Source organism: Neospora caninum, chromosome XII (genome assembly GCF_000208865.1).
Source record: "Neospora caninum Liverpool complete genome, chromosome XII".
Lineage (NCBI taxonomy): Eukaryota > Apicomplexa > Conoidasida > Eucoccidiorida > Sarcocystidae > Neospora > Neospora caninum.
In genome coordinates this window covers 5,363,321-5,432,226 of record NC_018398.1, presented here as the reverse complement: position 1 = coordinate 5,432,226, position 68,906 = coordinate 5,363,321, and the positions used below count along the sequence as shown (strand labels likewise).

General features: G+C 53.2%; 9 protein-coding genes across 9 annotated transcripts; 4 read left to right on the top strand and 5 right to left on the bottom strand.

The window, feature by feature from the left end:
• Positions 1-821: 821 nt before the first annotated feature.
• NCLIV_067160 (hypothetical protein) lies at positions 822-4,574 on the bottom strand (the record flags this gene model as incomplete). The annotated part of the gene is made up of 6 exons (XM_003886267.1): positions 822-827; positions 1,209-1,319; positions 1,842-1,925; positions 2,467-2,665; positions 3,598-3,720; positions 4,045-4,574. 6 exons carry the CDS (start codon positions 4,572-4,574, stop codon positions 822-824), a joined length of 1,053 nt encoding a protein of 350 aa, XP_003886316.1.
• A 4,718-nt stretch (positions 4,575-9,292) lies between these two features.
• On the top strand, positions 9,293-14,097 carry NCLIV_067150 (conserved hypothetical protein; the record flags this gene model as incomplete). Its single annotated transcript, XM_003886266.1, has 6 exons — positions 9,293-9,348; positions 9,942-10,012; positions 10,517-10,563; positions 10,998-11,070; positions 11,407-11,510; positions 13,198-14,097. The coding sequence occupies 6 exons, from the start codon at positions 9,293-9,295 to the stop codon at positions 14,095-14,097; spliced, it is 1,251 nt and encodes a 416-aa protein (XP_003886315.1).
• A 1,659-nt stretch (positions 14,098-15,756) lies between these two features.
• NCLIV_067140 (Myosin, related) lies at positions 15,757-29,032 on the bottom strand (the record flags this gene model as incomplete). The annotated part of the gene is made up of 19 exons (XM_003886265.1): positions 15,757-15,900; positions 16,296-16,455; positions 17,026-17,171; positions 17,479-17,637; positions 17,877-18,021; positions 18,255-18,346; positions 18,669-18,908; positions 19,234-19,769; positions 20,358-21,335; positions 21,458-21,601; positions 22,024-22,265; positions 22,394-22,816; positions 23,243-23,921; positions 24,561-25,015; positions 25,528-25,897; positions 26,313-26,485; positions 26,918-27,240; positions 27,713-27,897; positions 28,801-29,032. The coding sequence occupies 19 exons, from the start codon at positions 29,030-29,032 to the stop codon at positions 15,757-15,759; spliced, it is 5,826 nt and encodes a 1,941-aa protein (XP_003886314.1).
• Positions 29,033-31,208: 2,176 nt separating this feature from the next.
• Positions 31,209-33,218, top strand: NCLIV_067130 (hypothetical protein; the record flags this gene model as incomplete). The annotated part of the gene is made up of 1 exon (XM_003886264.1): positions 31,209-33,218. One exon carries the CDS (start codon positions 31,209-31,211, stop codon positions 33,216-33,218), a length of 2,010 nt encoding a protein of 669 aa, XP_003886313.1.
• Positions 33,219-36,912: 3,694 nt separating this feature from the next.
• On the bottom strand, positions 36,913-43,378 carry NCLIV_067120 (conserved hypothetical protein; the record flags this gene model as incomplete). Its single annotated transcript, XM_003886263.1, has 8 exons — positions 36,913-37,905; positions 38,612-39,100; positions 39,418-39,526; positions 39,744-39,832; positions 40,209-40,352; positions 40,669-40,785; positions 41,122-41,549; positions 42,580-43,378. The coding sequence occupies 8 exons, from the start codon at positions 43,376-43,378 to the stop codon at positions 36,913-36,915; spliced, it is 3,168 nt and encodes a 1,055-aa protein (XP_003886312.1).
• Positions 43,379-46,317: 2,939 nt separating this feature from the next.
• Positions 46,318-49,767, top strand: NCLIV_067110 (hypothetical protein; the record flags this gene model as incomplete). The annotated part of the gene is made up of 4 exons (XM_003886262.1): positions 46,318-47,260; positions 47,787-48,406; positions 48,786-48,930; positions 49,730-49,767. The coding sequence occupies 4 exons, from the start codon at positions 46,318-46,320 to the stop codon at positions 49,765-49,767; spliced, it is 1,746 nt and encodes a 581-aa protein (XP_003886311.1).
• Positions 49,768-50,448: 681 nt separating this feature from the next.
• On the bottom strand, positions 50,449-55,574 carry NCLIV_067100 (Cysteine synthase, related; the record flags this gene model as incomplete). The annotated part of the gene is made up of 9 exons (XM_003886261.1): positions 50,449-50,467; positions 50,785-50,900; positions 51,426-51,508; positions 51,843-51,951; positions 52,508-52,611; positions 52,883-53,082; positions 53,301-53,344; positions 53,769-53,906; positions 54,933-55,574. The coding sequence occupies 9 exons, from the start codon at positions 55,572-55,574 to the stop codon at positions 50,449-50,451; spliced, it is 1,455 nt and encodes a 484-aa protein (XP_003886310.1).
• Positions 55,575-59,212: 3,638 nt separating this feature from the next.
• Positions 59,213-62,182, top strand: NCLIV_067090 (conserved hypothetical protein; the record flags this gene model as incomplete). The annotated part of the gene is made up of 5 exons (XM_003886260.1): positions 59,213-59,733; positions 60,428-60,567; positions 60,915-61,173; positions 61,631-61,709; positions 62,072-62,182. The coding sequence occupies 5 exons, from the start codon at positions 59,213-59,215 to the stop codon at positions 62,180-62,182; spliced, it is 1,110 nt and encodes a 369-aa protein (XP_003886309.1).
• A 1,257-nt stretch (positions 62,183-63,439) lies between these two features.
• NCLIV_067080 (putative tubulin-tyrosine ligase family protein) lies at positions 63,440-67,454 on the bottom strand (the record flags this gene model as incomplete). The annotated part of the gene is made up of 10 exons (XM_003886259.1): positions 63,440-63,564; positions 63,832-63,882; positions 64,243-64,292; positions 64,484-64,559; positions 64,862-64,902; positions 65,063-65,130; positions 65,543-65,621; positions 65,888-66,029; positions 66,570-66,622; positions 67,345-67,454. 10 exons carry the CDS (start codon positions 67,452-67,454, stop codon positions 63,440-63,442), a joined length of 795 nt encoding a protein of 264 aa, XP_003886308.1.
• Positions 67,455-68,906: the final 1,452 nt, after the last annotated feature.

Genomic DNA, 68,906 nt, shown 5'->3' with positions numbered 1-68,906 from the left:
AGAAAAATGAACCGTTTCGTGTACTGTGTTTCATCGTGTCTTCGCTCACTATGGACCGGTTGTATGTCCGTCGCTCCTCTTCGACCTGCCTCCGAGGCGTTTCCGCCTCGGTCTGCCCTACGCATTCCGGCAGAAGGCTGGCAGGCTTCCCCTCTCCCACCCCAAAGCGAAAAAGAGAGAGACTCCTGAGAAGAACGAGACAGAGATCGCCTCCGCCTTCTGCCGCGTGTTCCGCCGGATGATATTTTTGCGTCGCCCACCAGAGTTCAAGCAGGGGCACAAAGCGGAGAGCAACACAACAGGCAGCCGCCGCCTGCCGTTTTGCCTAGGCTGCGCGCCGAGACTCTTGCTCTCCTGTGGCTGTTCCCCACAAACGCAGGCGGAAGAGGCGAATTAACTCGGGGCAGTTCTCCCGTCCTTCGCCTTTATTCCTAGACCTACAGCCTCCGTCACCCTGCTCCGTCTTCACAGGAAGACAGAGAGGCAAAAGTACATAGACAGTCCCTCCTTGGGGTTGTCAATTTCATCCACGAACCACCCGGGGACTCTCGTCATCTCCGATGTGAAAGAATATACACCCCGCGAGAGAGACATGACGCCTTGTCTTCTTGCTTTTTTTCGTCTCTCGAATGTTTCTCCAAATGGAAACAGCAAGGCGCGTCACGCAAACAGCTTGTTCTTCCTGGAAAGGCGAGTCTCCTTGCGTTCCATTTCAGTCTCTTCTGCACCAGTCTCCCAAAGAATACAGACGCTATGGCTCTCAGCGAGAGACAGAAGAAAAGAGACGACGCGACGGGCCTCCGCGTCGGTGAGCTACCGCTCTACACCTGCAAAAAACCACACGGAAAAAGCGACGCATGGCCGAAAAGGAAGCACAGCACACGGCGGGAGAGAAGAAAACGCTACACGAAAAGACGGACACAAACAAAGCACACATCCACAGGAGACGCACATGTACGGACAGGCATACCTATGCACATGCATGTGGCTATTTGCATGTATATTTGCATACGTATTCATAGAAGTATATCTGTGTCCACACGTCTCTGCACAGAGATATACGTATGTATATAGATAAAAGTATGCAAGTCCTGCAAGTCCACATATGGGAAAGTCTCGGCAAATGTGTTTGAAGCGCACCACTGACCGTTGCCTATTCACGGGCACTGAGATGTCCAGGGTTCTAACGCGGACTCCCCCTTTCTCACCTGCTCGTCTGCCACCATGTAGTGCATGTTCCATCGCACGCCGTCACCCACGGGGCGGTTCGCCGCGAATTGCGCCGGCACGAACCAGCAGCAAGGGTTGGAACCGAAAACCTGAAAACGAGGAACCCGCACAGGGCAGTTCCCATCAGGAGACACTGTTCACAGCTCTCCAAAGGCTACAAACAGACAACCGAAGAATCTCGCATCCCCTCTCCTTCGCACTCCAAATCTAAACCTATATACATTTATATACATACATGTATATTCTCAGACAGCGCACAGACACTCGCTACATGACGCTGATGTGTATATGCTATATATATATATATATATATATATATAGTGTCAACTCGACGAACACGACGACGGAGGGGTCTACAAACGCGTAAATACAGAGCGGGCACCAACTGCGTAACGCTGTTGTTCCGGTTTACCTAAGTATGCAAAGGTGTACGTGAATTTTCACAGGTAAAGGCCGAAACATACACATATGTAAATAAATGCGTGAGCTCTACTCCTCGCGGACGGCGTAAGGGAAGGTGTGAGTGCCGAAAGACCGAGTCTCCTTGCGAGACGAAGAAGAAGACTGCGACAGGAAAAAGAGCCAGGAACGGCGTCTTGTCCAAAACGCACCTGTTCAATGTTCCGGCTCACGCCCAAGTCGTACCGATTTCGGTCTCGGTTCGCGACATCCATGTTCTCGATGGTTGTGGAATTCTGAAAAAGAAAAACCAGTGCACGACACTTATCGCGCTTCCGTAACACACTCGAAGAGCAAGCAGACATATATATATATATATACATATGTTTTTGTTGAAAAGGATATGCGTGTGTGCATACAATTATATGTATATATAGGAAAGAAATACACAGATGGGGATCAGTTTTGGATGCAGAGACATCGACGGAAACAGATAAAAAGAGATTTACACGCAGGCGACAAAACAGAGGTAGTTCGGTGCATGCGAGCGCGTCTGCCTCTCGTTTTCAGGAAAGGTGTCCTGTTGACGGACGCAGAGAAACGGAGAAACCGAGGCGCGCGCGAAGCAGCGGGAAGTCGGCGGGCAGATAGAACAGAACGCGTGCGAGAGACTCAGTGCGACCACGGGCGATTCGACACAATGTCTCGTGTCCATTCTTCAATCACTGCACAGTTCACCACGCAAACTCATACACAGACACTGACGGATACATACATGTCTATTTGTACACCGATAGAGGCATGCAGAGGTTGCGAGATGAAGACTATTGGACGCACCTTGAGGACGAGGTTAAGATGGAATCTGGAGAAGGGAATGAGTGCAAAGATGAGGACCATGGAAAAGAAGAGCATAAGACAGACGTAGACGTATTTGAGAACGGCCGCCGCCGACGTCTCGGTCTGGTAGGGGAGAGCGTGAATCTCCGGAGAGTGAGGTTGTGTGCTTCGAATGCTCTCCACGAAAATGAAGTAGAATCTAAAAAACACACAAGAGAAACAGCCTCCTTAGGTGAGGAAACCACCCCGAGGAAGTTTTTTGCTCGCCGACGTACCCCAAAGCACCCAGCGTGCCCGTCTTCTCTCCCTCTAGGCGCCGTGTTGCCTATCAGGATCTCCCAGGTGTGCTTCTTTTGTATTTACCGACTTGTCTCTATCGATGTCCATGCGCGTCTGTTCATGTGCATCTGTATTTGGGATTATCAGCGTCTATGTTTGTGCAGGAGCGACAGTCTAGCGTCGTGCCTAACAACCTCTCTCATGACTCTGAGAGCATACAGCCCGAGAATGACTGGCGCCGACGTAGGCGCCTCTGTCCCTTTGTCTCTCACACTTCTTCCCTTCCTCTCCCACTCGACAACTAATGTAATGTGGATGCACACATCTATCCAGCGATAAACACACAGACATATATATACATGCATATATATGTTTTTGCCTAGATGTATCGTGTTCCTTACACACATGTGTACACCCTCATCTCTATTCCCCTGCTCCATCTACAGATCTCCGGCTGAACTTCCAGAGCTCAAGTTCTTTGTCTGTGACCATTGTGGCTTTCTCTTCAGCCAGCGCGCCAGAGAAACACGGCGAGGCACGTGCACATTTTGTGTATTTTCGTCTCGACAAAGACTGTGCATCTGGCCACGTCCACCCCACAAGGCCGTCTGCTAGCGTGCGGCCGGAGTCTGTATCGGGGAGCGGTTTGCCTGCGCAGGTCGCGGGACAGAAATCTCCTCAGCCCACACAGGCGCCTCCAGGAGAGGCATCGCGTTTTTGCAGCCACACGGAAAAGCTCTGTGTCGCCCTGTGCCTGGCTACATGCGTCGAGCGGTCCTGGCAGGCTTGCAGTGGGTATGCATGCGACAACCGTTCACGTCTGGTGTTCACGCGTTTGCATCTTTTTCTCACCCGTGTATGAAGATGAAGAAAAGGCAAGCAATCGCGTAGATCAGGAGCTGGATGAAATATTTGCGGTTGTAAAAGCCGACGCAGTTGTTGATCCATGGGCAGTGGTGATCCATGTTCAGCACGCTGAGCGGAAACAAACACACGCAACGCTCCGAGTTTCGCCCTCTTCCGCAGCCCGACGCGTTCCCCCTAATCTCTCTGTTGTCTCGCCGCGCATCCACCTCTACAGACGTGCCCATGCGTTGGAAAGAAGGCAAAAGGGAGATCTACACGTGTGTCCCTGCATCTAACTGTAGAGGCCTGCTGGACGTGTCGGAATTTGTCTGTACTGCTTCCGCGGCTGAGCGTGGGGTCCTCTCCATCCTCGTCTTCAAAGGCAGTTCCACGACACGTGGGGAGTAACGCGAGGAGCGGTCTTCTCTCGCCGAGTGTCTCTCTCCTGCTCACCATCGGCCACAGGCGGAGCAGTGGTGCGTTCGGTCGGGTTTCCACACGTTGCAGACTTTGCAGTATCTGCGGCGTTTGTTTTCGTCGCCCATGTAGAATCCCCAGTTGGCGGGGACGCGCCCCGGGTCCGTGCACACCGCTTTGAGGAAGGCGCCGAGGAGGAGCACGAAGCAGCAATGGAAAGCGACAAAGAGGACAAAGCCGAGCATCGAGGGGTACGGCCAGAGGAGCGGAGCCAGTAGAATGAAGACATAGCCGAGGTAGAGGAAGGAGAGCAAGAGAACGACCGCCAAGAGAAAGCAAGCGTTCCCGGATTTCCGGGGAGGCGTCGCCCCCACAGGCGCCGAGGGCACGAGGCCCGCGGGCCCGCGGGCAGCGGTCGGCGAAGCAGGATACCCCCGGGGAGATGTCGAGCTGTGCTGGTGAGAAGACGCTGCAGCCATCGGCGCCGGCCCCAAGGGCGCAGGCGCGTAGCCGTCCGGTTGGTGGTACAGCATGGTGGGTCCCAACGGCGACGGGCCGTGGTACATCTTGACGAGGAAGGCGAAGCAGAAAGGAGGGAGAAGAGGCGAGCAGGAGACGCAGTAGGAGAAGGAGACGAAGGAAAGGGAGAGAGAGAGAGAGCCAAGGGAAGTGAAAGAACCGCGGTACGGCGGAGCGCCGAAGAACGGGAACGTTTGTCACTGACAAGAAGACGTGCTGAAAACCGCAAGTGGGGTCGTACAGAAGGGTTGAACGCCGCAAAGAGGGGAGGACGGCGTGGACAAGAGAGGAAGAAAGAGGAGAGGGACGCACGAACGGAGAGGAGAGAAAACGGCGTACAACAGAAAAGGACTGCGGGGACCAGGTGTGGGGCGAACTCTCCTAGTGTGTTTCGCGTCCCAGGTCCACGTCACCGACCCAGCACGGAAATCGAATTCCTCGCCAGAAAGCGAAATCAGTGAGAACGCATGCAAAGTGCGCGCAGTTCAGAAGGAGAGCTCTTCACGGACAGAGGGGAATCCTGGTAGGTCTTCTATAGCTAGCCAGTGCATGCATTCGCAATTTCGAGAACGTTGGGTTGCCGCCGTGACAATAATGTCGGCATGCGATTCGAGACCACGAAAGAATGGGAAAGCAGGGAAAGACACGCGAAGAGCTTCGAGAAGAAAAACGGATTTTCGGAATCACGGACAAGGATCGGCAGAGCGTTCAAGACCGGAAAAACGGACACGACCCTGAAAGGAGCAGGCACACGAACAAGAGGAAAGGCAGGAAAGGGGGAAAAAGCGACTCATACCGAGAAAGGAGACAGATTTTCAGAAAGAAAAAAACGGTGGTTTGTCCGAGGTGGTTTCCGCCTCAGCGTGGGGTCGGACTCGCTCAAAAGTAGGGAAGCACGCAGGCGGACGGCAGGAAACCGACGAAAAAAGTCAATGATGGCTCTTTGGCGCACGTGGAGCGGTCGGTAAGAAAGAAAGGAGAGTTGAGTAGCCTATTCGCACAAAGACGAGACGGCCGCGATTCCGGGGTTTCGGCGCGGGGTACACCCTCGCAGCATTAGACGTTCAATTGTGGCGGACGCGCGCAGACTAGCTGACGCAGATCGATTTCGGCGGTATGTACACTGGGAAAGCAAGAGGCAACTCCTGTCAGGTCCGAGTAGAAATCCTCAACATTCGTGTGTGTCTCGTGCCGAGCGCGCGGCGCGGACAGGAAAAGAAGTACGTGAGGGCCACAAAGGCTCGATCCCTAGTGGACGAGGACGCAGCTGAACCGGGTGACTAGATTTAGAGAGGCTAGACACACATTGTGAAGCGAGGTGCCCTGCGAATGGAAACGGACAGTCAAGGGCGGGAAGATTTGGAGAGTCACCAGCGAAGCGCGCTTGACGGAAGGCGTGGAGAAAAGGAGTCCGAAACAGGGCTTTTTCTCGCTGCACTGTCCGTTTCTGCACGTGCTCGAGCGGGACAGGGGTGCAAATGTCAGCTGATATTTCCCCCTTTCTCTGAGCAGAGGCGGAGAGAGCACATGGAAGGAAGGTGAGAACTGGAGCAGGCAGGGAAGGACTACGGCACGGCCTGCAAAAAGAGTGAATCGCAAAGCGGACGAGGGACGCCCAAACGCTGTGGCAATTCGCGCGCGCGCACGCGAAAAAAGCGCCAGCCGGGACCGGAAATTCGGCACGGGAATTGTCAGAAAAACATGAAAAAACGGCAGCGCAGAGCCGCGAGTCCCACTTGCAACGAATCACTTTCCACGACCCTCTGGACGAGTTCAATCTAAGCACGCGTTAGGACAACTGTATCTTTTTCGCTGCAATGTATACAGTCGCCAATCGCAGTCCAATGAGGGGGAGGTGGCCCGAGCCCATCTTAGCGGATGCGCGGAATGAGGTCTGGTGTCAAGGCGCTGGGACCCGTGGCGGACCAAGTTGCTTTTTCCGGTTGGTCGAGTTTATTGAGCATTAGAAAGAACATGCAAACGGTCGCTTTCGGTTTTGTGAGCTCGAGAAAAAGCCGTTGAGCAGCCGTGAAAAACTGGGGACCTTCCGGGTAAATGAGAACCTTGACAACACCTGTACTAGCGCGGACAGGAGCACGCCGCACGAGGTCTCTCCCCTGCTCCAAGCCAGACAAAAGCGCGTGAGCGCGCGCGGCCCTGCGCGCCAGGCCTTGCCTTTCACAGCTGATTCAACAAAGGCCACCCCAAAATCTGCCTGGGAAATAAGAAACATATCTGTGCTCATACGGGAAAGCTGGCGCTGTCGTTCATTTTTCACCGGGGACAGTTTCCCGTGTCTCAGAGCGTTATGCCTACCAGAATGGTTTGTCCAGTTGCCGATTCCAGGGTGCTCGTAGGACTACACACCTGCACAATGTTGCTAGTAGTTGCATCGCAAACCGGGCGACAGAAACCAACTACACCGGTCAACCAAGCTCTCTTTTAGCCAGAAGTAGCATAAAAATAGCACATTCTGGAGTTAGCATGTCACTTGCACGAGCTTCACAGAACTCCTGCAGCCCAAGGGTACGTCTAGTTAGCGGTGACAGGGTCACCGCCGACAGATGTCATGTTGACCGCGGACTGGAGAAACGGAGGTGGAGCGAAATCTGTGTACCCTACGCAGACAGAAGGACTGGCAACGAACAATGTCTTGTGGAAGTCGGAAAGATCTGGCATCAAAGGAAATTAACGTGAAGCAGCCGTCCCAGTTCCGTGTTTTCCGACCGACGGAGCCGTCGGGCGCTGCGAAGTACGTGAATGCCATTTAATTTGGAGGCTTCAGGAAGTCTTTCAGATGTGCTTGTCCGACCATTCATTATGACAGAGAGCTAAACGCCCAGGATTAGATCTCTCCTCGTGTGTTGGGAAAAGTCTCCTAGCGACATCCCACCAGGTCATGCCTACAGGACAGTCGGTCTTCAACGGGGGAGAGAAGTTGGCGAAGCACTGGAGGTGTATAGATCTTTGTGGATTGTCGTCGGCAGTCTGTTTTCGTTACACGGAGAAATCAAGACTCGAAATGTCTCGTTTCATAGCAAGCACAGCCACGAATCAGACACCCGTCGGTGTTGATTGGTTCCTGATTTTTCAGCCAACAATTGGGTCACGAGCCAGAGAACCATCTTGGCAAAAGATCTATTTTAGGTTCGTGTGTGTGGTTTACCTGAGAACGTTTCTCTCCAGTGGACTCAGTAGGCGGCTGTAAAAACGAAGTGGAACCAATCTGCTTCAAAATGGTAAGTCGTCCAGTGCCGGAATCCACTGATACCAGATCTGGCAGCGCCACGTAAAGGGCTGAAAATACTTGTGGTGCAGAAGTAGGAAACTTTGTGCACATGGCCTCTGCAGGAGGGAAAAGAAGACGCTGACCAGAGAACAAGGCCGTGGAAACACACCCCGACACTTTGGTTCAGGCTTCGTTCTGCGACGTGAACGAACGAGCTACGTTGTGGGGCGCGCAAAGAAACCAACAGCATCAGAGCCTTCTGGCATTCTCGAGGACGCTTGAAAGTGTATCCCCCAGGCCGGAGCTCCCTAGCCAAATTTTAGATTCATGGAGGGGTGCTGTATAAAGGCAGACCACGTGATCTGCTTGATCCCGCCAGCTGTGGGAGTTTGGTACCCGGCGTGATGGCGGGCTTACGGAAACTTGCGGTCGCTCAGTTGCTCAGACCAGAGCGACGTTACGGGCTCGTCTCGACTCGACGCAAATGAGGGCATCACAGGGAAAATGTGGAGGGCTGTCAAGCACTACTCATCTGTTCAGTTCTGAGACATCGCCAGATACCGTCCTCACCCCCCAAGAACCCAGAAAGGGATCCAAGTGACAAATCGAAACGATTCCGTCATTGGCAATTTCACAAAAAAATCGAGACTCCGTTAGAAGCATATACCGTAAATCAACTGAAGCACACATGTTTATCCATTTGTCTCCCCAGAACTCTCTTTCTTCAGGCGATACGCCGGAACAACGACTCGCGGTAAAATCGGGTGTATAGACACCAGAGAGTTTCTGGGATCTTTTTCTTTCCATGTTCAGCAGAATCCCATTCGCATTCTTCCTTTTCTTTCCGCTATCATCCGGTCTGATACTTCACCCAGTCCAAGCAAAAGCGCTGAAAAGAAAGAGAATCCCAATCTGTATGTGTTTCATCTTGGCATCAGCTTTACTGTTACTGTACTACTGTCAACGTACTCGATTTCTCCAGCGTGATTAATGACGGCTGTAGTTGATGTACCCTGGTCCTATCTGTGAGCTGCGAGTTTCCTACGCTTGTTCTTTGGAGCAGCATGTGCAGAACAGTCGTAACAGCTCAGCGCAATCGCTGTTTTCTCTCAGTTCCTTCCGCTCCTTCCGTCAAACGCGAGATATCCTATTGGTTTCCAGTCGTAACGAAAAGACCGTTCGTACTTTTGTTTTCTCGCATATTCTAAATCAACCGCGCATCATTCTGTCCATGACCACTCCTGGAAATCACGGTACCAGATTTCCCTACGGGACTTGGACCGCCATTTCTTGAACAATTATACCCATTCGACGAAAAAGGTATTTGAACCTGCAACACACAGAAGCCTCAAGGAATGTGGAGCCCCTGGGAAGACTGCTGACTCGTGTTCTGCTCTTTCCTCTCGGTACCGTTCCACCTGCCTCTTTGTGCCCATTTTCTCGACCGCTCTTGCATTTCCGTCCGCACTATAATCGGGAACGTCTTCTATCTTAACTTTTCCACTCCCTTTCGCTTCCGCGGAGGGGCAGGTGAAAATGGCAGCAGCGCCGCCTTCCCGATACACCCGACTAACTGTCGAAATTGAACACTGGTAAGCTGGTCGTGCCCATATGCCGGCCCACAGATCAGCACCGAAACTGCGGGAAGCCAGAGAACGGAGACTGGCAAAAGAAACGCAGATGCTCCACTGCGAAGAGACGAGAGCAGGAATGTATATGAAAGATGCATGCACTCGATATGAAAGGCTTCATGTATTTGCTTCGACACTTCCCTTTCTCGTCCTCGTTTGCCAGGCTCCGGGGTCAAACTAAACAAGCGGAATGATGTCGGTCTCGCGTATTTCGTTCGCACGTTCTTGAGTGAACCCCAACGACAGAAGGACAAACAACACGGTTCCCATTGGCGTCGGATACTTCCCGCCACAGCCCTCCTAGCCATATATCCCTTTCCTCACTAAATTCCCTGCATTCCGCAAAAGATATGGGCCATCTCAGCACGTTGGCCCCTACATTTTACACGATTGCTTGCCATATGCAGCTACATCCTCTAACTCCTCTTCTATAGGTACACATATTGACGCATTTTCATATATTTGTAGAGAATAAAACTCCTCTCCGAAGAGGAACTCACGTTCTTTCTTAAACCAGAGAAGCGTTCTGCTTTTTTTGCAAACTCTTCCACCAGCGTTGACTGTGAAGACCATCTGCATTCCACGCATCACGATGGACGCAAGTACGAAGAATATGCGAAACGAGGTAAAGGCGAGAAGAGGTCTGATCTGGTCAAGCAACTGGGCGTTATGTGCATGTACGCATCATGCATCTGTGCGCAAGCATACATAAATGTGCATATGCACTTCTTAGTTATTTGTGTAGTAGAAATCGAGTCTGCATGACATGCTACAATAGCATGTATGTTGGCAGATACTTTTCACGTAGCCTTACTTACAGCGTCTGCGTGCCTATCATATTTTTGCAAGGAGAGGTTTATTCTTTTTTTGTAGCAGCAACAGAGTGGAGCGTTGAAGTAGCGGATTTCCACGCATAATCGTATGTTGGCGGCAGGGAGAAATAACGGGAAGACACGCTTCGTATCCACCGCATTCGGTGGTTCGCTCCGCTTCTATGTGCGCAAACACCTTTAAAAGTCTTCCTTCTGTTCGATTGGAGATACACCTATTCACTTTCTCCTCAACCTCTTGCGCCCATTCGCCTGCGTCGACTTGTCTTTTTTCGGTTCTTTCCGCTGGTGGACGCCAGTTCAAGAGGCAATTTCGCATGCAGTCAATGAGCAGCTGGTTTTCCTGGTAAGAATGGGCGACCCGGCTCGGTTGCCGCTTTCCTTCCACGTCTTTTCAGGAAGAGATGCAACATGCTTATGCGCGAAAATGTACATACAACCACCCCTGCCCTCTCTTTTCATGTACACCCTATTCCGACATATGTGTATATACTTACGTCTTTATAGGGAGATTGGAATATGGACACGCGTATATGCGGCGACTCTCTGGTTATCGTCTCCATAAATAAAAAGTACACCGATCAGACTTGTGTACCAAACGTTATTTCTCGTTGACCCAACCGCCTTACACCTGTCGGCGCTTCTGACGACGCTCGAAACAGTGGTTTGCTTCACTTCCTTCAGCTGGCTGTGTTTGCTCGCTGGCGTAGTCCAGTTGCAGTCGACACACGCACACATGCTTGGCCTTTCCGTTTCTCTTGCTCGCTTTTCGTGTTCTAGGTGAACCCGCCTCCAGATTTGGGAAGGCGCGGCGACCTGAGGTTCCAGGAAGATCGTTTCTGCAATCATTTTTGTGAGTCTCTCTTCCACAAATGCCCTTCCTTTGTTTCCTTCCCACCTTGAGGGCCATCTGTGCATCCGCATGCACACCTCTCTGAAGGCCGTCCAGATTCGCAGAAAGATCCATCGATTCAGCTAGACACCTTAGCGCAGCCGCACGTGTCCCTCTCTACACACGTTCGAAGGTTGCCAGGTTGCTTGCCGGAGACCGGGGCGCAAACAGACAGCTCGGCGACGCGCAAAGGCGCAAAACGCCCTTCGGCTAGGGATCTCTGGACGAGGCGTCTGCTCCCGATAACGCCTCCCGCTTCATCGCTCGCTGAGTTCCGCGCGCCGTGCTTTTCCGCAGATGTCATTCGGGATATCACGGGAATGATCGTCCGGAAATTCCGCTATCCCCAGATCGGCGCCTTTGAGGTGTACCTCCACAATCCCTTCACAAACCAAAAGCTGGTAAAGGAGCGAAAGAAGCGTCTCGCCCCCAGACGATCTTCCGCCGAGCACCGGCTTTTCCTCGCTTTTTTTTGAAAACGTCTCTGTTGAAGAGTGGCCCAATGCCGCTTAGAGCAACCTTCTGCCGCGACTCGCTAGTCAGCTGTCAACTCCAGAGTTGTGTCGCGCTTCGGTGTCGGGGTCCGTCGTCAAAGAGACTCGTGCACGAGTTGTGTGGAGGAACGTTCTCGCGAGAGGGAAACGTGGGGGGCTGAGAAAGCTTCGGATGGGGACTGAGGAAAAGGGATTTCCAGGGCCTTGAAAACACCTGGTAGGAATCCCCAGATCGTTTCGTCTGCGAAGAAGGCCGCCGCGCTTTACCCCTCGCGATGTCGGTTAGTGGCGAGCCTGCGGCAGGTAACGTCGCTCCGACACAGCGCTGCCGGAAAGGTGGGAGGCTTCTTTCCTCGTGGAAACCTAGGCGTGTGTGATGAGAACCGATTTTCCTTCCCGGAGAAGCCAGTCGCGCTTCTGTTGTGTTTCTCCCCTCAAACATGGGATGTTTGCGGCTGCGCTGCCTTCAGTGTGTTTTCTCAAAGCTGGCGATCGGGCGATGGCCGAATCCGGAGATCGTTGCGAAGCGCATCCAACGCGCACTCAACTCTGGACCTTCAATTTCTTTTCTTCTCTTTAGTCCCTTTCCGAAAGCAAGTCCTCGACGAACGCGCCCTGGCCTCAGATCTCGTGTGAGGAGCTCCGCTGGCCGGTTGACGTCGCAAACACGTCGCCAGTCGACACGCGCCGCACGCCCCCGGCTGAGAAACAAATTTGACAGGGCCTCCCTCAGTCCTCTTCCATGTCTGCATGCACACATTCGCCTGCTAATAGGTATAGAGGCTTCGTAGTATATTTGTACCCTTGTATGTGCAGATGTATACACGCGTACGTTTTGCATTGATATATGCATATCCGTATGGATGCTCGCAGGTAATCTTGTGTGTGTGTATGTATATATATATATATGCATACATGAAAATGTGTGCTTATATGAGTATTGGATGCATGCATGCACTTAGGAATATTTGCGGGGGGATGTTTGGAGGCATGCGGATATGCGTATATATATATATATATGTATATGTATCTATATATATATATATATATTTAAACAGAAATACATATATATATATATACCCATATGTGCATGAATGCAGAATTGGTCGTGCACGTTTGCAGTGTACCCAGGGGAAAGTGTTTTTGGGGCGGTTTCCACCGTGACAAACACGAATTTTCTTTGTGAGGGGGGGCGAGGTTCAGAGGATTTGTGGAAGAAGAACGTGGCCGCTTCCGTTCGAGATTTTCTCTGATGTTCGAAGGCGCGAGCTTTTTCGTTTGGCAGGGCGGTTCTGAGCAAATGCGTGTGTCTCGCGCTCTGGAAAATATTGGCTGCATGCGTGACACAGGAGAGCACGTGGACCCGCTGCGCAGTATTGTCTCTGTACAAATGATACGCGATCCAGAACTGTATAACTCAAATCGAATAAACAGAGACGCCGGTTGAGTGGAAGTCTCTGTGTCGCTATCCCCTTCAGTGGACAAAAAAAGGCGAGCAGCGGAACTTCTGCCTCTCGGCCGCAGTGGGCGACCTCCTCGAGTGCGTCTTTCCAGCTTTTACCATCTTTCTTTCCCTGTCCTTGCTCATCCCCAGACGCAGTCGCCCAGTTCTTCAGCCGCCGTGGGTCCAGATCCTGCGTCACCCTTCGGCGTGCCTCAAGAAAGCGAGGCGCTGGCGGCGCCTGCCGAAGACGCAGGAGATGCGAAGGACGAGACAGGAAAAGACGGCGAGGGCGAGAAGTTAGAGTCCCCCGAGCCCGACTGCGTGCCTTCAAGAGAGAGAGAAGCAAAGAAAAAGAAGAAAAGCGGCGAGTCCGGGGCGGAACGGAAGAGTCACCGAGGCGGCGAAGCTGCAGCGCACGCCCCGGAAGAAAAGAAGAAGAAAAAGAAAGGGGAAAACAAGGACACAGACGCCTTGGAGGGGTTCCCCGAAAAAAGTTCAAGGGAAGGAAAGAGAGTCGACGGCGGAGACAGCGAGGGGGAGCCCCGGTCTGAACGCCCCGAGGGCGACGCAGGCAAGAAAAAGAAGAAGCATCGAGACTCGCCGGGCGCCTCACTGCTAGCCAGCGAAGGAGAAGACGGAAAGAAAGCAAAGCGAGAATCAGGAGAGAGCTTGGCGAAGAGTGCGTCAGAAGACGAGCGAAAGAAGAAGAGCAAGGGCGAAAAGAAGAAGAAGGACCATGGAGAAAACGCTGAACGGTCTGCAGGGAGTGGGAACGAGGCCGTCAAGAAGAAGAAAAAGAAGAAAGGCGATGGTTCTCTGGAGGAATCTTTGTCGGGTAGTGGCGATGGGTCCGACAAGAAAAAGAAGAAAAGCGCAGAGTCCTCCCAAAGGGTTTGTGCTCAGAGCAGCGGCGACGAGGTGAAGAAGGGGGAGGCATCTGAAGACGCCAGCCGCCGAACCCACTCCAGTGACGAAAAGAAGAAAAAGAAGAAAAGCGGACACGACAGCAGCCACAGCACCTCGGAAGAGAAGAAAAAGAAGAAAAGCTGATACGCCACACTCTTTTTCCGTTCTCAAATGTTTGGGTTCGATGTCCTCAACGTGTGTATCTTAAACAGGAGACCTCACTGCTCGTCTGCCGACAAGAAAACAGGGGTGTTCAGCTGTCTGTATATCTGTTTTTCGATTTCGTCTCTCATTCAGAGTGGAAGAGGGAAGCCTCATGGTTCCTACGCTTCTGTCCACCTCCATCCTGATGCAATTATCGCGTTGCCGCCCAACCCCGTGAGACCCAGATTGCCTCGTTCTGTCGCTTTCCTTGTTCTCTCCCTGCTTTCTGGGTTACCTACGACGGGGCCGCGCTCTTCTCTCGACGCGCTCCTCTGGGAAAACTTGAAAAGCTGTTCTTCTTCGCCTGTGAAACTGCCTTGGGTGTTCGCCCTCGCTCTGCTAACGCGCTCCCCCGCGCGCGCGATCGCAGCAAGGGAAAACGGCCTGTGTGAGTCACGCCTTTTTGTGCTCTTTCCCACCCGAAATGTGAATCTACTCGACCGTCTTTCCTTTTTTCAGACGGCTTCTCGCGTGGCCGTGGCCCAGTTTCTGCCGTCGGAGACTGCAATTCGAGAGTTTCCGAGTGTCGACTGTGGAAAGCACACCGCAGAGAGGCAGCGAAAAGAGTTTTAGTCTCTGCTCTCTGGCCCGACCCGTGCCCGGGGGACACGCACCCCTCCCCCGAGACTGGAGAGAAACGCGACACGGACTGTGGACGTTTGTTGAGCGTGAAAAAGAGAAACGCCCGAGCATTTGTCTCCAAACGGAAACATTCATGATCTCGTCAGCTCTCTGCTTTGATATCTTTTTCTCTGCTCTCTCGTCGACTGTTCTGCATCTTTCCCGCGACTACGCACGTCTCCACTTTTCTCTCAGCTCTCTTTCTTCGTTTTCCTTCGTTCTGTCACCCCTTCTCTCGCTCTTTCTTCCGTGCGCTCTCTCTGCCGCTTTCGTCTCCTCTCTCTGTCTCTGTGGCTGTCCCTCGATGACGAGAATCCGCGTTGCCTGGGCTTCTGCGATCGCAGGCGTCGCCTCCCTTGCCTTTCAGGCGAGCCTCGCTCAGGAGCCGCAAAACGCGACTTCGTGAGGTTCTCGTCTAGGTGCGACTGCGATAGTCTCGAAAAACGCGACGGAGCTGTGTCCACTTGAAACGCGCAGCGGCATCCTCTGTTTCTCTTCCTTTCGCAGTGAAGAAGAGGCGAGACATGCATGCACGCGCCTTTTCCCACGCGACAAACGAGTGCGAGGCCGACCGCAAATACGCGAAAACAAACAAATTCACCACTTTTTGCTGCAGTTACCCTCCGCTTCATGTTGTTTGGAAAGCCCCAGACACCGCCCAGACTCCCAAGCCTTACTAAATTGCGTTCCTCTCTCCCTTTTAGAGGCTTCTTTCTGCCTCTTCCCGCGCCTCGTTCCCGACAAACGACCGTCTTTTCAGCGCTTGTCAGACCGGCCGGAATCCGAAAAAATGCATGCAGTTGCATTCCCGAGAAAGACATTTGAGACTCGGACAGAACGCGAGTCACGCCTTGCGGCTGCAGTTGAAACGCAAAGAACCCTGTGACGCCGCGGCTTTGAATCCTCGTCACGCGCGCTTCTGCCTTTTGCGAGAGCGCGACTCTCTGAGGAACGAAGGTTTCCGGAGTTTTCGGATCCTCAGACCGCTCGGCCCCGGGCCCCAGCGGACGCATCGGCTGCTCCAGAGAAGTCAAGGCTTCTCCACAAGACCAACTTTCCCATCGAATCGGCCGACACCAACAGGGTGTCTTGCAAGTTCGTGGCGACAGCCAAAATCGGCGCCTGGAAAACACAGAAAGCAGTTTCAAGAAGCGATCTCTACACACACACACGGCGACAGTGAGAGATGCGGAGCGGGGCGCACATGTGAAGACAGACATTCAAAGAGGCAGAGGCAGGCAGTTCGAGACACACGCGAGGAAGACAGGCAAACGACCCTAGACAAAAACACCGAGACAGACGGTAGATCGGCCGAGACAGAGATCCGTGCATGGATCGATATGCATCTGGAGACACATCCACGGGAGAGGTAGGTACACAAATATGCGTACAGCGAAATGTATCAAAGAGAGAAGACACGCGGGGAAATATCGCAATCCCGAGCGAACCCAGATGTCTCTAAACCCAGAGAATTCGCGTTGACAGAGACGCAGAGACACTCGTGACGTCTCGTTTACTTGGTGGTGTTTGAGCGAAATGGCCTTGAAGTTCGCCCCTTGCTGAAGCGAGAAACAGTACACGTCCTTGTCTTCACTTCCGGTGATAAGCCAGCCGCCTCCGAAATTCGAGAACCAGCAGCGCAGAGGAAGCAGACTGTGCGCAATCCTCACGCGGTGGCTGAAGAAAAACGAAACGCGGATTTCCAGATTGTAAACCGCAGCGAGATGCCGCTCGTCGCCAGGCACAACCGGCAAAAACACACACACTCTCCAGTGCCACCAGAGAGACCGACAGACACAAATACACAGTTTCTACCCTCTACCTGCCAATACATATATACAAATATATATATATATATATATGTTTACGCACCTCAGTACATCCATCCATCTATCGATCTGTATATATATAAATATATGTTTAATGTATCGAACGGGCGTATGGAGCGGTGTATTAATATATCTGTGTGTGCGTCGTTCCGTGCGTCTGTTCTCTGCTTGCCCTCGCAGTGATGCTCGTGACTGCACCATGGAGCGGTGAACAGGACAAAGAGGAGCGAAAGCAGGGGTTTTTAACTGAAAAATAGGTACCCACGACAGAGCTACAAAGCGACGGGTCACAAATGCGCCGAGAGATTCAAGCGTAATCGTATTTGCCCCTCTCTTTCCTTCCACACGAAAACGGATATGGCTTTTTGGAGTCGATTTCTATGCGATCGGCGACGAAATTCTGCGCGCGTTTCCTCACCGAACAAGGAGGTTCGTGAGAACCCCCGGAGGCGGACCGTAGATACACTCGACGATAGCGACACTCGAGTCGCAGCAGTTTATGAGGAGACGCGGATACTGCCCAGGACCAGTACTGGGCACAAACGTGATGCAGGTGACTGCGCCCTGAGGGAAATCGGAGAGACAAATCGACAAAAATCTCAGCCTTTCCCCGAGGCCGACAAGCTACGGCACTGAGCGCCCCTCTCACCCTCGACGTTCCCCTCTGGACTCGGGTTGAAACACACAGGCCGACATCCACAGTTAGAACGAGACACACTTAGGAAGACACGGAGAGAATGACCCAGACTGAAATACACCCCCTACGCGCACCGAGAAGTATCGACCAAGAGACTGGGGTGAGGCCACGAAGACAAACAGAGAGAACCACATATTTCCGCGCGTGGGCGGCGATCGCGGCTGGTTCGCCTACCTTCCCGAGAGTTGTTTTGAATTTGAATCGAATGTTGATGGTGTCACTGGCCTCGAGGACGTGCACGGCTCCCGCCTTCGTCCCAGCGAAGCAAAAGAGACCCGTGTCGTCAAACTTGAGTGCTCGAACTTCGCTCTCAACTTTGAGTTTTTGAATCACCTAAAACAGTCAAAGACAGTCAAAGACACCCACAAGCGACACTTCCACCTACACACTCACCGAAAACAGATAACCAGCGTCAAGAACTGGCATGCGCATGCACGCGTTTCTTCTCTATGTGTGTGTGGATACGGACGGCTAGGCTCGCCTGTCTGCGTTTATCTGCCTGCATCTCTCTCTGTCTCCGTGAGCGGGGATATCTCCACAGGCGTTGCTACGTCCGGTCTGTTTGTTCTTACGCGGCCGCTGGTGGCGCAGACGAGGCGAAGAATCGAGTTCGAGTTCGAAGCGACGAAGGCTGTGGGATTGAAGGGCAAAAAGGCGGCTGCGAGAGCCGGAGAGGAGTCCGTGAAGACTTTCAGCATGTCTCCTGTGTCCACATGCCTGAGGGAGAACGGCGACACCGAAACGCGAGGAACGTGCAAAGAGCGACAAAACACCAAAAAACGGAGACTCGAGACAGACGAGCAGCGCCCGCCAGTGAAACGCCTCGGCACCAGAGAGAGGCGAGTCGCGCAAAACCCTTCCTCGTGCCTACGGGGAATGCGAAAGACGGCGCATGCAACGCTGCGGAAACCCAGCCCCGGCACGCTGCAAGAGAAGCGACAGACGCTCACCAAAATCGAACAGACTTGTCGATCGACGTCGTGACAAGCTGGTCTTCCAGCAGAGAGAAGAAGAGACAGGTGACGGCGCGGCTGTGCCCCACCTGCGCAGGAAGAGGCACGAGAGAAGAAAAGACAAAGCGTTTCGAAACAAACGTCGGGGAGTGAAATCAACGCTGTACAGCTGCCTTCCTCTCTCTTTAAAAGTCGCCTTTTTACAGACACACACACACACACACATAAACACACGAGCGGGCGCCTTTCTTCCTCTCGGGTTCACGCCACCCGGCCTCTTCATCGCGTGATACGACGCGAACCTTGCTGGCTTCCCTTTCTCGCACACGTGCGAGTGTCTGCGTCACAGATGCGTTCTGAGAGCCGTCAAGAATCGCTCGCGTTTCGCATTTCCGCCCCCCGCACACGTACCAGCCTCGAGTGCACAGAGACCGACGGGCCGAAGTGTTCTCGGTTGTCTCCGGGAGGCTTCGAAGCCGGAGCGACGAGGAGCGAAACCTGCTCTTGGTCAAACATTTGTCTCTCCGCCTCCAGTCTATAGCACCTGTAGATCACCACGCTGCCGTCTTTGCTCGCCGCCGCCAGAAGGATGTAGTCGCGGTTGTCTTTCTCCTTCCCGAAAACGACGCACGTAATGGCCGAATCCGAATCCTACAAAAACACCGCAACGGCTGAAACAACTGACGAAGTAAATCGTCAAATGGACTTGCTTCCCTTCAGACGAGCGTGGACACTGTACAGGCACTTTGTACCTCTCTTGCGGAGACCAATGCGTACACATCTGCAGCCGCTCCAGTAGTGACGCATCCACCTTCGGAGTCCTACCTCTCTTTTCTCTCCATCTACTAACAGTGTGTATCTCTCTATCCATCCACAGCTATCTGCGTATCTCTCTCTATAGCTTTGCCAGTATATCATTCTCTCTCTGTCTCACATGATTTGTTCCACAAGTGTGTGCCGAGGACTGTCCGTTTACCTGTAGCTCCTGCACGGGGACGACGCTGTGTGCGTCCATGTTTCGGCTTTTGAGTTTTTTGAGCATCGCCGACCCACCGGGCTTCATGCTCGGCCGGAGGAGTTTCGAGTCCACAGACTGCTTCGCTCCGGAGGCCAGCGCGCTGCCAGGCCCCGGCCGCATCGAGGACTGGGACAGGAAGGAGCGAATGCTGTCAAATAAATTCGCCGACAAACTCCCCTGGCGATGCGTCCCGGACGCGCTTCCCGACACTGACGGCGACTTCTCCGCGCCGTTCTCCCGCAAACCAGAACCCGCTGCATGCGCTGCATTCGAGAAAGACAGCGACGCTCCCCGCGACGCCTGCGCGGGCGGCCGGGGAAGCGCAAAGGGGGACAGCCCCGCAGCCGATCCCGGCTGCAGCCGCGCGTGGTGTTGAAGCATCGCCAGGCGTTGCTGCTGCAGCATTCCCCGCCACTCGGCCATCAGTGGAACAATCTCGTCGACCAGAGACTCCAAGTGGACGAGCTCGCGGTAATGACACCGCAAACCCGCAGCTGCACACACAGGCAAAACACCTTGTCAGTCCCGAGTCAACCGCGACGCGTCTCCGGTTTCCAGCTGACCAAACAACCCCATCAAGCCGTCAACACACATCGAGAAAACCTCGACCTACCCCTATCTACGCAAGAACACATACGCAGAAACGTATATACATACAAATACATATACATATATATGTGCATATACATATATATATATACATATATATACATATATATTTACATATACATATATATATATATATACATATATACATATATACATATATACATACAGATATATATACATATACATATATATAGATAGATGAATATAAGATGATGCCCCTTGGCTTTCCAGGAGGCAGGAAAGCGCTGTTCGGGCGTTTCCCTAGTTCAGCGAGACGGGCACGCATGCAGAGGCATCGGTCCTGGGACGCGAGAGTTGGACCCAAGTTGGCTTCAGACGCGTGTGTGTCTACACGGGCGGCTCGGCGTCGGTCCCTCCGATTTGCTTTTTGTCGCTGTTTTCCCGGCAGCGCTCGCCACTCTCGGCCGTGCGAGGCAGCCGCCCGGCAGCTTTCCTCATTTGCTACGAGCAACTCGACGTGCCTTTGTCTCGAATGGCGGCGGTGTCGACTTGGACGGTTCCTTCACGGGCGGCGACCCGCCAGCCGTTCTCGACGAGGTAAACGCGGCCGCTGACGCATGCGGCGAGGCCGTCTTGCGCGGCAACTTTGGGGCGACACGGCAGGACGACGTTCGTGAGGACTTGCAGAGCCTCGTCGCACGTTTCCGGCCTTGTGGGGTCGTACACGACGGCGACGACGAACGCCTGTTTCACGCGCAGCGCCGGATTCTGTTTCGTGCGTGAAGGACCCGGGAAGTCGAGGACGTTCACCCGAGTCAGTTCGTCGTCGCGCGGCTTCGCCCCGCGGGTCGGCGCGTCTTCGGAGTCGCGCGGGTACACGAGCTCGTAGTGCTGAGGCAGTTTGCTGAACGGCGCCTGGTCCTCCATCTTGCGGCTGACGCGCAGCTGCTCGAGATGCACTTCGTCGCCGAGTTTGATGAGGAACTGCTCGAGCAGCCCCGTCTTCCCGACCCCCGCGGGGCCGAGAAGCAGCAGATCTATCCACCGCTGGTCATGCAGCACGCACTCCCAGTGCTCAGACGCGAGCGCGACGGAAGGCAGCGGAGACAGAGTCTTGGTCGCCGCCAGAGCTCCGTCGCCGTCAGGCACCTTGTTCCGCTTCTCGCGCAACAAGGTGCTGGACACGCCGCCCGCCTCCCCAGACGCGAGAGACGAGCCTGGCTGCTGCTTCGCCGCACCCGCGGAAGACAAGCGGAAGTGCGTGCTGCTGGCGCTCGAGTCCTCGAGGACGAGTTTGTAGCGCGCTTCTGCCTCGCTGCGCTGCGTCTTCTCCTGCTCGAGAGCCGACTCCGCCTCCTTCAACGAGGCCTGCAACTTGGCGATCAACGTCTCGTGCTCCGACTGCTGCAGTTGCGCCTCCGCCTCGCGCTTCTCCAACTCCTGCCTCAGCGCCTTCAACTCCTCGTCCGTCTGAGTCGACAGCCTGTCCCCTGCGAAGAAACGAGAAAGAGAGAGTCAGAAGTGCGCAGGAAAAAAAGACGAGAAGGCAGAGAGCGAAGGCGAGGGACACAATGCGCACACTTAGGCTCGGGGATCGGCGACCTCTTCTCACCTTGAGACTGTTGAGCGTCTGCGTGGTTTGAGAGTCTTCGCTTTTGAGTGCCTGGTGTCATCTGCGGCGTCGACGGCGTTGAAGAACCTGCCGTTAGGCTCTCCTTCAGCTGCTTCACTTGCGAGGCAAAATCTTCGTTCGACGCTGAAAAGAAGGAAGAAAACCGCAGTCCACACACGCATAGCACTATCCCGCGAGGAAAAAACGCCAAGCACGCGCGAATGCAGCACAAAAATCTCGACATCCTCACGTCTGCGCACGCATGCATAGGAAGCACAGACTCGCGCGTAGTAGCCCGGGACACGGAGACAGTCTCTCGGGGACCGAGTCAGCAGTCTAAAAGACATATTTGAGAGGACAGTCTAAAAGACATATTTGAGAGGACATACACAAACACCACCACACACATCTCTCTATGTCAGGTCGAAGGTCGACGCTTCATCTGTACATTCATGTACGCACGCAAATACATAGGAATATACATCTATACATCTATAGAGTCTCAGCGTCTCTCAGAGACTGTGAAAAGAAGACGATGATCGGACTCCTCAGAAACCGCCGCCTACCTTGAAGAGAGGCGACTTCCTCTTTGGCGCGATCGAGTTCTTTGTGGAGTCTCTGGATTTCTTTGAGAAGCTCTTCGTTTTTCGCTTGCAACTGGAGAACGTGGCTCTCGACTTCGCTTCGCTTGCTCCTCTCTTCGCCGAGATCGCGCTGGAGATCCTGCGCCTTCTTCAGCAGGCCCGAAACTTCCCGTGCTTCCTCCCGCAGCCGCCGCAGCATGCGCCGAGCGAGGATTCGCTTCCACCTGAAAAGACAGAGCCACAGGCGGCAGTTCTTTCCATTCTTTTCGTCCCCTCCGCCTCTACATCTGCCGCGTTGCCCACACTCCGTCCGTCTCCCGCGTGTCTCCTGTCTATCGCCGGGGTTCCTTACTTGAGTTGCGCCAGAGTTGCAGCCTTCCGGAGATCTCGGTAGGACGCCCGCTGTCTGTGCATCTTCCACGTCGCCTGGATTTTCCCGGCTGCTTCATGCAGCTGCAAGTCGCGCAGTTTCGAGCGCGTCTGCTTGCCTCGCCAGGCCGCCTGGATCGTCTTGATTTGCTTCAGAGTCCTCAAGTAGCGCAGACGCGCGACGGCGCCGCGCAAGAAAGTCTCGATGCGCTTCGCTGCGCGGTCTTGTCTCCGGCGCCAAGCCTCCAATTTACAGAGAAACATGCGAACGTGGGACTGGAGGAAAACAACCGTCTGCCGATACATCAGGAAAAAGCGCCTCTGGACGAAACACTTGTACCGCGCCTGGATGGCCGTCGCCGCTTGGACCCGAACGCTCATCAAACTCGCCGACAACACCTCGTACCTGAAGCCCAGAAGACGCACACACGCAAATCCCCCAGAAAGGTGAGACGTGCTGAAAGGCATATGCACAAACGGCGCGCGACAGCATATATACAGAAGGCGCGCGACGGGCATATATACAGACGGCGCGCGACAGGCAACAGTCACTCTCCACTTGCGGAAACGCGAACAAGAAACAGTGGGAGACGGGGAGACGCGCTCACAGACACGGCAACTCCCGGTTTGAGAGAGGAGAGATCTGGAGCTTTCGCTCGGGACTGCGCCGCTGTCGATTCACCGCCCGCAATCTGCCTCAGCGTCGGTATAATCTCTGAGACACGAACAAGAGAGCATCTGCGTTTCCGTGCGGCGCCACTCTCGGTTCCTTTCCCCATCCGTTTTTTTCTCGCGGCGACGCTCTGTTTCCTCCGGTATTACAACTCCTTACGCTTCGTTCTTGAAGAAGCACAGAGACTTTCCCACCGCCCACGTTTTGTCGTGGGAAGGCGCATCCTTCTTCTTTCTATCCAGGTTGAGTTTCGCGTCGAGGTGGAGAAGCAGCGCCTGCGCGCGTTCGCGCCAAGTCTCCGAGGACACAGTCCCCTCGCTCTGCATGCAAAGCTTCTCGAGAACGGCCTTGTCGGCCAGCGCCTTATAGTCGAAGAAGCAGTCCCGGTGAGAGAGGCGCACGGGGTAGCCGGCGCGACTGACTTGAACTGCTTGCAGGACACCGCCGTAGCGCAGCTGTTCGTTCACAGTCACGCGATCAAACAGGTCAGGGAGGTTCTGTGGATTCGGCTTAATGCAGCGAATGAAGTGCGGCGCCGTCTTGTTGACCGTGTCCATTAGGGAACCGAGTTGTTCGCGGAACTCGCTCGACACCGTCACGAACTTCCGCTTCTTTCCCACAGAGGCGCCGTCCTCCGACGCTCCGCGGTTCAAGAAGGCAGTGAAGAGATGCGACACGAACGCGATGGAAGACGCCTTGATCGCCTCCTGAAGATCCAGCGACAACTGGTCCTTGTTCTTCTCCAAGAAACCGTCCGAGCAATACTCAACGCTCCCCGCGAAATGGTGAACCACAAAGCAATTCGGCTTTGTCTTGATCACCCCAAAACGCTTGTGACCTGCACACACAACACGCACAACGCGTCTGCATCCACAAAACATGCCGCCCCGCCAAGCGAAGACCTCTCCAGATGTTTGCAGGGATGTATGCATTGACTATGTGAGCACGGAAAGACTTGCATGCACTCGAATGCAGTTAGATATATAGATATACAGATCTAGACGCAGACAGATCTACGGATGTGTTGACTTGATCAGCGTGTGTGTGGAGGAATCCCCTGCCTCCGTCGACGCCGTTCTGGCGAAAAGTGCATGTGTTTTCGGATACAGAGGTAGGAACGAATGTTGATAGCAAAGGAGAGAACTGGAGGGATCAGAAACACGGGTGAGCGGCTTGGATATATAAAGGTCTAGATTAAAATTCGGAGAGGAACGCGTCATGTCTACTTTGGCGGCTAGGAAGAACGCTCCAGCTGCACACGGAGGCGCGCGCCCAATCGAGACGCCTGCATGCGTGTTGGTCGGCGGGCACAGACGGTGAAGAAAAAACCAGTGGCTCCCCCCACAAGCACGGCACCTGAAGGGACGAACGCTGTCTTTTTTTTCTCGTTTCCTCTCTTATATCACCCTTCTTCCTCCTCCGTCTCGTCTCTCCGTCTCTCTTTTCCGTCTCTCCGTTTCCTTTTCCTTTGCCGTACCCGTGTGTTTTTGGCACACTTTGTTGTTGAAGCCTCGGTCTTTGCCGGCGGGGACCATGCACTCTTCGTCGAGCATGGAGAAGAGGCCTAGAGGCTTATCTTGCAGCAGCGCGACGCAGTCGGCGTTGTCTGGGAAGTCCAGCGGGTTCCACTGGATGCCTTCGGCGCGGTAGAGCTCCTCTTCGCACTTGAACACAAAGGTGTTGAAGAAGTTCTGGAGACGTTCGTTTGTGAAGTTGATGCATAGCTGCTCGAACGAGTTGAAGGCGAAGCACTCGAAACCGAAGATGTCGAGCACGCCGCAAAACAAAAGGACGTCATCGGGGCTCTTCACCTCCGTCAAGTACCCAATCGACTGGTTCGTCCGGGCAACGACTTGCAGAAACAAACAGCCGTACAACGCGCGACACAACGCGTCCTTCATCTCCCACGCCTCGTCCGTCTTCAACGGTTTCCTGACAAGAGAAATCGAGAGGAAAAAATCCACGCATACGTCCCGAAAGCATCACGCGCGCCGCTCTACGCCGCCGCGCTGGTCTCAGACCCCGCATCGATGCGCGGGGCAAGCGCGCAGCCGGCGTGTGTCGGACTTGCCACGAAGCCACGCTCTCAAGAAAGCAAACAGCAAAACGCATTCTTTGCCAAAAGGCAGACACACAAAACGAGCTCCGAGGTGCGCGAACGAACGCGGCGAATCGCGCTACGAGTTCCTCCGACGTTCTCTCGATCCTTCGCGGCGTGTCGGAGCGGTCACACACCGACACAGACATAGACAGACAGACACAGACAACAGCCGCTTTTTCCCAAAAAAAGGAGAAAGTGTGCACGCGCTATATTTTTGTCCAACACAAACCGTCGTCTTCGCGCCAGGCGCTCGCGACCCGCGTGTCCTCTGAGCAAACACGTGTCCTTTTTTTGCCAGTTTTTTGTTTCTCCGAACTTTGCCGCACTTCCTGCGCCTTCTCACCGGTAGCTCTCGTGCATCGTCTTGATCGTCCGGTAGCACATCGCTTCCTGCAGCGCGTCGCTCTCGACGCCGAGAAGACGGCAGGCCTTGCTGACGTATTCCGCGCAGCTCGGGGCGACTTGAGAGCCTTCGCTGTTCCCTTTGGGGGTTTCGAAGGAGACGTTGCCGAGACACAAGACTGCGCCCACGACCGAGAAAATGTTCATTTGCTCCTCAGGCGAGATACCAACCGTTTGCATCGCGAAGACGGTGCTGTCAAATTCTTCGCAGTCGTCCACGCCCTGCAGCGCGTGGCAACTGCTCTTCGTCAAGTACTTGAATTTGTCGCGCGGCTCGAACAAAGACATGTCCATCTCCTGAGGCTTTGCGTCTGCAGAGAAAAATCGGAGACGAGACGCGTGGTCCCACAAGAATTGCCCCAAACACACCGGGAAAGGACGCCGAGAAAACGAAGAGACACCGACGGCAGGGTCGCAGAAAAAGTCTTGCAGCCTCCCAACACACGCAAACGCCCAAACAAGTCCGTGCAACGCAGAGTGAACGAAACAGACACCCATCTTTCTACGTCAATAACAACACACATCTCGACATACCTTACAACTCATATATAGGAGTGTAGGTGTAAACATCGATTCGACAGTTACACAGCTGCTGCCAGAGGGCATATACCCACACAAGCATATACATACATACATACATACATACATACATACATACATACATACATACATACATACGTATATATATCATCGGCATGGATGGCGTAGGACGGGGTGTATACTGACCAGCTGCCTTTCGGAATTTCGGGGACGGGAAGTAGTAAATGCCTCCTTTCTGTGCTGCTGCTTCTGCTGCTGCACACAGTTGATAAAAGATGTGGTAGTTCCGCTCTCCCTCCTGCTGGTCGCACACGCGAACTTTCTCCAAAAGATACGTCTGGATTCGCGCGCCACAGAGCCTGCAAACAAACATTTAGCCGCCTCCACACACGCGTAAGCCCCGCGACGACAGGCGCACGCCTCCCTCTCCCTCGACGCGCACGTTTAGACTCGGGTTTACCGGTGCACGCGTTCCTTTCCACGGGCGCGTACATCCAGGACTGGACGGCACAAACACACAAAAATAGGTATATATATATATTTGGGCATGTGGGTTGACCCACAAAAAAAGAACGTCTTTCTGTCCAAACGTGTACCAAAAGTAACTATACATACGTGAACAGACCGGTTGTCTGAGACCGCATTTGTTCGTATTATCATTTACATATATATATATATATATATATATATATATATATATGTATGCTTGTGTGGAGATGAAGAGGTGAATTTGATAAGTCTGTGTGGCAACTTTTGTGCGTTTGTGGGCCGACCTGGCTTTGAAGGCTCACCTGCCTCGATTGCCCGACACGCGCTTCGTTTTGTTTGTTTGGAACTGGAGTTCGATGAATTTCCCGAAGCGACTGCTGTTGTCGTTTCGAAGGGTGCGGGCGTTGCCGAAGGCTTCCAAGAGCGGATTGCTCTCGAGGACTTGCGCCTCGACTTGCGACCGCCGCTCCAAGTCGTCGCTGCCGGCGCAGGCCAGGAACTTCATCACGAATTTCGTGCTTTCCGTCTTTCCGGCTCCACTCTCCCCGGAAATGAGAATCGTCTGACTCTGTTTCTCGTTGCACATACCCTCGTAGGCTGCGCTGCTCGAGGCGAAGACGTGAGGCTGCCGAGAAATCGGCAGGGAAGCGGGCGAGGAAGGAGCGGAAGTGGAGCTGGGCGAAGAGGCAGGCCGTGGCAACGCGGGGAACTGGGAACTCGCAATGTATCGGACGAGTTGCTGGTTTTAGTCGGGGAAGAGCGCGAGACAGAGCGCCGCAAAATACCGGACACAACAAGACAAAGAGCAAGATACGCAGGTGAGCGCGCGGCCGAAGCGAAATCTCTTCCGACTCAAGAGACACACAGCGACAGCGCGGCCAGCCGAGTCGCGAGACGGCGTGGTGCCAACGTAAAGACACGATGCAACCAGACAATTCAACGGATGTCGGGGGGGAGAACGACAGAGACACACACACATTCGCACGAAAATGCGTGCATGTGCCTGTGCCGCAGCCCTGTCTCCAAACACACAGTTGTGCAGGTGTCCATACAGCGAGGCGGCGGTTGACTCAAAAACCCATGTGCTGCACACCTACTTTCATGTCATAGAGACCGGCGATTTGCTTGAACGGATTGACCGCAATGAGGATGGGACCAGTGAATGTGTAGATCTCGTCGATGTCGAAACGGAGGTTGAGAGAGTCGAGGACCGCCGCCTCGTGCAAATGTGTCAGCATCGTCAAGTCGGTCGGCGCGCTGAGGCCCGTGGTGTTCCACACATCTGGAGAAACGGAGACAAAAGACGCCAGGTCACACAATGGAAACAGGCAGCCGCTTGCCGCTCCACAGGAAACCCGACGCCGCAGTCCCGAGAGGAAACAACACTCGGATGAGGCGCGCCACGCGAGAGGCTGTGTCCACGTCGTCCAAAGCAGAGAGCGTCAAGGATCGAGGCAGAGACAGCGTGGCCGCACGCGGAAGCAGAGGCAAGGGCCGATTCCTCGTCCACATGAGTCCACAACTCTTGAAAAATGTCGCACTTTACGAGTCAAGGAGCCTTCAAGATCCCCTCGGTGGTTTATGGCATGCCATCATTCTCGTCCCGGACAGCCCAACACTGTACACTTCGACGCAATAGCCCCCGCGCGTGTTCTCCCCGCATTCTCGATATAAATTTGATGCGATGTTTCTCTGGATCGATTTCTGATTCCCCGGTTCCCCCGTCTCCATCTTGTCTCTACAGTGCGTACGCGACAGTTCTTGTATCGAGAGCTCGCCTGGAAGCGGTCAGTACCGATCTCAAGCACACACATGCATATGCACTGACCGAACTCGGAGTCTTTTGGCAAACGCCAAAGACAGAAGGCGCGCAGCTACGGGCACCCCCTCTCCATGTCCTCAAATCCTCAGCGCAAGTGTACGGCTCGGCAAACGCATCTTGATCAATGGACAAACATCGGTACACATGCATGCAGAGGCACTCATGAGGATTTAAGGCACATGGTTATACAGCGCGCGTCTGTTTCGCCGTGACGGGTGTTTCAACGCAACAGTTGCTGCAGCTGTAGAACGCCAAGTCTAGAGTGCTCCACCTGCATGCCGCATAGTTGGTGATGCATCGTTGTGCTTCTTGTGCATGCACGCAGCGAGAGAGAGAGAAACTGTCATGCGCTCAAAACCTTACCGGTATTGCAGAGATACCACAGGTCGCCTTTCCTGAGGTGTACGAGTTCGTTGTCTGCATCCACTCTCGCAGTCAAACTGCCATCCTCTTGGATTTTCACGACCTCTGCTGTTTTCCACACATCAGCGGGGTCAGAGACGTAGATTTTCGTCCCGACAGCGCAGCGAACCTCTTCGTCTCCCTGGTCTCCGCCTCCGGTGGGAGACGCCCCATCCAACGATGAGGCCGTCATGTTGTCTGAATGGTCAAGGGTACCAGAAATTGTGCGCTGGAGTAGAAGGCCTTGCGGACAAAGCAGAAGAAAAGAGCGAAGATCTCCACTGAATGGCGTGTACGCGCTCTCGTACTCAAGTTACCTTCTGTTGGCAATCTTGGTGGTCACCGAGGATCCGCAGGTGTCGAGATTTACAGTCATTTCTCCGACCCAAGGAGCGCGGAGAACACAACGAAAAAAACGAGTGACTGAGGCATGGAAAGGAGTTGGCCGGACGGAAGAGAAAACGAACTGAAGAGAAGGCAGCACTGATGAAGCACCGCAGAAAATCGGGCGCCTCCCCGAATGAGGCCCGGCGAACATTGACCCGCGTGGGGAAACCGCGGGGAGACGGGACAAGAACGGAGCGCAGCAGGTAAAACTGGGCGGAGAAAAACGGGAAAAAGTCGCTGAAATTGTCGCGAAAGGCAAAGAAGTCGACAACAAAATGAAAATGAAATGTGCCGTGCTTCGGCCAACGCGAATGAACTGGACGGGGTAGGGACGGATGTTTCTCAGGTGTACAGACACGTCACGGAACTTCAGTGTGGTCTCTGAGGACCGCTAGACCGAGACAAGGACGATTTCTTCGGAGGTGAGTCGAATCAACACATATGTTGAGAGAGGACTGAGTGGGAGAAGCCGGACTGCAGTAGAAAAAGTCGACAACGCCTCGTGAAGTTCACGCAGCCGCAACGCCGCACGAGGCGAAGAAGGCAACACAGACCGGTCGCTTTTCACGCGACAGACCAAGACTTTTGATCAGCAAAATGGAAAATCTGGCGCTACTAGATGAGTGTCCTTTTCCTGAGGAGCCGTAGGGCAGAAGAAATCACTGAACACGGGCACAAAAGACGGCGCTTGGCCGGCAGCTACACGGTCGGCCGTCCCGTATTGGCCAATGGGAAACCGTAAGGGAACCGAACAAGAAACGAGGCATATTCCGGATAACTGGAGACGGCAGGGGAGCCGTATGGCGTTGCAACTGCCCTTGAAACACTGGCGATACTGTGTTCGGAAAACGAGCACGGGACGGAGAGCACGCCTTCCGTTCCGCGTGGTTCATGTGCAAGGTTCGGAGCTGGCTATGTGCCGAAAAGACTCGCGGTAAGACTCGAGAGAGCGAGGCCCTTTCGAGGTCCAAAGAGAACGTGAGCAAATCCGGCAACAAAAAGAAACCGGTCCCTTTTCCCCTGAGATTTTGCGCCGCCATGCGCTCTATCCGTTTTGTCCGGAAAAAGACACGAGAACCTCTGCTGCGGTCACGCAAACGCGTCGTCAGACTGCCGAAGGAAAATCACAGCCAGGAGAGTGGACCGAGAAAAGACGGCGCAACCCCTGCAAGGGAGAGGCGTGTGACGATAACTGGTGGATGGCACTGGCAAAATGTGACGGCGCATATCTCCAACCTCCTGAGCCAAGTCGCGATTCCTGGCCAAGCGAAGACCGCCTATAAACAGCTAGGAGATGATTTTTCACCAGGAAAACACGGCTGCCGCGCGGACACAAGCTGCAAAGAGGCGCAAAGAGCAATAGAAAGCGCGTTCTTTTAATCGGGACGGTCGCCCTTGCGCACCGTACACCGGAATCGGGTCTCCTGCCAAGCCACACGCTCTGCGTCCCTCTCTCCGTGGGAGAAAAGCCGCTGGGGCGCCGAGACCGTTGGACGCGGAAACGGTCTCCGGCCGGAGATGTACACTCTGCCGCGCGCGGGATTTGCTTGTGTGTCTGTCAAGCAAGAAGAAAGTTTTTTACATCCCTGGATTGGATGTACACCACGCCGTGAGCAAGCAATTCCTTCGCAGAGAGGAGTTGCGACTGCGAGTGGGGCCGACCCGCCATATCTGGTGTACCCCGCGTCCCCGCCCCCACATGTATGTATGTCTGTATGTATATCTGTATGTATATCTGTATGTATATCTGTATGTATGTATGTGGGTTCACATCGCATTTTACGAGTATATTTATGAGGTCCGATCTTTAAATAGGTCTTGAAGCGGCATTTAGGCGATCTCTCATAGGATCGGAGGGTGCATAGTAGATGCGGATTTCAGGGGAATGCGGCTCCGTTCGTTGCTGCTTCGTCTCCAGACCGCCTTCTTCTCTTGTACAATACAGAGCTTCCTCTGCTAGTGAACACTTGTTCGTTACCACAATGAAAAGGTTCGAGGTTGTGCGCATCTTCGGTTTGCTGGTAGCCTGTGTCGTTTTTCCACGCCATGGGTGTGCCCGGGCTGCGGGCACGACTGGTCAAGTCAACGTCGACGGCCGTGAGGGCCGTGTCACCCCCGTTTCCTTCGAGGAAACCTTGGAGTTTCGGCCGCAAGTCGAGGACTGGTTGGCGAACTATAGTTCGCAGAAGGAAAGGGTGCGGGCGCTGACTCAGTCGGCGCTGACGAAAATTCGGGAGGGCCGTCAAGCCGTGCATCTCCTCAAGTCCTTGGAGACGCAGTGTCGCCGAGCGACGCAGGCGGTCATCGTCGTCGATGCTGGCAGCTCTGCAACGAGCCCCGCGCTCTTTCGCATGCAAACGGTGTCCTGTCCTCTCCAGCAACGCCGAGTCCTTCCTGATTCCATCCGGCACGTGGCGAACGGGATTCGCCACACGCGACTTCGCGAGGTTCTGGAGAAGTGGCTGGACCATTACGCAGGCAAGAACTGGGAGTCGAGAACGCTCGACTCGCGGGTGATGTTTATGTTTTTCAGGGATATTTTGAAGACCGCCGAAGATTTCTTCCGGGTTTTGGGAGAGAACATCGTCGAACTGCTGGAGAAGCACTTGACGGAAGAGGACAAGGTTCCCGTCAAAGGTCTGGGGGTACCCGTGATCTTTTACAGCACAGGGGGAGTCCGAGACTTCCAAGACTGGTATCGAGATGGATTTTTCGTCGCGCTTCGCCACGCCATCAACAACTTCACCAATGCGTTCCACTACAAGCTCTTCACGAATCCCGAGCTGACGCGGGCCATCACTGGCGCCGAAGAAGGCCTGTTTGCTTTCCTCACGTTCAATCACTTGACTCAGCGGTTGACGGACAGCTACCATTCTGGCGTTGCACGGGGACGTGTCGGGCGGTCCCGGAACGAACTGGCTGCTCTCGTCGAGATTGGCGGAGCGTCCGCTCAGGTTGTCCTCCCCCTAGCGCCGACAGCTGTGTTGCCGTTTGCCGTCAAGGCGGTCAATCTCCAGCGCGAGCGCTTCCTTCCCAAACGGTTCCCGAATGCAGATGTCATTTCCGTCTCATTCATGCACCTGGGCGTTGACAGTTCCACAGGCTTGTTTCTGAAGCAACTTTGCACTGACAAAGAGTTCCTAAAGGACGGCATCTGCTACAATCCGTGCTTCTTCAAAGGCTACCAACAGGCCTGCTCGGCAGGCGCCGTCACAATTAACCACGAGGACGGAACTGTGGCTGTGAGTGAAGACATGAGGACAAACAAACTGAAGCCGATCGCAACGTACTGCTCCGAGAGCAATCCGGAAATTTCCATGAAAGCCATCAATAGACTTCAGTGTCGGCATAACAAGATTGATCCGCGTCAGCCACTGGAGAAGCGCGTCGCGATCGAGGGGTGCACGAAAATCGTGGGGACAGGCGACTTCGACAAGTGCCAGCAACAAGTCGAAAGCATCCTCATTTCGCCAAAGTATCCGTTGCCAGCAAACAGTGAAGCGACGTCTTCCGGCTTTGACTCCTTGGGCCAGGTTTTCAGGTTCGCGTCAACGAACGCTCCTATGGTGATTACGGGTGCGGCTGAGGTGGTGGCCATTCGTTTGCTCATGAAAGCCGGTTTGCTGAGTTCGTCATTCTCGGGCGACTCAAAGGAGATGGAAGAGGCGTCGAAGAAATTCTGCGGCGCTCCCCTGCAGGTCCAAGAGAACTCGGGTCCGATGATGATTCATCTGCCCAATTTGCAGATGAAGTTGCTGTCTATCGACCATGATATCTGCAAGTCCATGGCAGTGAACGTCGCGTTGCTGCGGCTCATGGAAGGTGCGGAAGAGCGCCCGGTCACGATCACGTGGGAGAAGAGCGTCAACGACGAGAACGGCGAGCACGTGGCGGATCTCGGGTGGCATCTTGGAGCAATCTTACAGCAGGTTTTGCACGTTGACGAATGGGGGCACATGGTGTATGAGTCCGGTTGGACCCATAATTTGTGATTCGACGCGTTCAGTCCCGGCTTTTGGCTATTTCGCGGCTGTATAGACCACCGGTGGCGGCGATTTCTGTGGACAGTTCAATTGTAGAGTCCCCCCAGCAGGTGTCTATGGTATCTTGTTGCTATTGCAGCGGTTTTCCAATGTACTTTAGAAGCCGCGAAGACGCTCCATTCCTCCAATGGGAGGACCAGTGACTGGGAGGAACGGCGAATCTGCCCGTGAGCGAGATGCATGGAAGCATCGAGTGTTTATTTCAAGGACCGGGTTTTCGTTTCGGCGGCCGCACTCCTGCTCTCCCAAAATGCTTGTTGCCGTAGTTTTGGTTTGCTCTTTCTCGTCGTGGCTGTATTCACCTCTGTTTGGTATTGGCGATTTGTCTGCTCTTCCTGTGTAAAGGTGGGGTTCTTTTGGGGGATGGCTAGTCCCTTGTTTTTCCAGGAGGGTCGTGTGGCAGTCAGTTGACTCCGTTTGTTTATGTGGCGGAGCAGGGTGTTCACATGGTGCGGAGAGGCAGCTGTTCTCGAGCACAGTTTCTCTTCATTTTCTTGTCGAGAAAACTCGCCATATTTGGGCCTGTTCGGTGGCCTTATTATTGTCAGTGTTCGTGGCGGAGATTCCGCCTTTTATGACTCAAGTCCGTGGTCTGCGAGGCAGGGTTGACCCCAGCAACGCAATAACGGTTCGCATCCCTTCTTCCCATCTACATGCCAGTGGGAAGTGGTGGCGATAGCACCTGAGAAATCCGGGTTGTTCACGGCGGTAGACTACTGTGGACAGCTGGACACTGTCCGTCTCCACCTCAGGAAGGCAAACGTCAGAGTGCGATTTCGGCAACGGCCGAAGCTGTCCATCAGCGGGGGACCAACTGGGTGGTAGGCAGCGGATGTCACCAGTCTGGGCCTCTCTGCTGTAGCCGCAAGGGAAGCGCAACAGCACTGTCACAGTGGGTGCACTGCTACGCCATCGAGTGGAGAACCGGTTCTGTTAGGCGACACGAGGAGGCAGGGGCATGCTCGAGTGTTCTCAGTTCTCGTGTCACACGCGCTGAGGAAACATATTCTTTCCGTCATGGCCCAAAGGGCTGGAGGAGAGACAGTGATCTTGCTGAAACGACAAAAGGTCTAAATCGGAAGAAGCTTTCACGCGTTTGGAGGAGTGAGCACCACAAAAACGGAAGCACTATCCTGCATTTTGCAGCTGGGAACGCAGAAGCTGGTTCTTCCTCTGTTACACGTTGCAAGTCGAGTCGAACACACACCAATGCGCCTTCCTGGCAAACACAATGAGATGACCTCTTGAATCCGCAAGTTGGAAGTACGTCAGTTGCGATGTTTCGGATTGTCAGCTTCTTCAGCTGCGCGCCGGCCAGAGTATCATTTCTGTTTGATCTGCCCTTAACGAGCTTGCCGTTCCCCTGCAACCTATCAGGTGACCGCCAGTGACGGCACGGTACGTTCTGAAAAGACAGTTTCCCGGCCCGACTTTGCCAGATGAGCGTATGGGACGAAAACCACCCCTTTGTCGAAGCGCCGTCGTTGTTCCTTCTCCGCAAGACCAACGCCTGGTGGAGTCACGGATGAAGGTGACTGTATTTTGGTCGAAAAGGTTGTGCCGAACCCTAGCAGCGACACTGGGGTCTGTATACTCACTGGTACGCTTACCCATCGGCGTCCACCTTCTCCATCGTGATACCTGATTGGTCGCTAGCCTGTAAATTTGCAACGCTGCTCACTACGTAGCTCCGCGTATCCCGCCTGTCTTTTGCGTTCCACGGCTCTCTTTGGCAGCGGTGAAGACGGCAGGCTTTTGCCACAGCGGCGACTGCGCCGACGGTCAGGCCATACTCAAAGGTTTTCAAAGCCTTCGCCTGCATCCTCATGCATTAGGCAACTCTCTACGGAGCTCAGGCCCCAGGGTGCATCACGTTTTCACTGAAAACTTTCCCGTGGCATACGAGTCCGGTTGGACCCATAATTTGTGACTCCATGCAATCATGCTTGTTGGTTATACCGTAGAGACCCCTGTTTTGAGCGAGGCGCACGTTGAGGCTGCGTTGCCGTTGCAAGAGAATGTCATATCCATTTCAGACGCAGCGAGAAAGAAGCGTTTCTGTCTCGGTTTTTCTGGATGGGTACCCATGGTGTTTTTTCGTAGTTTAGTGCTGTTGCCCATCGATTGCCATGTGGCATTCGGACACCACCATCTGTGGTATAGTGGCACAGCTATGGAATCTATTGCGAGGTGGAGTCCTGGCCGACGTCCACTCCCCGCCTTAGAGCTTTATGCGGTCCTTCGCCCGCGATGCTTGGGTAAAAATGTGCACCCTCGTCCTCTGGAAGTGTCCATCTCTCTCTGCACTTTCGAGCATGATTCGTGACGCCGGTACTCTGACTTTGCCAATCTGGCCTCAGCCTGAGACGCGCTGTTTCGCTGCTTTGAGCGACCTACCGAACGTGGCTGCGCTGCAGGAGGATGATTCGCTCCTCCGAGGCGCCAATCGTCCTCGTGCTGGGATTTAGATTTCTTACACAGCCTGACAAGCTGGTGCACGCCACAATGAGGCTTCACATGCTTAACCTCGTGCGCGTTTTACAGTTGAGCTGGGCCTTGGATCGGGAAATGGTTTTTACATCGCCCGGCGGCGCGTGTTCCATCAGCGTGATCACCTCGTGTCTTATTCTATCGACTAACCACGCGAAACCGTCGCTTTTAGTAGTTTTTTTAGTCACAAACACTCCCACCGACGAGGCAGACTGTCGCTGCCTCCAACTGGCGATCGAAGATAGACGTTGAGCGGCGGTAGCTCTGGACCAGCGTCCACATGTGTTGCCAGTCTGAGTCTGATCTGAAGTGTCCGCCTCTTCTGTGTCTTCAAGCAGATGTGGGTTGTCGGAGTTCACATGCATCTCTCAGGGGGTGCACAATCCCAGTCGATTCTAAGTTCTACCAATTATGCTTCGCTCGTTCGAGGCAGCAGACACGTCAATTCACCATTCCTCAGCAAAATCAGATGATAAGAAACCCTGTTTCTATGACTTCCCAAAAACGTTGACTCCAGTGGACGAGTCTCCGCAGCCGCACCTACGAGTTTTTGGCCTGTATTTCGTACGTGGATGTTTTTCCCTTCTCACGAGAGACGCACAGCGCTGACAAACGTCAGTGCAGGCAAACCCCACAGAACGTTCGCTCGACGTCTCGCGAAGCAAAATAAGTCGTAGATCGCGACACTTGAGGGACGAGCACAGAGTCACCTCTGACCACAGTGCCGCAGTGAATGTCAGCTGCCAAAAAAACGTCTCAACCGCACTGTCAGTTGCAAAGTTAAGACCATGCGTTCGATTGCTTCGTGAGGCAACACACCCACATATCGTCGAGATCCCGCACTCCCTTTTGGTTGTGGAAGATCGTTTGTGGAAAAGGTAAACGCCCGGGCACTGGCACGAGCGCCACATGAAAGCGTCACACAATTTTGCCTCTTTTACCGTTCCCCTCTCTCTCACCCCAACTGCCGCGTGTGCGTGACAGTCTGCCCCGTGTCGGCGCTCCCCTTGACCCAGCCACCGTCTCGCCTACGGTTGGGCTGCCGTTTTGCCCGCGTGGCGCAACAGAAAGTGAAATTAAAACTTTCCCAGACACGGCGTGCTCTGCATCTCCCACTCGCTATTCATTGAGATAGTAGAGGTTCTCCCGCTCACTATTCATTCAGATAGTAGTGGTAACGCGGCTGCTGCGAGCCGGCCTGGTCTGCATGCCCTCGACTTTGCAGATCGGCATGGTAGAAGAGCACGAGAAACACGAGGAAGTGGAGGAGAAGGAAGTAGAACAGCGCAAACAGCCGCGTAGCTCGACGCGAGAGCAACAGCCGGCCCCATATCACCACAATTCTCTCCGCTCCACTCAGATTCTGCAGGCGACTCAAGAACGCCTTTTCTTCACCTCCCTTCAACGAGGCGAAGCGACGATCGGCGGCACAGACCGCCGGCAGACGAGCAAGCGATGAGGACGAGGAACGCTCGGCGTCTGCCCTGTGCTTTCTCCGTCCTTCCTCTCTGCGTCGCGGGCCGGCTGCTGCGAGGCCACGCCAGTCTCCCTCTCGACTGGCGCCCGCCTCAATGTTCTCCTCGTCCGAAGAGGACCCAGAGGCCGTTCCCCAGTCACTTCGGCTCACTTCTTCCGAAGACAGTCCCCCCCCGAGGCCTGCTTCCTCGTCGTTCTCAGGCACAAAGCCTTTCGCCCAGGCGTCGGGCTTCCCGGACAAGGAAGCGCGGGACTTGCCTCTCCTCTCCGCGCGACCCTTGTCGCCCCACACGCTGGCTGCAGTCTGCGAAGTCGCTTGAGCTACGCCATGCGCCACGGCGAGAAGGCCCGCGACAAAACCTTGCCTCTCTTCCCTTCTGCCAGGCCGTCTCTTTCTCGAGGCGCCTGTCCCTCTCTCGCCTTTGACTCGGCTTCGCTCCTCTTCAATCGCGCTCGCCGGCACTAACGCCCCCGGCGCAGCAGCGGAAGGAGACGACCCCAGACACGGCGCAGCCGGAAAGAAGGAAGAGTGCGGGATGGCCTGCATGCGCGTCTGCGGCGCACACGCCTCTCTAGGCTGGGACAGAAGGCGCGTCTCTGCAGCCTCCGATTTGAAGCGATACAACTCCTGCTGTTGAAGCACCAGCTGCGCCTTCGCTGCTTCCAGCTCCTAGCACGCGCGGAAAAGACAAACGAGGAAAAAGCGGCAAAAGCTTTTCACATATGCACTGGACCCGCGAGAAGCCACGGAATGACGCAGAGCACCGACAGGCAGCGAAGCGAACGGGCGAGAAGAGAGACAGGGAGCGCGGACGAACCGACCGACAGTTCGAACGCGACCAACGAACGCTTTCGAGAGCCCCTTACGCATTCTGTAAAAGACGCCTTGAGCGTGCGACCGTTTCTTCGAATTCGAGAAGTCTCCACGTGCGCGCCGCGAGAACACGCACGCAAGACATCGCTTTCTGTTCTTCTGCATGCACAGCTTCCCCTCTCCCACCTTCACCCGCAGGGATCACCCCATGTCGACCTCGATGGTTGGCCCCATTTCTCTCCTTTCACACGCTTCCAGACTCCCCCTTCTGTGTCCTTTCCCTATCTTTCTCTCTACCTCTTTCCTCCTCTACCTCGTTCTCTCTCCGTCCCTCTCTTTCTCTCTCCGTCCCTCTCTTTCTCTATATCTCTTTCTGTTTTGACTACGTTTGCATAGCACACAAGACACAGCTCCAGGTGGAATTCTTGCACATTTGTGCCCGAGTCTCGTCCGGAGCACCAGTGCTCACAGTTTGAGTCCTTTCCCAGCACAAAGTGAACATTACAGGTTTAAAGTTGAGGCAACAGTCTATCCGCTCTCTGCGTCTCGAAGCGACTTTTACCTCTTCCAGAGCTGCGACGCGAGCTCGACTCTGTTCTCTCTGTTTCAACACAACTTGCAGCATCGACGGCAACTTTCGCTCTTCTTTCTCTCCGTTCTCGGCGGTGCGGTCCTCTTCCTTCTCACGGGAGAGGCTCTGGAGCCCGAGGAGAACGTGGCTGCCTTGCGCCCCAGGCTCCTCGGCGCTTGGGCCATTTTCCCCCAGTCCCTCCGAGCTGCGCTCCGTCTCCGCTTCCACCTGTCCCTGCAGAGCGCGCACGACATCTCTGTGTTGCTTTCGCTCGTCTTCGACGCGCCGCTTCAACTCGTCTTCTCGGTCTTGGTGTTCCGCCTCGCGCTTCCGCATCAGAGTCTCGAGTTCCTCAATGCGCCGGAGCAGGCGCGCCTCGGCCAGCGCCTGTCCTGCGTCGTGCGAGCGCGCGAGAGGTCGGTCCCCCCCAGGTCGGGATTCTAGCTCATGGACACGGCCTCGCAGCAACAGCACTTCTTCCTGGAGGGATCGGAGGAAAAGCAAAGGCAGCAGACAGAAAACTCGTGCGAGAAGTTACGGCAGACCCGCAACCAAACGAAAAAGGATTCGCGGACACCAACATCTGAGTCGACGGAGGCTGAGGAAGAAGAGAGGCACGAGTCGCGCGACGGAAAGGAAAAGAGCAACTGGAAGAGAGAGAAAGGTAGGCGCCAGGAAGAAGCAGAGAGCAGGAAACTCGACTGCGTCATTGTTCTTCTGCGCATGCAGCCAAATCTTCTGGCCGAGCCACGGGACAGCGACGTGTTTTGCGAAAAAAGGGAGTTCTCTCCGCGCACCTCTGTGGGCCTCTCCCTGAGGGCCCTCTGGAGCTCCGCGACTTCCTGCGCTTGCGCTTGCGCCTCTCTCTCCCGCTCGGCTTTCCAGACGCTCTCGCGTTGCTCTTTTCTGCGTCGACATAAAAGCCGCGAAGCAGAGAGGCGAATGCGGCGAACCCGAGATAAGGCGATTCACGAACACAAAGACGCAGACGGCAGAGACGAAACCGCCAGACAGCTTCACTTTCAAAGGACGAAAAGCGTCGACAGCTGGGAGGAAGACGCTCGACACCGAGAGAGGGGCGCAGCGGCATATAGACGGAAGGGATGAACAGGGAGATCCTTACTCTTTCTCCGCCTTGTCCAGTTGATCGAGGAGCCGCCGTTCTTCCTGCTGAAGTGCCGTAATCCGCTGCTGAGCAACTTCCAAGGCACGCTGCCACACAACAAAAACAGTGGAAGAGACCTCGATGCGTTTGTCTGTCCCAGACACCCGAGACTTCCCCGCTTTTTTCTCCCCAGGCTCTCTTTGATGTTCCGCCTTCGTCTCTCTCGTCCCTCCTCTCGACCCTTCCCGTGCCTCGCCGTCCTTCTTCTCCGTGGAAACCCCACGCTTTTTTGTCGAGGTTTTCTTCCTGCTTCCTGCCTTTTTCCCCCTCCGTCGCGCTCCCTCCACTCTTCCAGTCTGTCAGGGCCCGCATCTTTGCTCTTCTGGTCCGCTTCTGGTCCCCCGCTTTTCTTCTCTTTTTTGTCTTTCCTTTCCTCCCGTCGCCCCGCTCTCTCCGCTTTTCGGGTTCTTTCGCGAGTCGCACCAGCTGTGTCGCGCTCTGCTGAGTCGCCGTGCTCGCCGGGAAAGGCACAGTTCGCTCCTCTCTCTGCACTTGCTCCAGCTGCGCATTCAACAGCGTCACCTCCGCCGCCAACGCCGCACACCGCTTCTCGGAGTCCGTCTTAAGCTGCAAAAACCACAGGTCCGGGAAAACCCAGTCTGGAGAAGCCCAGCTCGTCTCAGAACCCGGAGCGCCGAGACGCCGCCGCCGATCTACATATCGATATACACACTCCCGCATACCTATTTCATTTATACACACGTATATATCCGTATATATAGGCACATGTATGTATGTATGTATGTATGTATGTATGTATGTATGTATGTATGTATGAATATACATGTGTGGATGCATAGGCACATCTCTTTGTGTCGACATGCACGCGTGGGCGTGTTGACAGAGAAAGGCTCAGGCCGGCAGACTTGGCATCGTAGCTTACTTGCAGGAGTTGCTGCTGGCCTTCGGCGAGTCTGCTTTCCAGCATCAGGTTTCGTTCCTCCAAGTTCTGCGCCGTCTGCTTCAGAAAGGACACCAGGCGCGCTTGCTCCTCGTCTTTCTGGACCAACGACAAAAAGCGGAAAGTTTCGACAAGGAGCGGAACATGACAACAAGGCTAAAACGCGGCGAGGAGAGACATGTTTTTGCGGCCTGCTCTCCGTCCGTCTCCAGCTGGTGCCTGTCTCTGCCCCGTTCTCTTTGCGGGTTTCTCTCTTTCCCCTCTCGCTGTCTTCTCCTTTCGATGAATTGCACGCGAAAATTCAATCAAGGCGCACGCGCAGCCCTTGGCCTTGTTTTTTCATTCTTCTGCCAGGCAAACTGTTTCCCTCTCGGGTGCCCGCGCGTACACCCTCTCCTCCTCAGCTCTTTGTCTCACGCGCTTTTCCCTTCCTACCGCTCCAATTTGAGCGCGGAGGCTCTTTTCTTTTTCTTGGACGGCCAGCAGGAGTCTCTGTTCGAACGAGCGTTTCTGTTGCTCCTGTTCTTCTTCCAGTCTCCGCACCGTGACGGCTTGGTTGGTGAGCGTCTTGAATTCTTCCTCCAAGTCGAGGATTTGTTGCCTCAGCAGACAGTTTTCCTCCTCGAGTTCTTCGCGGATTTGCGCGCTCTGGCGGCCAAAGGCTTCTTGCAGACGACAGTTTTCCTCCTCAACTTCTTCGCGTCTCTTGCTTTCTTCCCGAAGCAACGCTTCGGCCTTTTGCAGACGCGAAAAAATCAAATTTTGATGCTCTTCGTCCACCAACGCTGCCTGCTGCGCCGCAGCCGCCGACGACAGCGCCGCCGCCGCGTCCGTCTCGAGACCGTGCAGAACTCCCGGCAAATCTGATATAAGGAGAGACTCTTCGACAGTAACAATGTGTTTGGAGATCCCCTGAATCTATTCCATGTAAATATACAGGCGAGGCTTACACGCCAGGGGGGCGAGGCGACATGTGACCATGCGAGAGAAAGACGCACAAGAAGAAAAAGACAGCGACTCAGGGGCAGACAAGGAACGCACGTAAAGAGAACAAGAGAGAGAAGCAAGTGACAGAACAAGAGAGAGAGAGGAAGCCGTAAATAGGGGCGCACGGCGCAACTGTGGAGAGAGAGAATGACAAGGTACAAACAGGGAGGAGACTCGATAGGCTCTCCAGGCGCATGCGCCTTTCCGAGAATACAGGGAAAAGGACACACCGAAGAGAAAGGAGAGGAGACAGCGAAGAGAAAGAAAAGGAGACGGCAGTAGAAAGGGAAAGGGGGGAAGAAGACTCCAGCCAGCGAAAACGAAGGAGGGACTGACCGGGTTGTTGCAGAAGAAGCTGAACGAGAGAGAGAAACGTTGCTTCTGCACATTTGGCCCTCCGTGTCAAACTGTCGATTTCCTGCTGGTAGGCCCGCAATAGGGTGTCTGTACACTGCAGTTTCTCTGCTTCTGAGACATCTGCTGATGCTGCGAGTTGGCGCACTTCTGAGAAAAAATGACATTGTCGAGAGGAGCGGGACAGAGAAACATAACACAACTCTCGCGGCCACTCCATTTGCAAAGACAGTGCACCCACCTCACCGAGACAGAGCTTTCTCAAGAACCATGTGTATGCACGTGGAAAGACATGTAAATACATGTATATACAGACATATATAGATATATGAGATCCACAAGTATACACGTGCGCATATATAAGCATAGGAGAGAGAGAGGAAGCGACGCGTGTCCACCTGGACGCGCGCCAACCGATTCACCTCTCTCGGTGTTTTACTTTAGAGGTTGGAAGATCAGTCAAATCCGCCAGACACCAACAGAAGTACTCCTGCGCCGATCCACCACCGAGAGTGAAGAATCAGAAGAAAGCCGTGTTTTTCGTCAACTTACTTTTCGTGTCGCTTGCGAGCCTCTTCCTCGACTCCACTGCTTGTCTTTTCGCTCGTTCGATCTCCTTCGAAAACATCGCAATTTCTCCCAACTGGGCCCAGACATGGACCCACGCCTTCACAGCCTCTCCTCTCTTCGTCAATCGACGAAGAGGAAACGAAGACGGAGGAGAAAAAGCAGGAGGAGGAGCAGAAGGGGGAGCTGGAGAAACAGGAGAAGGGGAAGGGGGAGGAGAGCCGAGAGAAGGCAAGGACGACGCAAGTGGGGAGCGAGACGGTCCTGTCCTGTTTCCAACGTGGAGCGTGACGTTGGCCTTCTCTGCAGGTTCGCTGATCCCGCTGGCCTCAGATCCGCCCAACGAGAAGGACGTCTCGGGCAGAAAATGCGGATGGACGGAAGTTTGAGAGTCAGCAGGCGAGGCGGCCTGATCGAGGGGAGAACTCGAGGGCAGCGAAGACACCTGCGGATTTGTGGAGGGCGAACTGGAGAGAGGGAGAGGAGAGGAAGAAGCGAGAGAAGAGACAGCATCGGGAGGCGAAGCATGTGCGAGACTCCCAGAAGGTCTCTCTTCGGAGGAACGCATCGGCTGCTGAGGAACGGAGACTTCAGCAGGGACCGGGGCCGGAGAGGGGGGGGAGGAGTCGGCAGAGGAGACAGCAGGGGAGGCGGGAAGGAGAGAAGAGCTCGCGTCTTGGTTCGAAAGGTTCTCACGCGACTCTGGAAGAACAGATGTCGCAGAGGTATCTCCCCCTGCCGCCGGAGGGCTTTCCTCCCCAGTCGAAACCGCCGCAGGCGCCATTGGCAAAACAGAAAGCAAAAAAAGAGAAGAAAGAAGGAAGCAAGAGAGAAGGACCGTGAAGAAGAAGAAGGAGCGTGACGAAGAAGGAGGACCGTGAAGAAGAAGGACTCTGAAGAGGCAGGAGACAAGACAAACAGGACTCGAGCCCTCGGTTTGAATCAAGGGATCAAGGCCACGAGAAAAGAGATGGAGAGACAGTCCGCTCGTCTTGTTTTCCTTCTCTTTCTGTCACTGGGGCTCAGTCACATTGTCTGTTCTACCCTGGCGTACACCGGACTTTCACGCGTTTTTTTCCCCTTTGGGGATCTCTGCGGTACAGACACTGCAGCTCGCGCCTTTCTTTTTGCACATGCGCCTTTCCTGCTTCACTTTTTCTTTTCCCAGCAAACTGGAAAGACGGTGAGCAAGAGCCGTTAAAAAGAAGACAAGCAAGACGGATAGTCTTCACCTTTTTCGCTCGTCTTTTCTCTTTCCCAGCAAACGCCAGCTCGGGCGTCGATGCACACCTGTGCCTTGTCTTTTCGAGGGGATTCAAGAGCAGCAGTAGCTACTTTGCACGACACTTCTTTTCTCAATGCCAATTTTTTTTAGCGTCGAACTCCGATGAAAGCCACACACGACTTACAAAGAGAACGCAAGCAGTTTCAGAAGTGCACATTTGTTTCTTTATCCAGCCGTAGAAAGGACTGACGCTCATTCCCGCCTGCACATGGGCACAGCGCCATGGCGCACTCGTCCTCGAGGCATCCCAGCGCATATATCAAGAGGTATATAGAAGGAAAAGATAAAGTTACGGTTGGAGCGGAGATAGAGAGGAATATCTTTCTCACGTGAATGTGCGTCGTTAAAAGGGGACTTGCAAGGTGGACGTGCGTAGATCAGAGGGAGAGAAGACCAGGAGGAAACGAAGGCGAGAGAGGACACAAGCGGATGAAACGGCGGTCGAGGTTCGAGTTCGCGGCGAGAAAAGAGGCCTACTGCGTTTGCGCGTTGTGTCGGCGAGGCAAACACCCCACTCTGTGGAAAACGCGGCGCATGTTTTGTTCTTTCTCTCTTTGTTTTCTGTTGTCAAAGAAGACTTTCTTTGACGCGAAGAGAAGGCGGCGGTTTTCCTCGCCTCCGGCCATGCTCCACGACTCTCCCAGGACCGGACCCCCCCCCCTCCCCGCTGTTTCTTTCGCCGCAAACGTTTCGTTCGATAATCCTGTCTCAGAGAGTATCACTCCCAGTACGATAGTTTTCTCTCGCTGTTAATACGAGCTCGCTGCGCAAATAAAGACGTCTGCATCCTCGTTTCTTCCTGATCTTAGGGGATTTTGACGCGCCTGGATTTTTAACGCTCTCACCATCACAATCCGTGGAGGCCTGCGACGCGCCTGCGCAGGGAGCGTCGTCTCTCGCCTGTCTCTCTCTTGTCTCTCGCCTGTCTCTCTTGTCCTTTCTTGTCCTCTCTTGTCTCTCGCTTCTCTTCCCTCTCTCCATCTCCTCTTTCTCTCTTGTTCCTTCTCCTCTTTCTCTCTTGTTCCTTCTCCTCGTTCCCTCTTCCCTCCTTCTCTGTTTCTTCCTTCTCTCTTTCCTCCTTCTCTGTTTCTTCCTTCTCTCTTTCTTGCTTCTCTCTTTCTTGCTTCTCTCTTTCTTGCTTCTCTCTTTCTTCCTTCTCTCTTTCTTGCTTCTCTCTTTCTTGCTTCTCTCTTTCCTTCTTCTCTTCCTCGCTCTTTTCTCTTCTCTCTTTTCTCTTTCTTTTCTTCTCTCTTCCCTCTCTTTTTTCTTATGTCTTTCCTCCCTTTCTCTGTTCTTTCTCTCGCTTCCTGGGTCCTCTCGCCTTCTCTGCGGTCTTTGCCGGGCGTGTTTTCTGAGGTCCGCTCCGCTCCTGTCTTTTGCGCGTTCTGGGGGGAGAGACAGTTTACAGGACCGAGATGAAGAGAATGCGGAGCGAGAAAACCGAAGAAATGCGCGCCGACGGTGAAGCCGGCCGAGGGGTCAGAGAAATGAAAACACAGAACGGGGGAGCGCGACTCTCCCTCGAGACCGCCGTGTGTGCGACGCCCCTGCCGCGACTGCTGGAAAACGCAGTTTTGCTCTACCAAGGAGCAGAAGCTGTAAGACGAACCGAGAAACACAAACTTTCTGAAGACAAGTACCAAGAAACCCGCTCCCAAACTTCTTCCATAGCCACTCATCTACACATATTCGTTTTGTGTGTAAAAGTATATGTATATACGTATGTATATGTGTAGGTGTATGCGCATGTATATGTGTATATGCATATGTGTGTATGTATATGTGTATATGTATATGTGTACGTATATGTGTATGTATATGTGTATGTATATGTGTACGTATATGTGTATGTATATGTGTATGTATATGTGTATGTATATGTGTACGTATATGTGTACGTATATGTGTATGTATATGTGTGTATGTATATGTGTATATGTATATGTATATGTGTGTATGTATATGTGTACGTATATGTGTACGTATATGTGTACGTATATGTGTATGTATATGTGTACGTATATGTGTACGTATATGTGTACGTATATGTGTATGTATATGTGTACGTATATGTGTATGTATATGTGTATATATCTATGTATATGTTAGGTAGGTGTATCGCTTTTGACTCAGGCGTCGATCTGTGTCGTATTGTGCCTCGCTCTGTTGCGCGCTCTCTCCCTACCTGTATAGCTGTGTGTACAACAATGTGAATGTGTGTAGTCTACACGTGGATCTCTCTGAGCCTGTGGAGGTTGGGGACGTGCAGGCATTTCTGCTTTCCCCTGTTTTTTCTGTGTGGGCTTCAGAGGCTGTTTCTCGTGGCGCTCTCTCCCTGGCGGCTGACGGTCCTGAAACAGCGCCTCCGAAAATACCACATCCATCCCAGTTTGGATTTCAAGCTGCACATCCATCGCCTGCAACAAGAAGTGCGGGCGATGGCCCGATGTCGCAAGGCCGGTGTCGATACACCGCAGATTTTCTGGGTTCGGCTCCCTGCGAAGGCGACCAAGCCTCCCGATCCGGCCGAGCCTTCTGCCGTCAGAGCACCGGAACAAACGGCAAACGAATGTCAACCTGAAACAAGCGTCAGTGCCACGCTCACTCTCTCTGCACCCTCCTCTTTCTCCTCTTCTTCTTCCTCTTCTTCTTCCTCTTCTTCTTCCTCTCCTTCTTCTTCCTCTCCTTCCTCCACTTCTTCTTCCTCTTCTTCTTCCTCTCCTTCTTCCTCTCCTTCTTCCTCTTCTTCTTCCTCTTCTTCTTCCTCTTCTTCTTCCTCTCCTTCTTCTTCCTCTCCTTCCTCCACTTCTTCTTCCTCTTCTTCTTCCTCTCCTTCTTCCTCTTCTTCTTCCTCTCCTTCTTCCTCTTCTTCTTCCTCTCCTTCTTCCTCTTCTTCTTCCTCTCCTTCTTCCTCTTCTTCATCTTCTTCCTCTTGCTCTTCTGGCCTCGAGAACAATGCTGGCGCGGGCGGGGGGCGACGCGGACTGGAAGAAGGTTTGATTCTCATGGAGTGGATCGAGGGCGTTCCGGTGAAGGCTGTGCTGGCCGAGTTGGAAGATCCTGCGCGGAAGAAACTTCCCAGTGAAGCCGCGACAGGCCTCCCGCGCGCAGCCGGAGAGTCTCAAAAACGCTCCACAGAGTCGACAGACGCAGGCACCCGAGGGACCCGGGAAGTCGAAGGATCGCGCGCGTCGCGAGAAACAAAACAAAAGACGAAAGCAAAACGGAACGCGAAACAGATCGAGGAACCGAACGCGAAGGCTGCACAGGAGGCGACGGGCGACTCCCTCTCTGGGGAAGACCTGTCGGACGACGACCTTGCCGAGACGCCGGCGGAAAACCGGTGCGCGTGTGGCCTCTGGGAAGGCAAAGCGATCGAACGTAGGTTTCCAAGAATCCAGAGAGCTCGACTCTCGGGCCAAGTCTCCGCTCTCTCTCTCTCCAGGCACGCGCTGTCGATGCTGCTAAAGAGGGGAAAAGGGGGGAAGGGGTGGGCGGAAGCGAAAATCGAGAAGAGGCGTGCTTGACAGTGAAGACGTCTACGTGAAGACGGGTGGACATACACAGCGGGCGCACGAGCATGTGTGTTTTTTTTGTGCGAGGCGAGTGGGTGTCTGTGCGACGTGGGGTAACATCCCAAACCGGTGTTTTGTTAGCATTGATGTCGACACACCAGTAAAATATCAACGAAGGTGAAAGTTCTTTGATGAACGTCACACCATGGAGGCTCCAGCTGCATCACGTTCAAACTGTACACTGGATGTATTTTTGGGTGATGTTTTCGGCGGCAATTCCGCTGATGGGGCTGCGGCTTCGGCGTACGTGTACCGTCTGATACCTCAGGGACCAGCGGGCTGTCTCTCTGGCGTTTTCCACGGCGTTTCTCCTTCTTCCCTTTTCCCTTCAGATCTCGGCGAGGCGGTCGGCAGAGCAGTCGCGAAGATGCACGACGCGAACCTCGTTCACGGAGACCTCACAACTTCCAACCTTCTCTTGCGCTCTGCTCGCTCTTCTCTTTCTTGCGCGTCATGGCCGGCTGCGCCGTCCTGTTCTTTCGGTTTCCCGTCTCTTTCTGCCGCTTCGAATTGCCCGCCGAGCTCGGTCGCCTCGGTCGCTGCTGAGTTGGGCGCGCCGATCGCGGCCGCCGTTGCCCAAGCGGCGGCGCAAGCCCGCGCGCAAGCGACCGCGGTCGCAGGCGCCGCGCTTGGCCAGGAGACAGGAGGCGCGACCGCGACAGCCCGGGATTTGGAGATGGCCCTTCGGCGAAACGTCGGCCTCGTGTTGAAGCAGGCGGCCGCTCAAGAGGCGGGTGCATTCCTGCAAATAGTCAAATCGCGAGAAGCGAGACTCCGCTTGCCAAGCAACAAGGAAGGCGCAGCCACGGAGCAAGGAGAGGAGATCGACGGGAAGGAGACAGAGAGGAAACGAGACGGAAAGAAGCAAGGATCCAAACCCAAAGAGGACAAAGACCTCCCGCCCGTGTGCATCATTGATTTTGGACTGGCTTCGACTTCCAGTCTGCCGGAGGTAAGGCACTGCTTGGAGACGGCGGGCTGCGACTCACCAAGCTGTCGCGGCAGTCGGCACTTGGTGCGTGCGACCCGCTCGCATGCATGCTCGCCCCTCTCGTTTTTCCCCCGTGTGCCTCCCAGAACGTTTCTCAAAACGCCGATTTTTCAGCGCTCCCGCCTCGCTCTAGGCAGCCTCGGCACGCATAGAAGTATACTTTCATGCATACAGATGTGTGTCTGCATATATTTGTATGTGCCCGCACGACTGGCTACATAAATATAAATATATAATATATATAGATACATATTTGCAAATATATATATATATATATTTGCAGGGTTTTGCGGAAGAAAAATCGCTGTTTCTGCTGCATGCTTCCGCGTCCCCGGTTCAGGACAAAGCGGTCGACCTTTACGTCTTGGAGCGGGCAGTCGAGAGCACGCATTTCTCGATCTCCGCTCCCTTCCTCGCGGGTCTTCTGTCGAGCTACGAACGCCACGCGCAAGGCGCCGCGCAGACGCTCGTTCGCCTGGCTGCTGGTAAGGCGAGGTCTCGTCGAACGGTTTCCTTCCCTCTCTCACCATGCCCCAGTTCTTCGGAGACAGCCACCCCAGCCGTCTGTAAATACACGGATAGGTTCATCGACTTCTCTATACTCTATAAATATAGCCAGCCGTATCCCTGTGCCTTCCTCTGTATCTATATATATATATATATATATAATTATATATGAATACATGAATGTATATATATGTATATATGTGTATATGTGTGGGTAGATATAGCCTGGTAGAGGAGGAGAGGGAAGTGCAAATTCAGCTGCATGGAGCTGTAGATGGACACGCAAGCAGGTCCCTTTGCGTCGGGAGCGAGACGGACATTTGCCGATCGCGCGTTGGGGTGTCTGTCTATTTGTACGTGCAAGTTCGGATCAAAGGTCGCATATCCGATATGCATAAAACTGTATATATACATATATAAGTAGATGAATATATATATATATATATATGTAGACGAATATATATATATATATATGTATATATATTTGTGTAGATATTTGTGTATGTGCTTATATGTATGCACCTGTTTTCTCTGCATGGTGTCGTGGTGGAAATTTCTCTGGGCGGTTGCGGGAAGTGAGGGGCGAGGGAGCATGCACATGGGTCTCGCAGTCGATTCTTGTAAGTCGTTCCCACTTTTCTCGCGTTTCTTTCTCCGTGCTGTCGATGTCACCGTCGAGTGCTGAGACTCCAGAGTTCTCTGCTGCTGCGTTTCTCTCCTGCCGTCTTCGCGGTGGCTGCACTGCCTGCTGTGTCTCCTTTGCGTTCTCTCTCTCAGTGCGGCTGCGGGGACGGAAGCGCCTGATGATTGGATGAGGCGCCTGTCACCGGCCCTTGGACGAAATTCTCTCCTGGTCTTGATTTACGCGTGTGCATATACACGCTGTATATTCGTGTGCATATATACAGTATATCTACAGTACATACATATATATATATATATATATATGTACATACATGCATTTCTCCGTCCGTATACGTCAGGACGCATGTGTAGTGCGTCTGTCAGTGAGGGTCAAGAAGATAATTTCTGTCGCTTCTTCCTCGATCTCTTCTTTCCCATTGCGTCTCATCGCCTTCACTTTGAGATAATTTTTAGTGGAGCAAAAATGTGGCGAAGATCCAGTTTGCACAGAAGCGACGAATGCCGCAGAGAGAGACTCCAAATATCTGAAGGCGGATGGACCTCGCGTCTCAGGTCACCGACAGGCAGCACCGCGAGGCGGGAAATACTCAACTTTCTCCGGCGTCCTCTCTACACACCTTTGTCTATAAATACGTATATATATGTATACACGGGTTGGTATGGTTATATATCTATTGATGCGTACATATATATATATATATATATATATATATATAAATGCATATATGTATGTATACATATGGGGGAACTAATTGTTGGTGTGAATGCAGGATAAGACGAGGCACCTTTTGGCACAAAAGGCTGCTTGTTGAAACCGAATTTGGCAAGCTTAACGAGCCTGTTGATTCCCACTAAAGAGACACGGATCTTCTAAGAGAAATGCACACAGATGAGACCAGCCAAATGAATCAATATGCGCCGACAGGCAGACGGAGAAATGGGTAAATAGGTAGGCAACGACGGAAGTTTGCCAACGGACGCTTTCATGTTTATGCACAGAAACGGATGACACATGCACATCACAAAGAGTGAACCAAAGTGCATACTATGTATATATATATATATATATATATACATACCTGTGTATACAAATCTATGAATATAGAAAGAGGTAGACAGGCACCTGTTAGTTCTTCTGTGTCGCAGTTGATTCGGGTTTTGGCGTCTCGTAGATCTGGATAACTCACAGTTTGCTGCCAGGAGCGGAGATGTCGTTTTCATGTTCCTTCTCGATTTTTTCTACCACGTGCTGCGGGGCATACGCCGAGTGTATTGCCTCCATGATGCCACTCATCTCGCGACTCTAAAACGAGAAGAAAAACCACACGGGCAACTGCAGTCTCTCCGAAGAGAGCTCACACTTGCAAAGTGTGAGCCCCGGTGAAGAAAACCACAGGACCGGTCTCACATGTTTAATCGCCACGAAAGGCGTGCGCGTCAACGCTAGAAGGAAGGGGAAAACCGCTATAGGCAAACTAACGGAGAGCGAGAGACATCACACACTACAGACAGGCACTCCAGCAAAGAGACGTCGGTATTCGTACATATATACACATGTATATATATATATATATATATATACTATTTATGCATGCAACCGGGAAGCGAGCGTGGGGCGCATATATCTGTAAAACACATGAACTTGTGTAGAGAAGCACACACGTGGCTGATGCGCTTCTTGTTCGAGCGTCTATGCAGTTCAACACAGCTGGGGGTTGACCGTCTAAAGAAATACACATAAATGCATGGGCAGTGACAAAGCAAAAGCTGACTAAGGGAAAGAGAACGCGCGACACGAGGCGCCTCGAATCCCGCGAATTCGACTCACCTGATCAGCGAGCATACGAGGATAAGGCAACCCTTCTTCTTTCAAGAAAGAAATGTTCCATTGCTTCTTTGCATATCGAGTACCTAAACCGACAAAAACCGTTTCCACCGGTACAATGCACCCATGAACCGCATATCTCCTTCATATGCTTAACCACACATCCATGTATAGACAGATAAGTATGTACTGACATATATATATGTGATATGTATACATATATATATATATATATATATATATATATATATATACGAGCCTGAAACGCGTTCACGTCTCCGATATGACAGCCAAATCGATCCATGCAAACACAGTGCCTTTGAGATGGAGTCGAGCTGTGTGAGCACAGCGAAGCGTATGGAAGCGCGTGCATGCACGCCGTAGAGACTTTTTTTAAAGTTCTACACGAGGTTTCCGCACCCGAATCGCACAGCAGGGTAACAATGCGGTGGCCTGGCCCGAGGCGCTTGGCAAGTCGAATTGCAGCCGCGACGTTGACTCCGCTGCTCAGTCCGACAGCTAGGCCTTCCTGCGACGGCGAATCGAACGAGAAACACTGCCAGGCGAATGAAGGAGAAATCTAGACGAGATCCCACAAAACCCCGCTCCTGCTGTCACCGCTACACGACAGAGCTGCTCCGAGCCGGAGACGTTCAGCCGACGCCTGCTGAGGCTTTTGGAGAAATCAGGAAAAAGATGAGAGAAAAACCGAGAAAGAGAGAGAGCGCTGACGTTGAATTGGACCTCCAGCTCGGGGAGAGATCGGGAAATCGGGAGAAGAACAAAAACCCAGCGAGAAAAGAGCGGTCGTGAAGAACAGAAACGCAAAAAGGTGGGCTGCCGGCAAACAAGCAAACGCGACCTGCCACATCGAGGAAGAGAAGACAGGGAATCGCGGTGAAGTGAGGAAAAGAAAAGTGGAAGCGTTTTGAAACGAACGCAACGCGGAAAAGGAGAGGGGAACGCCTTCAGGACGCCAAGCTTTTGCACTTGAGAAAAAGCCCAGGGATTCCGCAACCGTGTGAAAAGATTTTCGACTTTGAGAGCAGAGAAGCGCGATTCCTCTTTTTCTTTTCGTGACGCACATCCTCAAGGAGAGAGTGAGTCCACGCCAGAGATTCGGCGTCGGGAATCTCGAAAGCAACATCCGGGCGAAAGCCCTGGAGCTGGCCCGTGATGCGTCCCTGGCCTGAAGCAAACAGAAAAAGCGCCGAAGCGAAAGGCTGTGAGAGAGAAAGGGAATGAGAAGGAAGCTCGTCATCTTTTGCCAAATAAAGGCATACGCAGATGCAATATATATATATATACATACATATGTACATATATATATATATATATTTATTTATATACGTGTGTGTATGTGTGTCCGTGTACTTAGTCGTAGTTCTGTAAAACAGATTAACTTCTGCGTGGGGTACCAATTCGCACTCAGCTTTTTGCGCTTTTTTCCCACTTCCCACCGATGTTTTCGACAACAGATGATCCTTCTGCTCGTAGAACTCCCTCGGTATAATAGCGGTACAGGGCAGAGCCGGGGATATCGGCGAGACCGATTTGAATTCCAGGATGCTGAGAACGGAGATAGAGGGAGACGCCGGAGACAGTCCCGCCTGTCCCCGCAGCAGACACAAAACCGTCTATGCGGCCGTCCATCTGGTCCCTGGAAGAGACACAAACACGGGGGAGACACACACACACACCGTCCAGACAGATTTTTGGCGCTCTAGACGCGCAGTAAGATGCATGCATCAAACTGCATTCCTGCCTCTCCACATGAGCGCATGCGTGTGTATACATGAACTCGTACAGAGATTAAGTCTATGCATTCACCTCTTCCATAGAGAGGGACGAAGCGAGTCCCTCATTACCATATCTCACCAGATTTCCGGGCCTGTCGTCTCGTAGTGGGAGAGCTGGTTAGCCTAAGGACAGACCCGCGCAGAGAGAAAGGAACAGGAAAACAGCGGGAAGGCGAAGACAGTGGAGCGGTAAGGAGTGGAGCACGAAACGCTTGCAGCCGAATACACCATGCAAACAAGGGGGACACACGAGGGGACAGGAACTGAGGACGGACGAGAAAAAGCGAAAGGCCACCAGAGAACGAAACGATCCCTACGGCGGGGCCGCAGAGTGCCGACCTTCAACCCTCGCCCGAATCAGATAGACAAGCTGGTGAAAGAAGAGAGGAACAAAAGTAAACGGAAGAACAGAAGAGGTGGATAAAGAGCGAAGGAGAAAGCTGACGCCGCAACGCACGGCTCAGAGTTCAGCGTATACTCCCACCGTGAAAGAAGGAAGTGAAGACAACGGGACCCACGGGCTCCGAACACAGTTGCGCATGCATACCAGGTTGTCGAATTGGTTTCCCCAGCACGCATTCAAGACTGAAGCAAGTCTTCCCGAAAAGGCGACAAAATGGTCAGGATGCCACACCTTATGGAAAGGAACCTCCACAACCAACGCGCCACAGACTTTGAGCATGTCCTGGACACACACATGATACACAAAATGCACTGCACACAACTCCAGAGACACAGCCCCAGCCTAGAGTCCACCCGATGGCTAGAATGAGACAAGGGATCGCCAAACTCCCAGACGCATAAACGTATATATATATATATATATGAATCCAAGTACAGGCGGGCAACTACATACTTAGAGGCACACATGCGACGTCAGTCGTATATCCATCTATCTGTATCTATATATATGAATAAATGTGGATTTGTTTGGAGTTCATGGTGTAAGAGAGGACAGCGTGCGTCCTTTCCACATGGTTTTGATGCATCGTCTCTTTTTCGCGGCGTTCGTTCGTGCATGCATGCCTTTTTATCTTGTGTCTGTGTGTCGGGGATGACGCAGACGACGCGGTAGCCCCGGGGCTTAGAGGCGAGTGCGAGGCCGATCGCCGTGTTGCCTGCAGAGCCTTCCACAATCCATTTCTGTGACCCTCCTAGGCGCCCTGAACCAACGACAAAAAACAGTTTTCTACTCAAATATCCCATAAAAAACTTGCCCAGTGTCTGGAGATACCCACATGTGCAAGCCTATATTATATATATATATATATGTATATATATATATATATATATATATATATATATATATATGCGCGATGCCAGATGGCGTATGTGGACGTGTGAATGCGTATGAACATTCCCAGTTCGCGCGGCTAAGTGTGTTTCGTGTGCAACTCCCGAGTCCGCATACACGTCCAGCAGTCGAGACCAAAAGCAGCGAAGCTGGAATTCAGCCTTGTAAATATATGGACATGACTCTACGTATTACCGAAAGTCGACAGATACGACTGTGCCGTGCACCCACCCTAGAGTCTTGTGGTTTTATATCGACATATGCATATATTATCCATTTGCTAGAAAATCACTATGAGTGTGGTTCTCAGGCTGCACTGGGCATTGGGTTTTGCAGTTGCCTTTCTACGACTCCGCAGATTCGTCTAGGGAGATTCTTTGACACCCGCCTCTATCTCCTCGGTTCGCCCGATCCCACCTCTCCTTGCGTATCGCACTGTGTCTCTGTACTCTGTGTGGCAGTTTCACCTTCTTTTTCAGCCTGTTGGAGGATGTATTTTGCCGGTCTGTCCTTGACGGAGCCGCCTGGGTTGAGGAATTCACATTTGGCAAAAATATCGCAGTGCGTCTCTAGACTTGCACGTCTCAAATAGATCAGAGGAGTCATGCCCACGGCGTCGAGGAAATTTTCACAAACCCGAAGGGCCGAGTTTCTTTCTTGTCTCTTTCCGGCTGCTGGAGCACAACGACTGAAGTCGGGTTTTCCTGGGGGCGAAGAGAGTGCGTTGTGCTCGTAGCTCATCGTGCTCTCCTGTGCTTGCCGCAGCTGTTCAGAGACATTTCTGTCAGACTCTTCGCCATCTGTGGTCTGTTTCCCTGGTTGCGGCTGCGCAAACGACAGTTCGCGAGTCGATGACGTGAGCGTTGACTTGTCCGAGAAGAAAAGGAGATCTGTGCCGGGGCCGAATCTGGAGTTGAGTGAGCCTGGAGTCGGTGCGAGAGGTTTCGCAAAGGCCGTGCCACTGGAAGGAAGAAGTCCACGTTTTGGTAAGGATCCAAATTCCCTCTCAGCCCGAGAAAGCCGATGGAAGGGATGGTTATGGAACCCCCAACCCGGCATTCGACTCGGGAATGCGGCAGGAGTCGACGGTGGAAGCGAGCGGCTTCGCGGCGAAGACGCGCCGTGGAGGAGGCATGCAGAGACCGACGCGTTGGACTGGAAATTCGACGAATGCAAACATGCACGAGACCTCCGCGAGAGAGCGCCGGTCGGCGAAAACGAAGGACAGACTCGACAAAGCGACACCATTGCGGTTGACAGGAAGAGGGAAGAAACAACGATATACGGCGCACGATATCTTGTGGAGCCGGCCAAGTACCACAGCCAGACCCTGTCAGTGGACAACGAATTCAGAGGAAAGATCTCGGCTAGACAGCGTACGACGAGGAGCGAACTGCGCCACAGACTGCAGGACGAACAAACTGAACGGAACAGCAAAACCTGTCCGTGTCGATCCCCAATTCTCTGTTGACTTCACTCAGTACCACGGGAATGCCCAAAGGAAACAACGAGAAGGCAACTTCAAGAAGGAGTTGTCACAACCGTGTACGCACACGAACGATCGATATTCGGAGCGGCCGCCCAGTAGGCGAAAAGAGGAAGACAGATTGCGCCCGAAACAAGAGGATAAAAACGCGGTTCTTAACCGAGCATATCCTGTCGACACGGTACGAGAGGCGGGCACGATACTTTGCTGGAGAGAAAGAACGGCAAGTCTACTTCATTGCGAAAAACATGTTTCGATCTGCGATACGCGGGGGACTTGAAACAGCAACGCCAGGAGCAAAACACGATGTGTCAGTCGATAGCCGGTCCACATCTGGGCGCTGAGTCGTAACAGAAAAGCGTAAAAAACGAGAAAGCGAAAAACGCTGTGCTCCGAGAAAGAAAACGTGTACGCGATGCCGTTCAAATGCACCAGGAGGCGAGTTGCAGGGAAGCGAACACGCGGAAAGTTACACCGAAATGGGGCATGTCAGTCGAAAGTAGGCGAACTGAAAGAACAATGAGCAGAGAATTCCTCGAGTCCCGAGGCGTCTATCCGCCGCAAGATTGGTGTTTTTCTGGGGAGTATATACTACCAGTTGGACTACTGCTTTAGATCTTGAATCTTTGTTTACCGGATCCAAGTTCTATTGTGTTAGCAGAGAGGAGTACAATATACGCTATCTCGAATACCTTTACAGCTGCTAAAAAAAGAGGAAAGGTGCCGCGTGGGCGTGTCAAAATCAACTGGACTGAAAGTGAACCGTGATACAAATGGTAGGAGACTCGGAATGAGAGGAGTTATGAGGTTGACCACTGGTAATCAACATGCTGTCTAACAGGAAGAAAGCATTTTTTATGAACGTGTAAAAAGCCTAGATGACTAGGCAGAACGGCTACAAGGGACGACGTGGAGCGCCCCTGAGCGTCCACATGGTTAGCTCCTGCATGGGTATTTTTTCGTTGTGAGGCAAGAGTCATGTAGAAGCGAAGAGATACGGAGGGATAGGGAAGCACAACTCGGGCGAAGATAGATAATAGAGTTAGACAAATTGGAACAGACCCGTCCGTAGACAGGTCGGCACACGCAGTTGCATGTAGGTTTGTCCACATCCATTCGCCGAGACGCAGCTGTGCTTTGTGAGTACGCGGTCCTCGTCGGACGGCCGAGGGAACGCGCAAAATCTGCTGGCCTGTCAGCTTTTTGCATGTTTTCGTGTAACGTTATGGACGAGTAAAGCGATTTGTGGGCGTGCATTGACGCAACTTTACCGCTCCATCATTTCTGAAAGCCTCAAGGCATTCTCCACGCAGGCCCTCGGGCACCGGTCGTCGTCCATTCTTGTCCTGCCTCTGAGAGAAAAGGCAAAGGGTACTCACCTCGAATGTCGAGGACCTCTCAAGCCCCAGGAAACACCCTCAAGGCCGAGGAGCCTGGCGTCTTGTCGCCAAAGAGGAATTTCGGTGCATTGCTGCTGAGGTGGGAATCGCTAGTCTCTGATATGAAGGCTTTGCCAGCTTCTCTCCCTGGAACTAAGAATTCCAACAAAACTTCAGTCAATTGGGCACACCTCAATCTGTCTTTCTATCTGTGTATGTGTGTGCGTGCTGCAACTCCTTCGAGCTGGCGGAACGTATTCCCACGGTAGTTCGAAACCGGCCGCATATCGGAAGACTCTCGGCTTCCCGATGGTTTTCTGTCTCAAGAAGTACCTTTTGCTTTGCAACTCCTTCTTGAAAAATGCGTGCTACATTTGCTAACGGCCCCCCGCATACGAACGTTCCCCAGAACGCGAAAACCCCATACACGTAGGTTCTGCTAGCATCGTTCCAGGAGTCAAACAGCGCCACTCTAGAGAGCTTGTCTTGAAGCAAGTCGCGGTTGACGCGCGAAAGGGCTCGCCTTGCGTGGCGCTACGTGTGGGCCAGGCTGAAGAAACTTGGCGAATAAAAGAGCCAACGCACTTTGTATCAACATTTTCATCCTCCACTCAAAGGAAGAGAAAACAGGTCTGCTACGGAGTTAAACGAAGCAGATAGAGAAGGACTTTCTTTGCGAGCAAGGGTCAGTCCGCCTATCTTGTCTCTCAGCAAGAAGACACGCTTGCTGCCTCTTTTCTGCGCATGCACAACCAACCGTCGAGGGACAACAAAAAGAGAGTCTCCGCGTTTTCCGGATTATATATTGCTCTCCCTTTCTATCTATGACTTTGTCTCCAAGTCACTTGACGCGTTCACTAGACTTTTCTCTCCACCTTTCGAGAACGAGCGAGAAGAAGCCTTCTCGCTGTCCCTTTTTCTCTGGCGAGTCGCGTGTCTAGTCTCAAACGCTTAAACCTTGAAAGGGGAAACGCAGGAACCAGTTCTTTTCTGCTTCACCCTTGAGCATAGACCTCCTTCTATGTGTACCCCGATCAACTGCTGTTCCGAAGGAGGGAAGGTTTTCTCGGCATATACCCCCCATGTTTTTAGATAAACTTCCACATTTCCCCGACGAGATTCCAACTCTTAAAGCCCAGCTCCGTTGAGCGTTGTCTTTTGGCCGTCGAATCGCGTGCTATGAAGGAACTAGCCTGGGCAGTTTTTTGTTGTGCGTTTCTTTCCTTTCGATTAGCCAAGTTCATCCTTTCTCCTCTGTTTCGTTCCTCGCCGCACGGGGCTCTGTCTCCCCTGCTCTTTTTGGTATACGGATCACCTAGGTCGGGCATCCCTCTCCTGTCCGGAACTACAGCGTGGTGCCCCCTTGCTTTTCCTCCGCCAGTTTTCCCGTTTTCTTTTCCACCCAGCAGGGTTCTAGAAGCTCTCGCATCGTTTCTGCTTCCTTGTAGATGTCTCCTGTGGACAAGAAAAAAAGTTCGACTTCATCTGTGTAGTGTCAAGGAAATGGCCAAAATGACGGGGCTGTGGCAAGAGGCGAGAAGCGGCGACAATCAAGAGTTTGTTCCGCAAGATTTCGTAACGCTTCCTCCACCCTGACCCCCTGACCTCGCAACTCCTAACACTCACGAAGATTCTTTTCTGTCTTGTCTACACGAAGGGCGAACCAGGGGAATTTCTGCCTGGCCGCGGTGGTGGCCTCTCCTTGCTTTGGCCGCCTGTTGCTCTCCTTTCTTTTTCTGAAGGAAAACCTCCATACCTTCTCTGTCCTTTCCACTCTTTTCTCTTGCTCGACGTCCCTCTTCTCTCCGCCCTGCTACGCAAACTGAGCCGCCATGGATTTATTGACTCCGTCGAGCGCTGCAGCCTCTCCCTCCCCTACGTCTGAACAAGACTGCCCACGGGATGTTACCTCCGGTGTACGTACAGCCGGCACACCACTGGAGACGGATCCGCCTCCGTCTTCTTCCGACTCTTCACCGGTTTCCCGAGAACACCAGCCCTTGCTTTCGCCGGCGCGGAACGGCCTGACGGACCCCACCTACGGCATTCTTGGCGGCCCAGAAAACCAGCTGCGGTCGCATGTGCCGAGCAACCTCGTTCCCCTCCCTCCGGGTCCAGCAGACGAAGCACGGGCGGCGCTCCTGCTTCAAGCAGGCGAAGAAGGAAGGAAAGAAGCGGAGGCTTTATTCTGCCAGGGATTGCCTCAGCGCGACAAAGAAGAAGCAGCCATTGATCGGCTGTTCAAGGGACTCCGAGAGGTCTCGCAGGAAACCAGCAGTGCGAAAATCATCGAGTGGTTCTCGCTCTTCTTCGCCCTTGCCGCCACCATCGCCCCGATTATCCTTGGCAGCGTGTAGGCGAGGAAACAAACAAAGGCAGAGAGAGAAACAGAGTGGGAAGATGTGAGAGAAGTGGACAAGGGATTTCTTGTTGGGGTCGAGACACAAAGACAAAAAATGTCGCGACTCTTTGGTTTTCCAGAGAGAGAGGCCGGAAACAGAGACAGTGCAGCCACCGTTTCCCCAAACAAAAGACGCGGAACTGTTTCGTACGCCGCAGGCTCTCAGACTGTCTTCTCTTACTGTCCACATATCTCGAGGCGCCTCGCGACATCAAAGGCCCTCGACCGATCTCCGTGTCTCGTCTGGATTTTCTTGTTTTTCTCTCTTTCTACCTGATAATTTCACCTCTCCTTACCCGTGTGCGTATATATATATATATATATGCATGTATATGCAAACATATATATATATATATATATATATACATATATATGTATTTCTGCTGCTCCTGATTGGCCGCTCCAGGTTTGGACGTCCTCAGGAGCGGTTGGGTGTGGCGGAGAGTATGTGTGATTTTCTTCTTTTTCGCGCAGCTGAACTTTCATATTCTCCAGTTTTTTTGTTTTTTATGGTGGAAATGGAGAAGCGGGCTTCACCACATTTTCCGTGTCTCTATTTGGCATACCCGGACCCATATGGTTATATTTTGGAGAGACGTTTTGCGGGAGATTTGTGCTCTTCTCTGTCGCTGCCTCTATCTTCCAGAAAGCGCTTCCAGATTCTGGACCCGTACTACCGATTTCTCGTGGCTGCAGTAGGTGGAGAAGCCTTCCTCGCCTACGCTTTGCCCGCCGCAATCGTCCTGTGGAACCTCTATGCGAATGACGACGAAGAGACACACAGCTGTAAGGCCAGAAAAAGTGGTCTGTATGCAGGACACTCTCGGGTGGCCTTCGTCGCCGCTCCTCTCAGAGAAAGGGTGTGTAAACGCGAGGAAGAAGCTCGTGTCGCGCAGTACAACTTTGCTTGCGTCTCAATCGAGTCGCGCTTTCTCGTGGAGGGAAGCGACAGTGAAGCATTATTTCCGTGGGATACCACGGGGACCGTGCGTCGCTCGGGCACTGACGGTTTCACGACTTCTTTGGTACAGCACCGTCGATGGGAGAAAAAACCATTTTTCGTTTGGCCATCGCCCCGCGCCGTCGGTCCCTGTCGACCGCATGCGCTGCCTTTTCTCTGTTCATTTCCTCAGCGAGGGCGATCTCTCGAGACCGCCGAGCGCTTCTTCTGGTGAATGCATGCCGCATTACTCTGGGCGTCTTCTTCTTGATCGTCGCTGCGTTTGGCTTTCAATCGCACCAACAAGAAGAACACGGCCACGTCGACCTGGGCACCGTCAAGAAGACGTTTGCGCTTCGCTCCGTCTGCCAGCTGGGGAGCGCCTTTGTGTTTGCCATCCTCGCTGTCTACGCGTGGATAGCCGCTCGGCTTATTTCCTGCAAGGCGATGCAGTGAGGCCTCCACGTGTGTTTCGCTTCCGTTTTCTCAGTCGTCGCCCTGGCGTGTTCGTCGAGCCAGGGGAGAGTTGTGGAAAAGCATAAAAGCATAAACAATGAAGACTTCCTCGCTTCCAGCAGGCCGTGTGTCTTCCAGGACTGGAGTTTTCGCCTCTCTTGCCTCCGAAATGCTTCTGCGTCGCGAAGCAAGGAAGGGTCAGAAACGCGCTGGTGGACGCGTCCGGGAAACTTCCTCGCTGGCATTCAGTTTCTTCGTAAAACCTCTGCGTCGCTGTCTCGCAGCTCTGTCTCTCAACTCTCTGCCGCGTGCTGACAAGAAACGTTTCGTGCTCTGTCTCGAGCAGTCTCACTTTTCTACGTGTGTGTCTGGCTGTATCCGCAGGTGCTTTCTTCTGTCCGTTTTTGCACACAGGGCGAGCGCACTGACCGCCTTTGTTGGGGTGTTTGTCAGTGTCGTCAACGGGTGGGCGCACTTTTATGACTCGATGACGTTGGCGAGTGCTGATTCCCTTGTAGCTGTTGCCAGTAAGGTAAGAACCACGGTACCGGCCTCGGACTTTGTTTTCGACTCATGCCTGGCGCCGTGTATCTTCGTGTCTTATCTTTCCATCTTTTCGCGTGGGCCAGACACGAAACGGCAAAAGGCAGCGTCAAGTACCGCGGGGAGTTCACGTGGTGCGGGGAAAACCTTGCTTCTCCTGCAAAGGCGTTTCCAAACAATCGTTTTTACATTTGTGTAACCGAGTGTCTCCAGAAGTGGAATCTTCTTCAGAATCGGCTCTTCTATTCACAGGCTCTCTCGTCTCGCTTCCTTCACCCGTACACAGTGCGTCCGCGAACTGCGTGGTGACATATTTTCTCTGGGCGCGTTTCCACGTCTGCATGCATGCAGCGAGTGAAGTACATGGAGTACGTGGGCATTTCTTCGGCAGGGCTTCTCTTTATTCTCGCCGTTGTCGATCTCGTCGGCGTCACAAGGTCGCCCAAAGTTCCAGCACGGTGACGTGCAAGAAGTTTCGGAAGCGGCATTCCGTCGAAGCCTGCCTTTACAAACTGCGACATTTCTCTTCTGGCGGTCTCTCCGAACCGACTCAGCCAATCTGTTTTCTGAAGGCGTGACGACTCAGCGAAGCATCGAGGCACAGCCCAGTCCCCCTGCTTGCTTCAGTGTCTCTGTGTTGCGCAAGAAGAGGTGCACTGGAGTGCCTTCTTTCTCTGAACGTTTTTTGCCCAGTCGGGTCACTTCCGGTGACCGGATCTCTTTGCAGTCCCCGTCCTCCTGAAATGTGGGGTTCCTGCGTGCCGTTGCATACACGCGTAGGGCTGCGGATCGGGCCGGGGAAGAGTTGGTGTGCAGCGCTGAGTGAGCGGGGACGAAGGCAGATTTGTCGCTTTTCCCCTACATTTTCCGGGTGCCGTCTCTGAGAAAATGCGGCAACTTTTTTTCCGTCTTTTCCGGTGCGTGTGCCCAAGCATATATGGGACAGAGACCACGGGGAGACGACGGGTTTGCACATGCAGTACGAACAGATGCCTGACACCCGCTTCGTGAGGTGTTCAGCGTAAATAGTTATGCACGCACGCGACAGACCACCACAAAACGAGCTGTCTCTCTGCTCTGCATGTGGAACACACACCTGCCGGACACGGGCTGCATTTCTGGACCACGATGCGTTTGACCACAGGATACCTCGACGTGCGTCTCTGTTCTTCCAGTTAGGCAGCACATTTTTTGCAGAGGCGCAGCGTGCAGGGGAATAGGCCCGAAGATGGACATAATTAATCCCTGTACGGTCTGTACCTTCTGACTCCTCAGTTTGAGTTAAGGAGTCCTTTGTTTACAGCTTGTACCGTTACATTCAGGAGCATACCGCTATATTCGTTGATCCTATGTGTTCACATTGGTATAACTCAAATCGAAGCAGCCAGAAAAACGCAAAGGGCTAAGCGATGGCAGCCGAAGTCACCGCGAGAACACGGCTTCTGCCAGCGCAAGAGAAAAAGGCCCGCCACGCTCTCATCGAAGCCTCCTGCGGAAAGCGTGGAGAGAGGCCGCGGCCGATCCGGGCGGTGCAAGGGAAAGGAACAGGAGGAATTGCAGGACACACAAAGGTCGATGAGGCGTGGCAGTCCCGATCGAGCGGTGCGTCTCACTCAGCCATGCCAGGCAGTGTGGTCTCAGCGAGGAGGCGACAAGCTGGGGAGTGGTGTGTCAATCGGCAATGCCTCGGCGATGAAGACACAGCAGTGGAAAAGCGAGTCAGAGTCCACGCAGCTGAGCTGCCAGGTTGGCCCTGCAGTTCGTTCTGCCGGCAGTGTCCGACCGGTGTGCAGCCAACTTCTTTCCGAGGTATTTGAGGCATGCTTCTCGCGCAATGTCGGTGCCTAAAGGAAGGAAAACGCCGGCCTGGGGCGCGCGTTTTGTCGACGATAGGACGGAGCAAAGAGGGACAACGCAGGGTGTGAATCAGTTGGAGCCAAGGCCCCGACGCTGCCGGTGAGGCTGCGATGACAGCGAAGCCCGCCGCGTGAGATCCAGAAACAGGGGTAGAACTGCCGGGTTTGAGACTGCCGTACAGCGTAAAGATGAAAGGAGGCAAAGAAAGGGGGATAGCGAGTGAGAGACACCTTCTTCGGAAAAACATGACGCACCTAGGTAGCTCAGCGTTGTGCACTCGACGGGCATTTCGTTGACTGGTCCCCCTGAACGCTCACCAACCAGCAGAACGCAGCGGCGAGTCGGTCTCTGGGAGAGACGCGATTTTTCGTCCTCATGCGCGTCTGTGCAAACGTCTAGTCTCAGCAGTGTATAGGTGAGCATACATGTATATATACATATGTTTATATGAATGGATAATGGCGTTTTCCCCTCGTGTATAGTTGTTCCGCCCCAGGGGCTGCTGCACTCCAGCAAACGTAAGCATTCGGGTAGCTATCTACTGCGAGGTAAACGAACACACATGCCAACCTGCCTGTATACGAAGGTTTCAATGTATCAACAGATAGACAGTCTCCGGCGCACGCGTGAGAGCTGCATGTGCCAGCATCGCTTGCGTGACGCACCCTTGTAGAGGAGAACGAATCCTCCAATCTGCTTTTCGTCGCCTGCTAGACTGACGCGAACGAGACACACAGCGCAAATTGTGACTCACGAGAGGCAGACGGGAGATGCCATGAGAGACGCACGATCGTTCAACGCTTTCTGAGGTCATTCTGCCTTTCTGGAGAGCCAGGCTTCCACGTGGCCCTTTCCGTCGGGTGGTTCTGATTATTCCACTTTGCTCATTTACCCGGAAGACCTTACTATTTTTCCATATCCACTATCGTCAGGACATCATCCAGCAACCCTATTTTGAAGTTGTAGTCGAGAGGAGTACTCGCTGCATAAACAGAAACAAGATTTCGCCGAGACAGTGGATTTGAACGGCCACGTTCATGGTGCGCGAAACAGTGGGTGTAGGTGCTCAAAAGAGCGTAGCACAGTTCGTATAGAGCGGCAAGGCAGGGAAGGTTGTTTGTATGCTCTCGTGGCTGCTCTTGTCCAGAATCGGCACCGCTGCAACGCATTTGTACGCTTGCCGGGCGATTGCTCTTGTGTTGTCGTACCCCGAATATACCCCTGGCAACAGCCACTCGAGCCCCATTGTGAGCGCGGATACACTCGGTAAGTCGTCACACGTACCCGTAAGAGACGGTGAAGCATTAACCTCAAGCAGCCACGGCCTGACCAACCAAGGAAATCCGAACTCAGTACGTGTCGTCTTCCGTCCGAAAGAGGCAGGCGAGCAAAGACAAAAGCTGATTCTGTCGATGGCTAAACCTGATTGCGCTCTAAATTCAATCCACAGCTACACGGGCAAGCAGCGGCTGTGGAGCCACGCACTTGAGATGGGCATCAATGATGATGTCGTAGCCGTACAACTCGAAGCAGTGCTTGTCATTTATCATGACCTGCGGCGCAGTCGGCAGCGCAGATCCCACCGTCGCCGCGAGAAACACAGACACAAACCGACAAACAGGAGGCGTTGCGCCAGAAAGACTCGGCAACTCTCTCTCTATCCGTCACCTTATACGTTAGCATCTCCCTACGCCAACCCATCAATACCCGTGAAGAGCGAGACGATTTCTCTCTGTGTGTCACACGAGGGTTGACTTGAGTAAGCAGAGACGTCGGAAAGTACCGTGAAAGCAGAACAATCTGAAAAATGCAGCAGCAAGAACCACCAGAATGCTGAACGGGGTTATGCAGCTTTCTCCCGTCTTCTTTCTGGACGCACCGACGCCAAACGACGGCTCCACGCGGGCAACACGAGAAAAGGTAACCCGTTATCGCATAAATGAAGTTCGGAGAGAACTTTCGTACCTTCGACACGGCAATCAGAGGCTTCAACATCAGCTGTTGAATCTGGAGCATCAGTTCGTTGACCCGTGCCTCTCCGTACCTGCGCGCAGCCCGCCCGCGACGAGGCGCGTGAAATGAATACACGGCTGGGGAAGATACGTGTATTCGTGGAGATGATTCCCATGCACGAGGAATTGTTCAGGTACTCGATACAAAAATAGCCAGTGAGAAGCGCCAGCGTTGCGAGAGGCGAACGAAAGAGGAGCTGGGTGGTTGAGAGAGTCTCAAGATTCCCCCGTACAGTTTTCGGAGTTCCCTCGCTTCCAGAGATTGTGAGTTTGAACAACTGGATGCAACTGTCTTTACTTTGTGATGAGGAACTGTTTGACATTCCGCAGTGACCATTTCCCTCCGAATTCTTCGTCGTAATTCTCGGAGAACCTTTGTATAGCCACATTGGTCAAGTGCATGCCTGCGCACTCTCCAAGGACAGAGATGGCATGGTTCCCTGAATGCAGCCTGCCGTCCTCGAGACCAGAAGAGACATGGGCCCCGTTAGGCCGGCGTGGTTCGCCGGCGACTGGGTACCCCCACGTAGTTCTTCTGCACACCTGCTTCGTTCTCGGATCTGTGAATCTCAGTTGCGGCCGCTGGCATTCTTTCCGCGATCCGCATATGTTTTTCTCACGTATGTTCTGTCCTGCTGATTCGATCGAGACGGAATATCTTCTTAAGCTGTACCCTCCTCAAGCGTGAAAACCCTGGTTTGATGGCTTACAAAGATTGCCCCTATGTTCGTCCTCCATACTGAAGTGTGTATGCGAAAATCGGGCGAAACCTCCTCGATGAAGGTAAACCGTCTGCGCAAGTCGACACACCATTCAAATCCCATATGTGAGAATAGAGAGGTACTCTTTCATGAAATTTGGCCGAACCGCTGTTCCTCAGGTGCCTCGCCGTCGACAACCCAACGCCGTAGGCTCGACGAAGCATAGTTTCAACTGGATTCAAATCTTGAGAAATGCTTCCCCTAGTCCTCTCCACGTACTAGAGGTGAATATGAAGTGACGCAGGCGTAGAGGCGAAGATCGAATTTCTTCCCTGACCGACAACAGCAAACAGCAAAGCGTGGACCACCAAATGTTTGTGCTCCGGGGATGACCGGGAGTCTCTGACGACCAAATTCAGAACCAAGCAGGAGGAATTTTGGTTAGCAAGAAGCGAAATGCCTTTGGCGCCAACATCTCCAGTACTTTTCCCGCTTTCCTCTGTTTCGCAGCAACGGTGCGGGAGTGATACAAACCGCTGGTGTCCCCGCTGTGCGTTCCTGAGCGGCAGAACTCCTGGTACAGGTAGAAACATACCTGCTTCCTGCTGTCTATCTCTTCCCCTGGTTCTTGTGCGATCTTCTTCCTCTGTGTTCCCTCGTCTTCTGTCTCCACACCTCTCTCCAGCCCCAGGCCTACATGCACGGGTCTTACCGCCGATGAGAAGAGGGGCTTCAATGTACCGTTGACAAACGTATGCCTCTGCATGGTGAGGCTCTTCAACCTTGTCTTTTCTAGGGTTGACTGACTCGGCTTTTTTCCACTTGCCATCGTTCTTCCATTCACTGTTGGAAGGGTATACGTCGTGTAACAGAGCAAACGCCGCTGTTTATCTGCGAGTGCCTGGCCATGTCATTTCCCTGGAAACCCGCTTTTCGAGAAGAGGGTAGATTGATTCTTCCATCTGGGGGCAGCCACTCTCTCGGCTGTAGTGAAGTGCAGCCGAGAGGTGGTTAAACTTGGGCACTGCTGTGGGTCTTTAAAAAGCTCGCCTACCTAATTTGCGAGAGACGCTCGAATAGGAAAATTCCCTTCCCTTGCGACCTTCCGATGGGTTTCATGATCCACAAAGTGTTCGGGCTCTTGCGGAATTCCTCTACGAACATTGAGTATTCCTGCAGGAACGAAAGAAACCAGAGCCCCACAGCAGGAGTTGGAGTTCGACCGGTCCTGGCTGTTCTATAAAGCCCGGATGGAACCAATTTAGATGTCCATCAAACGTCAGTTGCGGCGTCAACCGAGAAGAGGCGCTCCGACAGGGGAACCTTATTGTGCTCCCGGTACTTTTGGCTGGCTCTCTGCAGCCTGCGTCCAAAGTGAGCGCATTCTCCTAGTAATTTCGCAAGTGCAATGGTCATGCCGCGCTCCGGTACAGTTCCCTCCTGACAATTCCGGGGGCAGAACCTTTAACACTGAATGGAGCTACTGCATGTGTGTCGTTCCGACTCACCAGCGGAAGCAAAAACGTCGTCGGGCATATGTTGAAGCTGCAACGCAGATGGCATGTCGAAAGGGTTTCACTAAGAAGGTGGCGGAGCGGACAGAAAACGCGAATGTAATGCATGAGGAAACCATCAACTCATCGCCTGCGTCAACGTCCGCAGAGGGGATCGATGTGGGCCTTTCGAAGATGTACAAACAGATACACGGACAGCTCTAGATAGACAATCTTAAGTACTGACAGGCAGACGAATGCATGTAGCCGGACACAAAGAGACAGGTGAGTACCCGCCCCTCCCGGCTATAAATATGTAAATATATATATATATATATATATATATATAGATACATAAATATATACATATTTATATAGATAGATAATGTATATATATATATATATATATATATATATAGATACATGTATATATATATATATACATAGATACATATATATATATATAAATAAATACATGTATATATATACATATATACATATATATGGAAAGGTGGACGGCCTTCTAGAGCGATTGTTAGCTGGAATAGCAGAGGAGTGGGCCGTGCCCCCGAAGGCGGTGACGAACAAAAAGTTTCGAGCGTTTGAATAGAGTACGTCAGCGGACCACCGCCAAGAAGAAACCTTCACGGCATCCTTCTGGAGGAAGCCATATGAATATCGGGGACACGAAGCGTTTCAAGGAAATCCAAGCTTCACGAACGGAAATTTGTTTCGTGACAAGCGTTGGGCAACGAACGGAACTAAAGAAGTCTCTCAACAGAGAACTGTCTTATGGACTGTGAAGCATCCCTGCCTCGCACGAGTTTGAGGATATTTTCTCTCATTCAGCTTCATACCTTTGGGCTTCTTTGAATTTTCCATCGCGCTCTAGCTGCCGCCTGTGGCGTCGCAGATTTCTGATGAGCAAGTCTTTTCGTGTTAGCTGCAGCGGGTTGGTTCCGAAAAAAAGCCAAAAGCAGCAGCAGATGCCAGTTGCTTTCTCAGGCGGAGAAGCCGTTGCGACCGCTCCTCGTAACGACATTCGCCACAGTTTGGATATCCACGTGCACAAGCTTGCCTTGATCTGCCCCTTTCTGCTTCAGAAAGGTGTCGAGGCAGAATC